The sequence below is a fragment of the Lactuca sativa genome, chromosome 9 (assembly GCF_002870075.4).
Source record: "Lactuca sativa cultivar Salinas chromosome 9, Lsat_Salinas_v11, whole genome shotgun sequence".
Taxonomy (NCBI): domain Eukaryota; kingdom Viridiplantae; phylum Streptophyta; class Magnoliopsida; order Asterales; family Asteraceae; genus Lactuca; species Lactuca sativa.
This window is the reverse complement of record NC_056631.2, coordinates 91,826,820-91,898,908: the sequence shown is the minus strand read 5'-3', so window position 1 is coordinate 91,898,908 and position 72,089 is coordinate 91,826,820. Positions and strand designations below refer to the sequence as shown.

The following is a 72,089-nucleotide window of genomic DNA, read 5'->3' as shown; positions in this document are numbered from 1 at the left end:
ATATTAATTATAAAAAACAAAGATTCACTTTGCAGAGTTGTAGGGGTTGAAAAGTTGTTTTTCTATAATTAAGGGAGAGAATATTATACTTCATTTCAAATCTAAAGGCTTAGATGATGGAATTTTAATCAAATATATATATGAATGTTGTGTTGGAATGGTTCAAAATGAGGAAATTCTATATATAGAAAGGATAACTGCTTTCTCAAAAATTTGGTTATGATTACGACATCCCTTTTCATAATCGAATTTGTGAGAACATGGCAATTAGAAATATTATAGCAAAAGACTGGTAAAGTATCACATCTTTATGTAAGACATTATGAATCGTGTCCCATACGCTTCGGGTATAGGATCGATTGCATATGCTATAATGTTTGATCATTCTAAAATTTTCCAAACGCTTAGCGCATTAAGAAGGAAAAGGGACTAGAACGATTTTTGACTAAAATAATTAAACAACTATCAAAGAACGATCAAAGGTTCGCCAAGGATTTGCTGCTTGTGGGTAGTTGGAAGTATAGTGTTTGATGGACCATATCGACATTATTATGAATAGAAAAGATTCTATTAATAATGAGTTGTTGTATGGAAAATATGGAAATGTTTCAATATTGGGAGTTGGAAATTAAGAATTTATGTCTAGATTAGAAACTTTTATGCAAAAGGATGTTCAAATGAATGTACTTTGAGTGAGAGACATCACATCTATAGAATTGTTTGTAACAATTTCTTGTAGAGACCTTGTAATTTCATTGGCCAAGTCTTGGTGACTTTTGTGCTATGACTTTGCGAAAGGATTGTTTCATAAAATGTTAGAATCTAACATATTCTAGTAGTGGCAAGAACCTTGTATTCTTACACTATCGTTGAGGATTAGGAATTGTGAAATGAGCATCATTGGAAAAGTTTTCAATAGATCTATTTCACAAAGCTTGAACCATAGGAAACATAGTGTGCATGCTCAAAGCATGGGACAACTATTCTTGTAATTCAAGTAATAAGTTGATTTTCTGAAACAGTAAGCAATGAATAATGAGTAATCAATATGGTGTTTTTACGCTCAAAAGTTTTGGGGCCATATAGGATTAATATTATTATTGCGTTTCACTCTGCATGTTTTGACTTCCAGAATAACTACGTTATTCAAACATCCACAGTCGGTCATACGTTGGGAGTAGGTATGAAGGAAGACTGTCATGAATTTGTCTGTAGATTGTCTAAAGTGTTTAGACATAGCATAAGTTTGCTGCAAAGTTCATGAGTGCTTTGATAAGATTAAAGTATTGGATTAAACCCACACTCAGTTGAATCACATCATGGATTTTATCACGAGTGATTGTGAGACGATAATATTGTATATTCTTGAAACCGAGACGTGTGAGTTGTTATTTGTTGGGCGGTTGCACATTGATGATAAGTAAACGCACCAGTAACTTGGTGTTATAAAACTTATAGTTATGTGTGATTCGATCAATAGGTGCAAGCAAGCATTTGAGTCAAATTTTATCCATTCCTTTTACCCAAAGTGGGATTAAAGTGATATATGTGGGCCCCTCGATAATTTAGTGATGACACCCTAAGCGCTTGGACAAGTCGGGACTAATTTGATGTGGTCAATTGTAGTCTGTTGTTAGTCGTCATAAATCGGAATTCGGGAAACAGTATAGAGAGAATGATTGAAATTCATGTCTTGTGTCTATACAATATCTTGAGAATGGAGGAATATATGATCCCTTATCTAAAGGACACGCTATCTGATAAGATCAGAGTTGACAATGGCTTTTGAAAGCTACGATTGCTGATCAGGTTTCAAAGTTATGCAAAATAGTTATTAGACTTATCCAAGTGGGAGACTGTTGGATTAGTGTCTAAGTCCATAACTATTTTGGTATGTACTTGACCCGATTATGAGCATGGTCATTTTGGGCTGCCTTCACCATAGCAATATGTAGGATGAATTAAGGAGAGAAAGGTTTAATTATGATTTATTAATATATTATGAGAATAATATATTAAAGGAGAAATCATATTGTTTAATTAATATTAGTCAAGAATTAATTTTGTGGCTAAAAGAGATTAATTATACTTAAGGGACTTATTGTGTAATTATAAGATAATTACATAGATGGGCTAATGGACTCTATAGAAGTTGGAGTGGACGAATTATACGGGGAAACCCATTAGAAATCGTCCAAGGCTTCTAAAGAGGGAGTCCATGGGCTGATTAGGGCTTAAGCAGTCAGATTAGGGTTTCCTAGCTATAAACCCTAATAGCCAGCATATGTAAGGAACCCTTATGGCCCCAAAAACGGGGGGAATACATCCTTTAGGGTTTCCAGCCGTTTTTGGTGCCTCCTCTCTCCTCCCCCTTCATCCAAGTTGCTTAGTGGTGTTTGTGACTCCATTAGAGGTGCAACACTTGAGGCACTAAGCTTTCTGAAGCCAAGGATTGATTGTTATTGCTATATAACAATCAAAGGTAAGATCTAAACCCTAATTTCAGTTATATTTTATTAGATCTTGGTTTTATGGCTTTGGATAATCAATTGCTTATTCATGAGAAAAACTAGATCCAAAGCTATTAGTGTTTGCATGTACGCCATAGGAGTGATGTATTGCTCAAAAACCCATCACCAACTTATCAAGTTCTATTACGAACACACCAATTTCTTCATAGTTCCTAATCTATTAAGCCCTTTCCTCAGATCTAAGGTTCCAAAATATTGATCTACGTTGTTTCCATTGTATAAATTCGTAAAGTCGACAACTTGATGGCTTTCCATGCCTCAAATGGATCTAAACTCGAGATATAGCAACCTACTTTTATAGACATGGTCTTTTCTTAAGCATGAAAGGGTTTATGACCCCTTTTTATGAATCTGGGGACCAATTAACACTGAGAATGGCAATTTCCAGCATCACGACTATGAGGGTTTATCATGTTCCAACAATGGGGTCTAAAAGATCCATAAAACAAAACCAAGAGAGATCTAAGATATTAAGCACCAAGTTTGAGACTTTATACCTCATAAAGTTGCCAAAGACGGGTGAGATCTTAGATCTAGTGCCTCTCCTCAAGCTCAATGACATTCAAGCTCTTCCAAGTTCTTCACCAAGCATAAGAACACACAAAAATCGACTCAAAACCTCTAGTTTCCCAATAAGGAGCTCACAATATGATTTAGGGTTTAGGGAGGCGGATGAGGGGCTGGTTAGGGGAGTTTATGTTCTTTACATAGGGTGCAAAACCCTAGAAATTAGGGTTTCATTTCCCTCAGCGTACTCGTCGAGTTGAGGCCTCCCAACTTGTCGAGTAGGTCATTTTAAATGTGTGGCCCTGATAATCTCTACTCGACGAGTCTGGGGCTTCCAACTCGTCGATTTTCTTTTATAAAAAGAATAATTTATAAGTTCAATACATACCAAGAACCAGGCATTACATCTATTATGCACACTTAAGACCCTCTATTTCTTTTAAACCTTTTACTTACTACTAATTATGCTAAACATCACCAAATTAAATTTAATTACACTATATTCCTCTTAAACATATCGATTAATTCTTTTAGATATTAACTAACAACATTTTTGTTTAATTTATTTATTTTGATACTTTTAGAATCGAAGTAACTTTAAAACCACTAATATTCATGTAATGGAAGACTAACATTGTTAACACAATGATTTTTGGGTCGTTACATATGTAACTCAACCAAACGGTTTTACAAAGAAAAAAAACTAAAATGGTGTACAAGTTGTCAGAAGCCTTGTATGGATTGTAACAAACTTCTAGAGCTTGGAACTCACTACTGGACAGTGTTAAAAATAATTTCTCTTTATAAGATGCCCATAAGAATATATGATTTACACAATCAAGAATGGAAATTTGATATTATTTGGAACATATATGGATGATTGGTTGTTACGGAAAATTGTGGTGATGACGTAAAGTAGTTCAAATAGAAATGTTCAATAAATTCAACATAAATTACATTTGGCTTATTATCTTATTAGCTTTGAGATTGAGTTAAGTCAACATAAGGAGGGAATTACTTCAAAGCAAACAACTTATGCAAAATCCTTACTTTAGAAGGTAGGTGTGGCAGGTGTAATCCATTCAAGTACCCAATGGAACCAATATTAGAGGTTACTAAACAAGACCGAGGAGAATCTTTTGATCCCACTTTATACATAAGTATTATTGGTGGACTGAGGTATTAGACACGCACAAACATGCCCATACATTACATACTCAATTAGAATGGTGAGTCACTTCATGGAGAGGAAAACATCATACACCTACAAGCTATAAAACATATTTTAAGGTACATAAAGGGTGTAGCCTTATATAGTATGGAGTACATCAGAAGTGGTGAAGAAAACAATCTAATAGGCTACATAGATAGTGATCTAGCTAGTGACGTGAATGATAGGCATAACATAGTAAGTATTGTATTTTATCTAAATAAGAACCTTGTTACATGGGCCTCACAAATACAAAAGAATACTGCATTTCATCTTGTGAAGTTAAATTTATGGCAGCTACAAGTCTATAAGTGCCATATCTCAAGGAGTTTGGATACGAAGACTACTTGGAGAGTTAATGGAAGAAGAATCAATCAGAGAGTGTTGTATGTAGACAAAAAAATCAGCTTTGGAGCTGATGAAGAACATGTTATTCTACAGGAGAAGCAAGCATATAGCCATAATATTCCATTTCATATATGAACTAACTGAAAAATGAGATGTCATCGTGCAACATCTGTGAACAAATGAGCAAAGGGCTTATATACTTACTAAATATATGGTTATAGTGAAGTTTGAAGAAATAAGGAACTTAGTTGGAGTGAAAGATATCTCAGTTTCTGAATTAGAAGGGAAACTATTAGCTTAATTCATAAAATATTATCGAGGGGCATTTATAGAAAATATTCCATTTATGCAAATTTTATGTTAAATTAGGACTTTTTTTCATTTACATAACTAAGGTTATGATTAAGTTAATTTCATCAAGTTTTGTTTTAGCAATTAGACATTGTTCAACATGTAATCAATGTTTCTTTATATTCTTATTTTCCCCTATTTTTTCCTTACCTTGTTGCTCAGCTTAATACTTGAACACTAAGATAATATATGGTTATTACCTTACACATATAAATGACCATATGTTTAAATACTTATAAACATGATCCTTGAAATTCAAGCATAACTTAATTTGTTGAATCTCATGTTCGGAAACCAGACTTAAATTCAAGGTCGGTCCTGAGGATTCAGATGCCCAAGACGAAGCGCAAAAAAAGGAACTTAGCTTGTAACGTGTGACGATTTAAATTATATAAACTAGAGTTTTTTAAAACGACGATAAGTTTCATAAATCTGCTTTCCTCTGTGAAAGTATTAATGTGAAAAAAGGAAATTTGAAACATAAATACTTGGTGAATTAGCAGTTAGTTACTTTGATGGACCTTTACTTTAATGAATCTAACTTTGAAAGTATAAGTACTTGGTGAAATAGAAACCCATTGAAAATACTACAATAAAGTTCATTCTCCTATTTCTTAGTTATAGAAATTACAGAAATATGGTTTTACAAATAGCATAGCAAAACAAAATCGTGACATCCTATATGTCGATCTAATCGAACTTATCAAAATACGAGATCAAAATTTCTATGTAAAATGATTTTCTTGATAAAAGAAAAGTTGATAATTTAACATTATGGTTTTTCATATATAATGTAACTGAATCTCATGATATTGTTTGCTTAAATCTTAATGTCTAATTTAAATTTCATATTATCTATAAAGCAATTAGAGCAACCCATATTTGGTGTAGTGCTATTTTTAATGACCCAAAAACAGTGATAATTTTTTTGTTTTAAAAACCATTAGTTTCATACATTAGATGTCTCAAGCTCAACCACAATTCAAAATGTCAAAAAACATCAGAGTATGAATAACCATATGTGCAGAATCATGAGGGGATGTAGTGCCATCACATCGGACCCTTCCCTTTCGTACTGGAAGTACCTGAAATCATAAATATAAATTGTAAGCACAAAGCTTAGTGAGTTCCCCAAAGTCCACATACCAAACATACAATTGGGCCCAGACATAGGGTATATTCCAACCCAATATACAATCATGGACACAACCCTAGGGTTTCTTTCAACCCATCATATACTCATGGGCCCAGCATTATGGTCTATTTCAACCAGATCATACAAATATGGGCCCAACACTAGGGTTTATTTCAACCCAATCATACAACAACGGGCCCGACCATGGGGTTTCTTTCAACCCGATCATACAAACATGCAAGAGTCACAAAAGACAACTAGAATCCTACATATAGAATTCAGTAGGTCAGCATTGGTGTCTTCGACCACAAGCGCAGTCAGAAGACTCACATCCAACTGAAGATAAATGAATCACACATGCTCGAGCTGCTGCTACCACGGCTACTCACACTAAACATAACTCAAAATCAACCTAATTAATAATCTAGGTGATAACCCATAATCAATGGTCCAAATCATCTTCTAACTTACTGAGGGTAAAAGACCATTTTTCCCTTTCCCATACATTACCCAATTATTTAAGGCCCAAAACCCATAATGACCCAAGCCCCAAAAATGGCCCAAATAGGTTTTTGGGAGTACACCATGCGTACTCCGCCTTACGCCCCGTGTACTGCGAGATCTCAGAGAGGTTATCGGGCAAAAGCCCACTACGCCATGCGTACTCAGGGGTTACGCCTTGCGTAATTCCATGTTGTCTAAAAACCAATTTTAGCTCGTAATGCTTATAGACTAAATTTCCAACTCACAGATCTTAATCTTGGGAAGGTCTTAAATGATAAAGTTTACAACTTCAAGCTTTTGCGCAACTTAATAGATCCCAACACCAAAACCTGAGTCCATAAAACCCTTAAATAATCTCCAACTCTTGCATGAGTGAGAAATAACAACAAGGACTTCCTGTTTATGAATCAAAATCCTTTAAAACATCATAAAGTAGCAAACTTGAGTTCTGATGTACCTTTTATTCACAAGAACCAACCCATGGGACCAACAGTTATGTACAACTAAATCCTAGTCTAATTCTAAACCAAATAACCACAAAGGCATGAGCTTTATACCTCCAAAAGCTGGCAAATGCAAAGAAGACTGTGGATCTACAAGCTCCAAGCTCACCGAACACCAATAATGAACTCCTTCTTCTTCTATAAAGCAGGAAAATCACTCTAGATGTCCAAAACATACTTGCAAGGGTTAGGGTTTCGAAATGAGGGAATGAGGGAGTGGATGTTGAAGGTAAGGAGGGTCTCAAAGGTTAAGGCTCTTTAAATAGGGCCCTAATCCTAAAAATTAGGGTTTGGGACATGCGTAAGTACGCCATGTGTACCACTAGATTACACCATGTGTACTCAAAGGAGCCTCGTCACCCATTTAATTTGTTACGCATGGCGTAACTATGGGGTACGCCCTGCGTAAGGACCGAAATGCAATTTTTTTAAACTTTAAGCTGAAATTGAAAATTATGTGGAACATGGGTGTTACACTATCAACCGACTAAATTTTCCCTTAAAAACGAAACTAACAGATAAAATTGAAAAGGAAACTTTGCGATGGAATCCAAAGTTGCTATTACTCAAATAAAAACTACTGGGCATTCAAAATGCTTGAATGTTCCAAGATAGAAAAACACGAAACTAATGTTAATGTCTATTCTCTTGCAATTGTTCTGGTGCTATTTTGTTCATTTATCATTGAATGTATGTCATTATCCAGTCAAAACCATAAATAATTAAAACCCCAAGCAAAGTTAAAAAAATGCAAATTCTTAAATATCAATTGTTATCATCAAACGTTCAATCTCCAGAAGCACTTGAAACAATGTATCAAATCTGGGTTACCTTCTGGCTTCGGTTTAAAATTTGAGAGATTAGGGTTACATTTGATTCAAATTTGCAGAAATCATGGTGCTTCGATTCAAAATTGGAGAAATCAATTTTACCTTCGTCTTCATCTCTTTAACTATTGCGGGCATCTGCATTTGAAGCATAAGGGCATGTACAGACTAGAGAATTTGTTTGGGGGCACAACTAAAACCTATTCATATGTATATTTAAAAAAAATGCTCCTTTTAAATTTTTGGGTCATGTTTCATTACACAGCTTGCCCCTACCTTATACCGGTAATGCTTAAATTCACAATAAACAGTAGGTCCTTGTTGACAACATATGTTTTATCGAATTTCTAGTGAAGTGTTATATTGTACTGGAGATCAAATAGACAAATTAGAAGAAAATGGAAAACACACCAATAATAATTTAATGAGAAATTAACTTTTCTCACACCTTTTATGACTATAAATATTCCTACCTATTAAAATTATGACAAATGTCATTATTCTACCGTTCAATTTAATTTTATTTGATATATTACTAATATACTTTTATTGAGATAGTTATAAAAATATGAAATGATAACACATGTCATAATTTTAGTATGTTTTTTTAGAATGACAAATCTACTCTACTCTTAAACTACTCCTGATTCCACATATGTCTCCAATAAGACTTGAACCCTCAACCTCTAAGAGGAAGGGCAACACTGAGGGAGGACAACATTCGGTACCACTGGACTAAAAGCCCTTTGGTCATAATTTTAGTATGCAGGAATATTTGTAGGCATAAAAAGTAGAAGACAATTTAATTCCTTTAATTTTAGTTCTCAAGTGTTTTGGGATATCTTGCAAATATCGAAATTTTTTGTTACTTATCCTTCCAGAAACATTTCCATTTTGAGAATATAAAAATAAATGTCTAGTAAAAACCATACAACCCTTGGTCTAAACTAACTTGGATATGTATATTTTACAACTTTTTTTTCTTTTGTACTTTTATAATTTGCGGAAAATAACTTGAAACATGCAAAAATTCTAGTTTTTTATTCATTTTGAGAGGGACTTATAAAGAAAAATATTTAAATTTCTTTATATATATATATATATATATATATATATATATATATATATATATATATATATATATATATATATATATATATATGCACTAAAATGCATTTTTTTGGAAAAAATATTTTTTTAAATTTTAATTTCAAAATATAAGGTATATTTTCACTCATTTGAAAAAAAATAATAATTTTTTTTATTTTTTAAAATTTTTTATTTTTTATTAAATCAGTGAAAATATTTCTTAGATTTCTAAATTAATATTTAAAAAAAGAATTTTTCAAAAAAAAAATGCATTTTTAATGCAAATTCCATTTTTTTATTTTTTGTACATGTCTACCTTTAAAAAAACATGTGCATATGCACAAGCACATTTAAAAAAAAAACACATTTTCAATGTCTCTATATGCATAAGAGTAAAGATATACATATGCACATGAATAAATATATGCATATGAATAAATATATGCATATGCATATAAGAATAAGTATATGCATAAGGCAATTAAATACATATGATTCTTATGTATATCCATATGCATAAGAAGAAGTATATGTCATATGCACATTCATAAGTATATGCATATGCATATGCATATGAATAAGTATATACATATGCATAATAATAAGAATACGCATACACATATGAATATTTATATGCATATGCATATAAATAAGTATATGCATATGCATAAGAATAAGTATATGTATATGCATATGAATAAGTATATGCATATGCAACAAAATAAGTATGTGCATATGAATATGAATATAAATAAGTATAAGCATATGAATAAGTATATGCATATGAATGTTAAAATTTTCTTGTCCTTATACATATATTGGCAAAATCTTGAAAGAGATCAAGACACAAGATGCTTTTGGAGAATTTTTGGCATTGTCATATGGCACCATTTTGAGTTAGCCTCAAAAATACATAACTCGTAGGCTTGAACTAGAAGAAATGATTTATATTCTATTTGCTTTCCAAATGAATTCATCATTTACGCCATATTATGCATAGGACATGGTATTTAATCATGTTAAAAGCATGTCATAGGAAACTAATTGAATACATGGCTAAGTCATTGGATGAATAAGAGAGCATTATAAGAGTACTTTAGAAGAACTAATAGAATGTATATGAGACAATCAATTTATAAAGGATCTTTATGGAAAGAGCTACACAAGATGTTAATTTCTAAACAGATGTAAATTATAATTGGATTTTGACTTCATTGTGTAATGAAAGGTAAGTCTTGTTGGAATAAGGTCTAAGCAAAACATAATGACACAATCTACTACAAAATGAGAATACACTACAAAAGAAGTTGAATTCAAATATGATTGGATGAATAGGATCATTGAAAAACTATGTTGATTTTTGTCATTCAAAGATCACATAGAAATTCTTGTGACTTCGAGAGTATTCTTAATCTAGCTAAGAGACTCTATGTCACGAAAGAACACCAATCATATTCTCCAAGTTATTTAACTATACTTAGAGATGATATTCACAAAATTCAAACAAATTAAATTTTTTTAGATCCATTGATAAAGTCATTTTTTTGAGCTAAGTATGAATGGTCACACTTCATCTGTAAGACTTGATTATTCTCGAAATGGGTTTTTGATTTGGATTTAGTATTTGGATATTAGAACACTATAACAACAACTATTAGATAATGTTATGATAAATTGGGATATATTCATCAGATTAATATTTGTTGTGTTCTATATTAACATGTTTAATCCATGAATAATGTTATTATTCTAAAAGTTCATAGTCGGTTATAATTGCAGGAGCAATTATGAAGTAAGAATAATATGAATTGGATTGGTTGACTCTCACTAGATGAAAGTAGGCAAGTGGTTGTAACCAAGTTTCATAGGTACTTGTCAGAGAACCAGTATTGAACTGACCCACATCAAGATCATCTCATGGATCGCTATCATGAATGATATTTGATTAAAAGGTATTATCTTTGTATCCTTAATACCTGAGATACATAGTGGGACTTAAGTGTAGGGAGTACTAGGCTTGATATGGTCAAATGTTGTTCCTTAAACGAGCAGTTATAAAATCCATTATTAGGTATGGTGTGAACTATACAAGAGGCTTATGTAGTCAAGATGGGATTTGTTTCTCGTATGTGTTGAGAGTTAAACGTCTAATGCGCCTTACCAAAAGTTGAACAACAATGAGATTGATCGCGATCTATATCTCATGTTCAACATGATGTCTGTAGCAAAAAGGATAATTGATAAACTTACCTTATACACCAATTGTAGATTTGAGCTTTTTGGGAATTGGGTGTTGATAGAATGGCACAGTGCTGTATGTTGTTGGGGGCAGTGAAATGTTGCTATATGTTCACCACTGTCTATATCAGTCTAATATGAGTTTTGTGCAAGTAGGAGATCATTGAAAGGTCTAGGATGCTCAAGAATCATATTAAAGTGATATTGCTAATTAACATATGATACCAATGGGTTACACTAACAACAACTTGATACAACTGATTATTTATTAGAAATTGATTTTAATAAATATTCAATAAAACTCTTATAATTAAATTGGAAATTCTTTATTTAACGGAAATAATAATTTTCATTAGCAAGTAATATTACATAATTCATATGGTATGAATTAATAAGTCATGCACAACTTTTTGGACTAGTTGAAACCCTTTTTTTCTTTTACTCAAAAGACAAAGTTTATATTTTTTAAACCTTGACTTTATAAAATTTAAAATAACTTTCCTCTTTTTTAAATAATTTTCAGAAATTGATGAAAAGGAAGAAAGGTATGGCTTTTTCATTAGTTTATTCAAAAGAAATCAAGCATGAGAAACATGTTTATGACATGGGGACGTATGTTCTTAAAGTGTTAAGACCTAATAGTTAATACTTTCACTTTATGCATATAAATAAGAGGCTTTCATTGTTGAATGGTTTGCTCATTTCCTTCCTCTTAAAAACCGTAACATGCTTAGAGCATGTTACTCTCTCCCTTTTATTCTTCTTTTCATCAAGAATACTTGCATCTTCATGTCTTCTTTAAGTTCGTATTGGTTATGAACTTAATGCTTAAGGGTTTAACAGTTTATGGACTAGCATCTATATCAAATTGAGTCATTGTTGGTGTCTCAAAGGTTCCACATTATTCATCAACTTCCAAGCCTCCTAAGAGGACCCAAAGAACTACAAAGGTTGTTATTTCTTCACCTCTTCTTTGGTTGGTATTTTAGTCTTTCTATAACTTGCAAGGAGATCCTTGATGGGTATAAAATGTTATGTTATGTTCAAAGTTTTAAGTCTTCCGTTGCTATATTTTTCAAGTTTATAAAACTATTTTTGAACTAAAATCCTACAATTGGTATCAGAGCCACCTTGCAAGTTTGGTTAGATTTTTTGATTTTTGGAAAGCTTAGTTTTCGGAGAATATGAATAACATGTTTTTTATATAAAAATAAATTCGTACATATTTTCTATGACAACTTTATAATTGTTATTTTTTGTATGTGACAAAAGTTTCGTGCATCTTTTGTCATTTAAAGTTCTCTTAGAAAAACAAAGGTTATTTTATGTGTATGTTGATGTATATGATGTGCATAAACTAGCCAAAGACCATTATGATTGTTGTATTGTTGTGTTTTTTCTTTATAAAAATGGTTGTAATTATTTATTTTTTCATATGGTATATAATAATTAAATAGATCAGTTTTCTTGGTTATTTTTGTAAAGTAATAGATTAGTTTTTAGAAACAATTTATTTGTAAAAAAACATAACTAGAAACGACGTTGGAGCCATTTTTTGAAGACAAAAGGGAAAATTTCGAGTTCAACATGTGCTGGGTAGAAGATGACACTTTATGAAAACTATCGTGAACAATTTACATGTGCTAAACAAGTGCTGAACAGAAAGATGACGCTTTCTAAAAAGTGTCATGAAATCTGCAGTTTTTTCTTTAAAGAAACCTTTCAAAACTTTTGAAAGCAATGACTGTTTACTCAAGTGGGAGCTTCTACAACAACATTAAAATAAGATTTTTGGTCCCCTTTAGGAATGGACTTGGCATTTTTTGTGTTGGCTTACAAAAAATGTCATTAGTTGGTTATGTTTATGCACATATCTTTTTATCCATGTTTGTGTTGTTTATTTTATGCAGTTATTTTGTGTGGTTGATAAATTAGTTTTTCACATGCTAAAATAATTTTTGAAAATATAAACATCACATGGATTTTGGGTTTTCAAAATCGGACATAATATGTAACAAGTTATTATTTTAAAATAAAACTCGGTTTTATAAAATCGTTAATAACGACAAATTTTGAAATACTTCATTATAAGTTTTAAAATGGTGATTTTTGTAACTTATAAAAACTCCAAATATATAAGTAATAAAATGAAGTTTTATTAAAGATATAAAATGTTCAAATGCACTCAAAATTAATACCGGTTATTAAAATTGAATTGCGTCAAAATATATAAAAACTAGCTTTTTATATAGAACATTTAAAAGTGATTTCTTTTGAAAAATTGATACCATGGTTTATTATATGCATGTAATAACCATGATACCATATGTTTTTTTAACTAGAATTATGAAACATATAAACACCCTTATTTTCCAAACCTCATATCTATTCAATTCGTTTGAAAAACACTCGCACATCTCTTGTATGCACTAGTGGGATAAAGGATACTTAACCGCTTAGTGTTGTCTTTTGATGGCCAGAGTTTCTTCGAGACGTCTATAACCAATTTATAGGCCAATTACACAAGTTTTTCAAATTGGACGATTTGATCGGAAATCTTTTGTGATAAAGGATACCTAAGCAAGAGAGTTCCGAGGCATAGATGGGATCAAACATGTCTAATTAAATTTGTTATTAGGGATCCCATAAATCTAGGAATTATATAGTGAGATATAATTGACAATCGATATCTACCGGGCTGAATTCAAATGGATGGGATAAAGGATACCTAACCTTTTATTAGTTTTGCAACTTGGATCCTAGACTTTGATAATTAATGTTTTTAGAAACTAAAAGGGTATTAATTATTAAAGATTAAATATTGAAAATATTAAATGAATTTTGTTAAAAATTTGTAGCTAAATAATCCATTCTCATTATCATATGCAAACCCACCAAGAAATAAGTTCTTTCATTCTTGTGAAAGCTAGGTTAGTAGAAAGCAAACTTCTAATGGAAAAACAAGTGAGAGGTGCATGGAACTTGAAGTAGTTCAAGAATCATAACCTTATGTAGTAATAGTTGGGACTAGTTTTAACAAAGATTGTTAAACTTGAATAATAGTTATTCACAAACACAAATTTTTCTCATTAATGGTAGAAATCATCTATGACTTGAGAAATGTGGAATCTCTCATTGATGATCTTTTATTGATGGTTTCTGGAAAATCCAACAAATACCAAGATGCTATGTCAGATCTCGAATTTGATAAATGACTTAGAGTCATGAACATGAAATGTAATCCATGTATGAGAATCAAGTATGGGCTTGATTAAAATTTGTCCCTATAGCAAGGCTAGGAGGAGAAAAATGATTCTTCTTGAAATAATAAATTACATGGATAACCATACACATTTAAACCAAGACTTGTAGTAAAAGGATTCTCTCGTACTCATGTCATTGACTATGGTCATCCTCATACTCATGACATTGACTGTGATCAAACCTTTTTCACAGGTAGCTATGATTAGATCAACAAGGATATTATTTACTATAAATTCATATTTTTAATATGAGATATAGCAAATAGATTTCAAGAAAGACCGCTTTTCTTAATAGACAGCTACTAGAAGATATCTATATAGATTAGACTAGAGGTTTTCTTAATCCATGTTATCCTAAGAAAATATGTAGAGCTTGAGATCCACTTGTGGATATAAAGCAAACATCTAAATGTTATAATCATCATTTTATGTAAAACCACATGGTGTATTTTTATATCAAAATGAATAGAACATGAGTGTTTACTAAGAACTAGTAAGAGCATAGTGAAATTCCTAATCTTCTATGAATGAGATATACTTAATAATTTGAAATCACATTATGACTAACCAATGTCGTTTTCACCTTGACTCAGAATGTGTTTCTAAAATGAAAGACTTAGGAAGGAGAAGATGCCTTCTTGGAATGTAAAATCTATAAGGGATAGATAAAATGAATGTTAAAAGTTTCATGTCCTTATACATACATTGGCAATATCTTGAAAGCACTACTAGAAAAATAGCCTTTTACGACGCTCATTGCGTGTCGTAAAAGGCTCAGACGACACGCAAATGCGCGTCAAGGAAGGCCCTGTCATAAAGAGAGACTACGCGCATTTACGACGCCCATTTACGACGCGCCATTACAACGCGCGTTTAGGACACCCAATGCGTATCAAGGAAGGCCCTGTCATAAAGGAAGACGACACGCATTCACATGTCGTAACCTTACGACGCGCGTGTTAATGACACGCAATGCGTATCAAAAAAGCCCCTGTCAAGAAAGGCCATGTCATAAATGAAGATGATACACATTTTTGCGTATCATAATTTGAAATGTTTAAAATAAATATTATTTATAGATTTACTTATATTTAAATTTTTATTTAATGTTTCATAATAGAAAATAAATATCATATACAAAAAATAGAATCCATTGCATAAATTTAATGTCATACAAATAATCGTTCCATGGAAAGATAAAACAAATCAATAGAAATTGTAACAAAAATTTACAAACGAATTAGATACAAAAAATACAATCCATTGCCCCTTTGCTTATTCCAGATCAACCTGCAAGTAGGTGGGCTGGGCTTAGGCTAAGCAAGGAGATCGGAACGAATTAGGAGGGGATAGGTGACACAACTTCCAGTGCTCTATATCTACATTGCATTGCATAATTACAAACATTATTAATTATTTATTTATGATTTATTTTAATAGCGGGTTGAGTTTGAGTGGCTAAATTGATAAAATGGGTGCTAGAAATACAATACTTACAACCGATAACAGGCCCTGTTTGTACTTGTCATGGAATGAAAGGCTTCGGGTCCTCTCCGGGGAATCTACTTCTTTCATGAATGATCATAATTTTATCCTGCAAACACAGTACCCTCTTTCCCATGGCATTCAAGGTTACTCCCTGTTAGAGCAAGAAGATGCGGACCCTGCAATCTAGAAACATATAATTCAAACATCAACAAATTGGGGTAGCTCTTGGATTGTTAGATAACATGCCACATAAAATCAAAACCAGAGTATAATAAGTACGAAACAAAGTTTCGTTAGGATAAGTGAAAAATAACGAATATTACTTTTCTATGACCTTAACCATTTACTTATGTGTCACATGTCCAAGATAAAAAGTGACCTCAGTGGAACCAATTGCTGCCATTTCAGCAACAGCTTGAGGAAATTGAAGTTTGAATTATATCCTATAATATTAGAAATTATGATGCAAAATCACTTCACCTCTATAGCAGATATCATTTTGGAACCCCAAGAATCCATGGTCTCTTTCCATTCGAGGAAACCTCCAGGTATAACCGACTCCGAGTTCAGTTCCTACATCAACAAAAGTCAAATCCATGCAAAGTTTGATGAATATTCTATAGTATACAATACAATCCCCTTTTTTGCCTAAAGTTATTTGGACACATCCATCTCATCTTGCAAAAGGATTTCATATACATCAGTCCTCACATTCATCTCTTTCTCACACATAACTTCCAACAAATCCGATAACCAAATATTTTGAATTTTGAAATTTGAAATTAGAAATTGTAAAAGATGAAGATGTTATATTACCATGGACATGAGTGAATGGCATGAAAGTAAATTCTTCTAGCTATTGACATGTCATGTGTGACATGGATTTCATACAACAAATATAATCGCCATAAAAGTACACAGCTTTTCAACATGTTGTCACCCAATGCCCTTTCAAAGATTCTATGTACTCTATGATGAGAGCTTCCTTTTCTAATCTCATATGATAATGCAAACAGACAAACACTCACTGATGGTTTCCTGTAAACACCACAACAACATGATTCAGTTTCAAAGATTCATACTAATGACACAATTGCCCCTATGAGGACAGATTAAAATTTTGATCTTACTTGTGTAAGTAATCATCAATGATCCATCGAAGCTTACTAGGGGAAGTATGAAGATGTCCAATTTGAATAATTGTATTATAGAGTTTGGGACTGAAGGGGTATATCTGTAATTCTTGCACCAAAATTTTCCAAATATTTGCAAGCTCTACTTCTGAATGATGCTTCCATAGCATTTGTATATAATAGTTGAATAGTAATTCAAGTTGATGAATTTGTCTTCTCCTTTCTGTATTTATAAAGATTATGTTATCCACAATAACTAAACAGATTCTACAATCTAACAAAATTAAATATGATAAAAAAAATGACTGATTTAAAATGATCATGAAATCACCTGGAAGCACCATGGAAAGAGATTGATTCAAAATTTCTATTCCAGATTCCAATCCAAAAGTCAACTCTTCAAATAAAGAAGCACAACAAATAGAAGCAACAGAATTTTCATTAATACTCACATGTATCCATGTTTCCTGAATTACCCTTATTTGTTCTTTATATCCCTGACGTGCCCTTAACAGCTGTAAACTTGATGGTTGACTTTTGAATTAACTAAATTTTACCCCACATCCCAAGCAACAAAGAATGTGTAATGTTCGTGATAATGATGATTCTGAGCTTCTAGAAGAATTGTTGTTTGAAAGTTCAAGTTCAAGTTCAGCATACCAAAAGAATAAAAGTGAGGCGTTTGATTTGGGATCCTGTGAGTCGTATAAAATAAAATTAAAAGATAATATATATATATATATATATATATATATATATATATATATATATATATATATATATATATATATATATATATATATATCAAGTTTTTGTAATTTGTAAAGTAAAGATAATCTTGATTTTTATTTCTTACCCATGGAAGCCCTTCAATGGATAATAATGCCATGTCAAATACTTTTCTTGCATATTCTATATTCCCAAATGCAGCTTTTCTTCTTGCATAAACACCACATAAATGTACATCCTGTATGTATTTAGTTATTTACTATTCAGTTATATAAAACATATTTTTATATCGAATAAATAATTAAATATAAACAAAATAAACATACCTGATGATTGCTTTTCAAGACGCTTTTTGCCAATGTCCTACATGGAGTAATAGCAACACTAGATGAGTTCATTTTTGTGTTTGAAATCTCTTCAGCAACAAGTGCAGCTTCCTTTAAAATATGGTCATGTGGAAATACATTTAAACATTGTAAACTAACATATCTAACAAATTTCATCATTTCACTTCTCATGTTTATGTTATCAGAGACGGATGATTGAGAAATTCGAATGGATGTTACTGATTACCTGTTGCATATGGTATTTATTCTTCTTTCTTCACCTCTACTTTTTTGTTTTGTTTTTCTTTCTACTATTTGTGGATGGATGGTTTTATACAACTTTTGGTCCCAAAAAGTTTTTTCTAACAACTTTGGTCCTTATTTCAAAATCTTATAACATTTTTGGTCCCGTGTTCCAAATAAAATGAATATTTTTTGGTCTCTGGATATAGCTGTTAGAAAAAAAATTGGACCGAGAGAGGAATACGAGTCTCTCCAACAGCTCTGTTAGTTATCCCGCTCTGTATTACCAAGGTTAAGAAGTAAAAGATAATTGAATATTTAGTTTTCTTAAATAGAATTTTTGAATTAGGAAAACTTAAGGTAAAATTCTGATCTTACACATAGGACTTTTAATGCTTCTTCACCATTTAGTATTGGGATCTATACAAGCTTAATTACCTTTCAAGCTGATAGGGAAATGAAACAAATTAGAAGATTCCATATGAAAGATATTGAAACTTACTTCTATTACTCCAGACAACAATATCCCATGTGATTTATGCTCCTTAATCTTTATGTTGTCCTTGGATAAATCAAAAGGTCCCTACAAGAAACACTCCCAGTTGCAATTATAAAACAGAGTTGAGGGATCTCTTTCAAAGCCATTTGAACAATAGAGATAGCTAATGGAAAAGCATATAACTAGCAAAGAGGCTTCAATGTAGTTCTTATTTAGCTTCTTTAACAGTGATACAATCACATAACAAATTACTGGAGCTGATTGAATCGGTAATAGCAATAACCAGATAACACATTAACACTCACTCCACAGTTATCACAAAGTTCAACTTCAAACTATTGATAAAAATAAGATTTAAGATTTAAGTTAAAATTTTATTTGTCAGGTCCAGGGCTTATCTCATCTAAGCAGCTCAGTAGGATCTGGTCTGGCTCTGCAGCCCTTAGCATTTCCAAGTCTTTCAGAAACCAAGACGCCTCATCGATCTCAACCGTCTTTTCAATCGGAGAAAAGTACAATAATATATATATTATAATAAAATATATGTTGCAAAATAGAAATACAGAATACCTTCAATAATGTTTGTCTGGCTGCTTCCCTTTCCAGGTCTCTTTTCCGTTTTGCTTCTGCAGCAGCTTCCGCCTCCACTCGCCTCCGAACATCTTCAGCTGCCTTGGCTTCTCCAGGTCTCTTTTTCTAAGATTATATATATATATATATATATATATATATATATATATATATATATATATATATATATAAAACCAGCCATAAAGATTCCACCCAAGAAAAAAAAACATATCTTGCAATTTCCAGATAATTCATATCATATACTACAAAGGATAAATTTAGATATACATTTGCCCTAGTAAACTAAGTAGAAGCTTTAACATCTTTTACCTCCTTTTCATAAGCACTGCTAGAATCAGAATCTGCAGTCAACAAACACTTAAGTCTCATCAAACAACCCAAACTACAATTCACATCCAAACAGTACTTTGATAAAAGGGTTTAAGTTTAACATAACAAAAAATACCCTTAGATTTGTGCTCAAAGAAGCATAGGTGCTCAAGAACCCAACATTTAACTGAAAAATGAAAATAAGTCTGCTTTAATATCAATGTCCATTAAACAATGTCCACAATAAATCACCATTAAACAGGAGAGCAAGAAGAATTCCCAAAAATCCATAAGCATAAATTATTATCTAATAAGTTGCAATCTTTAGACTTTAGGTGATATATCTAATCTAACACATGGAAATGGAATTTGTTGCAGTTTTGACGAGACCAGACAGAAAGTGTAGTTATTCAGCAAAAGGACTCTCCCTTTCAAACCAATACCATTGACTATTTACCATTGACCATTGCATATCAATCAATCACCATTCACCAACCGACAAGTAAGAGCTTGAGCAAAGCCATTCTAATGTAGAGTCCATTTTTAGCTTGTCTAAAATAAGCAGCCCTTGGGTCCCCATCTACATCCACTGTTATCTACAATTCACAAACAAAACTCTACTTAATTATATTATATTATATATAAAACTAAAAACAAAAACAAGACAAGAATTTGTACCTCATCAAGCCTAGGGAGAGGATGCATGACAATGGCATGTTTCTGCATGACACCCAATACATCTCTATCAATAATGTATTTCCCATGAGCTTCCTCATAAAGATCGCTTCTCTCTCCAAAATGTTCCTTCTGGATGCGAGTCTGATACACCACATCACATTTCGATGCCAATTCCTTCAAATCAGCACTTTCTTCCCATTCAACTCCCTTTAATGTTAAGTACTCTTCGATGTCCTCCTAAATTAATCCATCAAGACATTCACACCTTCTTTTCAGATACATATAATATAATATATAATAACTGCATACCTTCATCTTTACAACTTCCGGAGAGACAAAGTAGATCTTGACATCATTGTATTTGGCTAAAAGATATGCAAGAGAGCGAACTGTTCGCCCATTTGCAAGATCCCCAACAAGTGCGACTTTGATTCCATCCATATTTGCTATCTCTCTTTCAATGGTGTACACATCAAGAAGAGCCTGAGAAGGATGCTGACCTGGACCATCCCCATCATTGATAACAGGAATGTTAGCTGTCATCGCTGCTCTTCTGGCAGCACCACTTTCAAAATGCCTCATTACAATTATATCCGAATACCCTTCCACAGTTCTAATAGAATCTAAATCAAAATAAATAAATAAATAAACTCAGAATGAGAGAAAGAAGATGAAAGAAGGCACTACCTTCAAGTGTTTCTCCCTTTGCAGCAGAAGAGAATTCGCGTGCATTTTCTGTTGTTAAAACTTCGCCACCTAAGCACTTCATTGCTGACTCAAATGAAAGCCTGGTTCTTGTTGAAGGCTCGTAAAAGAGAGTAGCTATGCTAAAAGGGTTTAAGTTTAAGCTTGGAACGAGATTCAAATAAGCCAAATTCATGATTCGTGAAATTCTAGGGTACATGATGCTACATGTCGCCTGAATTTTAGTCTACCGGAGTTCCGACACATAAGTCCGACTTGTACGCTTTCGGAGTTGTACTTCTTGAGATATTGTCAGGCGAAGAAGGCAAGTGAGGAACGAAGGAAGGAGTGTCGATAACTAGGCAAGGCAACAGTGGAATCTATGGAGGGGGAAGAAAGGATCGTAATTAGGGAAAGAAGGAAACAAAAGTGGAGGATAAAAAAGAAGGCGGGTGTTCAAAATTTTAGGGTTTTCATTTTCCCCCTATCTACTAAACGCGCTTTTCATTAAAATTATAATGCGACACTCATATAGGATGCCCATTTAAGATACAGCGCCCTCCGTGTTTTTAATTTTTTTCTCATATGACGTTATTTTAAGGGCACGCAATAATGCGTGACCTAAATCCTTAAATTTTTTGAAGAGATGACACTTTTTTAACGTCACTCTCCTTTGCGTAACATAAATCAATGAGTATCATGGTTTGCGCATCATAAAAGGCTATTTTTCTTGTAGTGAAGGGATAAAGACACAAGATTCTTTTGGAGAATTCTTGACATTGTCAAATGGCACCTTTTGAGCTAGCCTAAAATATACATAGCTCATAGGCTTGAACTAGAAGAAATGATATATATTCTATTCGTTTGCCAAATGAATTCATCATTTACGCATATTATGCATAGGACAAGGTATTTAATCATGTAATAAGCATGTCATAGGATACTAATTGAATACATCGTTAAGTCATTGGATGACTAAGAGAGCATTCTAAGAGTACTATAGAAGAACTAAGAGAATGTATATGACACAATCAATTTAGAAAGGATCTTTATCGAAAGAGCTACACAAGATGTTAATTTCTAAACAAATATAAATAATTATGAATTGTAATTGGATTTTGACTTCATTATGGAATGAAAGGTAAGTCTTGTAGGAATAAGGTCCAAACAAAACATAATGACACAATCTACTACAAATTATGAATACACTACTATAGAAGTTGAATTCAAATATGATTGGATGAATGGGTTCATTGAAAAACTATGTTGATTTCTTCCATTCAAAGATCACATAGAAATCTTTATGACTTCGAGAGTATTCTTAATCTAGTTAAGAGACTCTATGTCACGAAAGAACACCAATCATATTCTCCAAGATATTTAACTATACGTATAGTAAATTTATGTATGGAGATGATAGTATTCACAAAATTCCAACAAAGTAAATTTTGTCAGATCCATTGATAAAGTCATTCTTTTGAACTAAGTATGAATGGTCACACTTCAGTTGTAAGACTTTATTATTATAGAAATGGATTTTTGATTTGGATTTAGTATTTGGATATTGGAATATTATAACAAAAACTATTAGATAATTTTATGATATACTGGGATATAGTCGTCACATTAATACTTGTTGTGTTCTATATCATCATGTTTCATCCATGAATAATGTAATTATTCTAAAAGTTCATAGTCGTTTATAATTATGGGAGAAATTATGAAGTAAGACTAATATGAATTGGATTAGTTGACTCTCACTAGATGAAAGTATGCAAGTGGTTGTAACCAAGTTTCATAGGTATTTGTTAGAGAACTAGTATTGAACTGAACCGCATCAAGATCATCTCATAGATCGATATCATGAATGATACTTGATTAAAAGGTATTATCTTTGTATCCTTAACACCTGAGATACATAGTGGGACTTAAGTTTAGGGAGTACTATGCTTGATATGGTTAAATGGTGTTTATTTAATGGGAAGTTATAAAATCCATTTTCAGGTATGTGTAAACTATGAAAGACGCTTATTTAGTCAAGATGGGATTTGTTCCTCTTATGTGTTGAGAGTTAGACATCTAAAGCGCCTTACCAAAAGTTGAACAATAAATGAGATTGATCGCGATCCGTATCTCATGTTCAACATGATGTCTATAGCAAATGGATACTTGATAGAGTTACCTTATACACAAATTACAGCGTTAAGCTTTTTGGGAATTGGGCATTGATAGAATGGCACAATGTCGTATGTTATTGGGGGCAGTGAAATGTTGCTAGATGTTCACCACTATCTATATCAGTCTAATATGAGTCTTGCGCAAGTGGAAGATTGAAAGGCCTAGTATGCTCAAGAATCATATTAAGGTATTGCTAATTAACATATGATACTAATGGATCACACTAACAACAACTTGATACAATTGATTATTTATTTGAAATTGATTTTAATATATATATATATATATATATATATATATATATATATATATATATATATATATATATTCAATAAAACTATTATAATTAAATTGGAAATTATTTATTTCATGGAAATAATAATTTTCATTAGCAAGTAATAAGTCATGCACAACTTTTTGGACTAGTTGAAACTCTTTTGTCTTTTACTCAAAAGACAAAGTTTATATTTTATAAACCTTTAGTTAATAAAATTAAAACTAACTTTCCTCTTTTTATATAATTTTCGGAAATTGATCAAAAGGAAGAAAGGTATGGCTTTTCCATTAGTTTATTCAAAAGAAATCAAGAATGAGAGACATGTTTATGACATGGGGACATATGTGCTTAAAGTGTTAAGACCTAATGGTTAATTCTTTCACTTTATGCATATAAATGAGAGGCTTGCATTGTTGAATGGTTTGCTCATTTCCTTCCTCTTAAAAACCGTAACATGCTTAGAGCATGTTACTCTCTCCCTTTAGTTCTTTTTTTCTTTAAGAATACTTGCATATTCATGCCTTCTTTAAGTTTATATTGGTTATGAACTTAAAGCTTAAGGGTTTAAGAGTTTATGGACTAGCATCTATATCGAGTTGAGTCATTGTTGGTGTCTCAAAGGTTACCCATTCTTCATCAACTTCCAAGCCTCCCAAGAGGACCCAAAGAATTATAAAGGTTGTTATTTTTTCACATCTTCTTTGGCTGGTATTTTAACATTTCTATAACTTGCAAGGAGATCCTTGGTGGGTATAAAATGTTATGTTATGTTCAAAACTTTAAGTCTTCCGTTGCCATATTTTTCAAGTTTATGAAACAGTTTTCGAACTAAAACCCTACAGTTCTAATACCGTAATTAAACGTTTAGAAATCTGAACACATACAATTTCCAGATCTGGTCGGCAATAGACCATAGATTCGATCAAACAATAGCGTCCTAAAGCATATAAGGCATCTTATAGCATAAATCATTTAGCACATAAAAACAATTTAGGCATCCAATCATAAAGTAAGCTAGTGCTTGTGGCAATTCAGATGTACTACCTAAAATATAATCAACACACTCCTCACGATCATCGCTTAGCATTCTAAGTTTAAGTCTAGAAATAAATCCTTACTCCTAGTTTGGTTAAACTAATGCTCTGATACCAACTATGACATTCCCAAATTCACAGTCATTTTAAAAATTTTATTTATGCTTATTTAAAAATCAGAGTATTTATTTTAAAGAATAATATTGCGGAATTTCTTCCCAGAAAACATGGTAAATATATTATCAAAGTATTTCTGAATAAATGTATTTTGTTTATATTAAAACTTTGCGATGTCATTGTCAATACAAAAACTTAAGCATCAACAGACATTCCATTCATTTACACTAATGATTTACATCTCCATTAATCTCTCGGTGTAATGTGTCTTCGTATCGATACTTGTGATACAAATAAACTGAGTGGGTCAGGCTGGGAAACCTGGTGAGTACATAGGGTTTTCAACCCACAATAATATAGTTAATTTGTTTCTTCACATATTTCATGTCAAATAATTAACCCAATTACCCATCCCCATTTTCTTCATTTAATCTTCCCTAAAGATTTATTCTCGGGGTCATCTCCTACGTCGTATTTACCCCTCATCTCCTTACATCGCATTTCCTTATGTGTTTGTTTCTAAGGACTTTTCCTAAGGATCATCGCCTACATCACATAGACAATATTGATTCGGGGATTACTCCCCCAATCAGTAAGGGTTAGAGTATCATCGCATGACTACGTAGTTACTACATCGCCTAAACTCGTAATTCATTATCTACAGGTTATAAGCCTGTTGGTGTTTCCATATGACTTGTTTAGATTAGTCAGTGCTCACCATCTATACTTTGGTAGATGACTACATTCCAACATTGCAGGTTAAGGTTATGACATCACCTAATCATCTCTTATCTTGCATCACCTATTCATCATCGCATATCTATCATCACCTATCTCTCATCACCCGTACCCATCTTTACCCAATATATTTATAGGTATAAAATACATATACAGTTTAAATCACGTAAAACATGCATAAATCGTTCATCTAGCATAAATATCAGGAACACACATAATAAGCTTATATAACATGTATTAATATTTCATATCTATGTGTAAGATGAAAGTAACTATGCACTCACTTGTTAAAGTGACGACTCCAAACTCAGGCACCGCTTCGCTTCTAATAATTTTATTTTCCTTTGACGAAACCTAGTATCATTATCACTAAATTTTTTTCTAATATTTATTGCCACTAATTATTAACTCACGGTCTACGAGCTATATTGTTTTATAAATGTTAAACAATACTTTTCAACTATTATGTACAGACAGGGGTCAGGCATGAAACACCAGAGGGCAGGACCATTTTAAGCTATTCTGAAATACAACAACCCTATGTGGCCTTTCAAACCAGATTCCCCTACAGTGAGCAGTTAAATGGTATTATAATAACACTTGTATAATTTATAATACTTAGCTCATATATTGTTTTTAGGTTCATAATAACGATAGTGAACTTAAATGTAAGTTATACTTAAATAAGGGTAAGCATAACTCACTTACAATGAAGTTTAGCGAAGAACCGGGCTTTGCGCAAGCATAACCTCTGAGCCGAAAGCTCTTCTTCTTGGAGCCTTCTGGCGCCCCGGAACTCGCCTCTAACACTTGGGAAGTGCTAGGGAATGGGAAGAGTTAAGAAGGATGTTTGAGAGAAAGAATGGGAAAGGTGTGAAGAGAAATGAACAAAAACACTTCTACTTATAGGTTAGGAGGCTGCATATACACGGGGCGTACTTCGGAGTATGCGGGGCGTCCGAAGTGCTACGTTGTGCATACGATGGGGCAGGTGTTAGAATCGCATGCGAGGCCGTGGGGAGAAAGTGAAGGTTAGGATTTGGCCACATGTCCCCTCGCATCCTAAACCTATAAACTTCTAAATTTCGTAACTTTCACATATGAGTTCCGTTTTTACGTTCTTTATATCCACATGTAGGTAGCGACATGATATACAACTTTCGCTTAGACTCCGTAGGTTAACTTTGAATTATTTTTAAAGTTATTTTTTAACAGCTGAGACAGATAAAGTTTGTTAAAAATTCATAACTTTGTCATCCGACGTCCGTTTTCATCTGTCTTTATATCGTTGAACTCCTATTAGCGAGATCTTCGATTCTCGTTTAGATTGTTTCGGCTAAAATCGATCGATCTAAAATTCGAATTCCAGACTGTGCACTACTATACTCAATTTTAGAAAAACCATAACTTCCTCATACGAAGTCAGATTTGGATGTTATTTTTATGTACGTTCTCGGTTTAACATATATACTAGGACTTACGTTTAGATCCTTAAGGCTAAAATTTATTTTATCGCAAACTCATTTTTACGACACACAACGTCGTATCGGTTTTGTCGCAAAACTTCGACGAGTCATAACTTCTTCGTTAAACCTCAGATTTCAACGTCTATATGGTAAAATGAAGTTTCATTTTAGCCAACCCTAATATACGTCTTAGACACCCCATTGGCCACTTTATAAAAAGTCAACATATAATTAATTACTTATAATCAACTTTTTCAAAAAACAATGCAATTTTAACCAATAAAAATATTTTAAAATTTAATTAGGGTGTTTATATGGTAAAATGAGATGTCTTTTTAGCCAACCCGGTGATGCTAATAAGACACCTCTTAGACACCCCATTGACCTTTTTATAAAAGGTCAACCTACAATTAACTATTTATAATCAGTTTTTTCGGAAAACAATATAATTTTAACCAATAAAAATATTTTAAAATTTAATTAGGGTGTATATATGGTAAAATAAGGTGTCTTTTTAGTCAACCCTAAGATACCTTTAAACATCCCCATTGACCATTTTATAAAAAGTTAACCTATAATTAACTAGTTATAATCAGTTTTTTCGAAAAACAATACAATTTTAACCAATAAAAATATTACCTGTTTGTTAAAAGAAAGAAAGTCAAAAGTCATAAGTTTGACCGTCTTAATGTTGACCGATTTTATGGAGTTGAACTCATTTGTTCTTAATTTGATTTCTTGAAATATGCTTGATTTTTCAGAAAAGTTATGAGAACACAATTTACAATATTACCAATTACACAGTCTACGATGTTTCACATCTTTTTATAGTCTTTTTAAGATTTAACTGTTTAAATAAAATGTTTTCTTCAGCAGAAAATGATTAACTTAAAAAAAATAAGATGCTTATGAGATGTTTATTTAGCGGTATCCTTTTTAATGGAAGTCCTTTATACTTCGTTTTCTGACTTTTCAATGACCAATTTCAGTTCAAAATCAGTCAATATCAACAATCTACAGATCATTCTTTCAAAACATCATGAAGAACATCCTCACTTATATTTATTCACACACGTTATAAATAGATATATGCAACACATATCATAAACAACACTTCAAAATTTTAAGTAGAAACTAACGCGATATGCATAGTGGACACCATCATAATGTTACTCAACAACTACTAAAATGGTTAAAAGCTTCTATAATCGTGCTATAACAACTTGTACATCACTGCATGAATCACATATTTAACCATTCCAATAAATGGAAAAAGAGACACGTATATAAAGTGTTGACCTTTTAGTTAGTGATAGTCTCTCCATCTTTACAATTTCTAATTTGTACTTTCATGCTATTATACTTCCAACCCATGATTTCACAGCATTGTCTCCTTGGTCCCTGCACATCATACCAATTACCATTATTAGTCCCTCTAAAACGAATGTCATTAAACCAAACATCCAAAATATCCTATTCGGTTTTTGTTGTAAGAAAAATCTACTGAGGCTATATCACGAAAAAACCAACAACATTTCACACTGATATCGCTAAACTTTCAATTTTGTTTTATTATGGAGAAATTTTGTATTCTTTTGTTAAATTCTTATAAAAAAATGTATTTCATATTAAGCAGTAACAAAATTTCAACTTTGTTTAAACGTTGCGGAAATATTAAAAACACTAATGGAACAATTGCAAAACTTGATTACTTTTTAGCGACATTGTCCTTTTGATGAGAAAAAACCTAAAACTTGGTTAACATTTTGACAAAATTAATTCAAAACCCTGCCACATCATATGTAAACTTGAATAGTTAAAACCTCTTAAAAACATGCGAGTTAATAGGTGAAAGAAGTGTGAAACTTTATTACAATTTAGTGACTTTTTCCCATCAAAATTTGAAGTCTAAATGCGCGAAATAACAAGACACTTTCATTTATTCATGTTTTATAACATCCTACTTTCCTTTTTATTATATAATTGCATTTTTTTATTAAAGTGTTGTACTTTGAAAAATGACTTGGTTTAAACATTCTACTTTGAATGGATGACATAGGTGGAGCACTATACTTAAAACCTACCATTATAGCAGTGGAAATGTATTTATATCCGGATGATATTGCTATAATTGGATATAAATTTCAAAGTACGACGTAAGAATAGAAAGAAATGAAAGCATGATGTTATAATAAACAAATAAATAAAAGTACAGTGCTATTTCTCGCAATAATTTTTTAAATATATAACCGTTTACCTTGATCCAATAACTAGGATCCATCTTCGATGCCAAAACTACAACCGTCTCAATCGCGTGAGGATAATTTCCCTTTTTACATTTTTTTAATGATCCATCTCTCTCATACGTAGTCACCGTGTCATTTCCATAATCTTGCACATTGGCAATATAGTAAATAGCAGGAAGTTCACATGGGTTGGATGAAACGGGTCGGGTATTGAATGTGAAAGGCCCATCTTTAAAGCTCCGCCATGTGAGGAATGTTTGTAATGGCATTTGGAGCTCGTGGGAAGTCAGTATGGAGGGGTATATTTGTACTGTGTAGCCCCATGAGATGGATATAGACCATCGGTGCCACCAATTGTTGTAGTAGCAATAAGATTGTTGCATGAGTCGCGGTGGGTCGAACTGATATGTCTGAATGAGGGTCTTTAAGGAGTCGAATTTTGTTCGGTTGGGTAAGAGTGGTTTGATGTAGTCAAGGTGGTGGAGAGATAACAATGGTGTCATGGGATGTGCTGCGAGTAGACCGTATGCGTCTCCTCTAATATCCATCTGCAACAATCAATAAGGGTATAATCGTCATGTCGCAATACGTGTAACGTCTAATATCTAATGAGGCTACAACTGTCATTTCACAAATTAGGGACATCTTTATCGTCCATCTTTGACGATATATAAGGGTGTAATCACATTTTGATACCACCACCAATGTGGATTAGTGGTGAGTGGTGATCACTTGGGAATTAAGCACTTCAAAAGGAGTTCCCCGATTTCGAATTGGAATCCAAGAGTTTCAACTTTGGGATGACCTGTCGTTCTAAAAACCAGTCATCATTTTGACAACTAGTGAAGAAAAAAATAGACCATTTTCATCAACAAGAGCATATCATCATTTCAGAACTAGTGAACAAAAATAGACATTAGAATTGGTAACATAACATCTTTTTTCATGACCCTATATATATTATGGTATATATGGTATCATCATCCTAAAGTGTTGTTCTTTTATTTTTTAACTGAAGATGACGTATATATGTATCCTATTTATTTAATTCAAAAATAAAGATATAATAAAGAAAAAAAGTCAAGGAAAAAGATATTTTCTGTTAAATACTATTCTTTCATGAATTTACGCTCTATTGGTATAGTTCTTTCATTTTTTTAAGGAACTTGTTATATTTGGCAAATGCATTGGAAAAGAGGAGTCGGTGGAATGTTGTGAGCATAGAAACTAGAAGACACGTGTAAGCATGAAATGAATGTGCCTGCAAAGCAGTTGAGAACCACGTTCTATTTCAACCTCACATATTTAATGTCTTTCTTTTTAAAACAAATCATTATATTAAAAAGAATGAAAAGAACAAATATATATCCCATCATAAAATAAAAATATTATTTTATGTAATTATGTTATTTATAAAATGGAAACTGAATTTGTCGGATATGAAGTATCATTCTTGTGTATATTTAATTACATTTTTTACACGATTAACTATTAAACTCAAGCGAGCTATTCAAAACCTACTGTTTTGACCTGGTATTTCAAGATAATGTTTGTTATGTACACAATTTACCTTTAATCTTTTTTTTCTCTACAATTTATCTTTTCTGCAAACATCATCCACTCCCACTATCACCGTCCACCTCTCACGTCTCACTGCCATGCCACCATCCACACCCTGCAACAACACTACCTTCTCTTACCACCATTCGCCGCCACAACCACCCATCTCCACCATTCGCCACCACCATCACCAATTAACAAATCTAATATAAATTTCAACGAGTAATAAAGTCTAATCAAACCTCTGATCGATTCTAACTCACATTCAAACCAAAGAAATCGATTCAAACCTCCAATCAATTCAAACTCAAACTTAGATTCTAGCATAGAAACATATAATCAACAACAAGATGGATGTTGATGGGAGCAAATAGTGTTTTCTTTCTTCTTTTGAAATTGTTAGATGGAGAAACTATCGAAAAATTGATGATGATCCGAAAAGATTAAAGTGACTAAATCTATACAAAACTTAGTTTAATGGTTAAATCATGTATAAAAATGCATGTTTGATGGTGTTTTCAACACAAATGTGAGTTTAATAGTGTTACATGAACATGAAAACCAGGCTAGACCTGTTATTCATAATGATAACCCCCTCCTCCCCGATCTCATATTAATTGTTAATATTTTCTTTTTGTTTTGTCCTAAAATAATAACCTATTTCTAAAAATAAATATCAATTTGACTAAAATATTCATCTTTATTAGATAATCTACCATGAAATTAAATGCAACAAAAAAGTAAAACTGTTATTTAAGTTAATAAAATTAATGATAATTAATAATTTTTTAATCTGTGTTTTTTGTCTCTTTCAATAATTTTGAGACCAAGAGAGTATTTCTTAAACACCAAATGTAAATTTAATGGAAATTGTAATCAAAAGTATACAAAAAAAGATATTTCACTGCCGTACAAAGTCATTTTCCTTTTATAAAATTGATTCATTACAAAAGTTATTATTATAAAAATATGTTTTTATATCAGAAGTACTTATTTTAATATTAATTTAAAATCATAAATTTTACATTAATAAATTTTTATTAATCATATTTTTGATTGTTAAGTTTCATAATTAAAATGTTGATATTGTTAAATCGCATACTTAAATTATTGATACCTAAACGATAGGAAAACGTATTTTTAAATTAATATTAGAAACCCAACACATGTAAAGCTACTATCATAGCCCTAGTACGAGTAACAATAAAATATACAAATAAAGCTACATTGTTATTCCTCTAAAAAACACATACGACTTGTTTTCGTACAATTTTCATTCTTAAGGGTCCATTTCCATGAACTTTATGGCTACTTTTTCATACAATAATACTTTGAAATTAGAGAAAGTTTTTTAATAATTATTTCATTAGTTTAAATAACAAACTATTATAATAGTATTAAGACTTTACTTGATTATTATAAACTAAAGATCTATAGAATCACATGATGTACTAAATACTTTAAAATGTATTTTTGACGAGGTAATATTACCTTGTCAAGATGCTTTTAAATTTCTATTTTCAGAAAACATAAGAACAAACGATTATTTTAACACAAAATTACATAAATAGTCATCATGATTGATAGAAAATATCACTACAAGTCATTTTAAGAAATTTTTAACATGACTAGTCATTTTTAGTTTGAAATGCAAACAATGTGTACGATTCTGCCAACCACAATGACTTATGGCGTGTCTTTTAAACCTAAAAATAACCAACCATGTTCATTAAAATGACACATCGGGTATGTTTTAAACTTGAAAAAAAAAAAAAAAAAAAAAAACCAACAATGATAAAAACGTCTCAAAAGAATTTGAAGTGGTATATCCTGCCGACCACAGGGACCGTTTATGTAATTTTGTCTTATTTTAAAATCAGTGTTACAAAAATTAAAATTTCCTTCGAGGGTAAGGTAAAGGTTCCTTTGACAAAAACAATGATCTTAGCAACATTCATGACACGTATACCTCTTCAATGGACACCAAATCACTTTAACCTTTTTTTTAATATCATTTATGTTCTCATGTCTACTTTGTCTTCGCCAGCACATAATAAAAAATTAATATTTTTCATATTTGGATGTTCTTTTAAGATTTTTATGTAAATTTAGTGTAATGCTAAAAAAAAGTCCGGCTAGTGTTCAAAAAAGAACCATTATCTTTTTTATATATATTAAACTTTGTTATATTTAATGATTTGGTTAAATTAAAGTTTCGATAACCTAACAAACTACTTGTATAGCCTACATGGAATTAAAAAAAAATATACATATCATTATTAATTTAAATTATATATGTTACATCCAATAAAGTTATGTCATTTGTCACATCTTAAGTTATCCAGCTACTAGACTTTTTTCGTTTAACCAGCTACCTAATATTCATTAACTAAACTCAAAAAAATATAACAATTTCAATATATAAAAAAAATTCAAATTTTATTGCAATTTTTAAGTAAGTTATGTAATTCGTTTGGTTTTTTTTTTAACATTGCCTAAATTTTAAAATGGGAGTCATTTTAATTTTCGTACAAACATACAGTAAAAGTAACAACAAACAAGTAATGACAATTACCAAAATAACCTCCATGAGTAGTAAAATTACCTGGTGAAACCCTCGTTCTTTGGTGAGTGAAACACCAATTTCGCTAACACAGGCCCACACCCTTTGATCAGAACCATAGAAGTATCGGTAACGATCAAGACACCCGTCGAAAATCCGAGCCAGCTCCACCGCCAACGGATAACTCACGGCGAACCCACCACCGCCAAACGCCATATCGTACGAATGCATCACGTCCTGCTCTACACTCTCTGAACTCCCGCCAACATAATACATCTGCCGGTGATCGTACTTCGATAACACCGATACTAAATTCTCGCCGAAAAACACCGTATCATCGTCGCCCATTACGAACCACCTCACCTCCGGTAACCGGAGCTTGAACGACTCCAACACGATCCGGGCTATCCGAACGGCTGGGCTTGACCCGGCATTGTTCAAATGGGTCAGGGGTTCTGAGACTTTGTAAGGAGGAGAGCTGGGGTTGGAGAAGAGTTTCGGGTCGGGTTGTTCGTCTAACCAGACGTACCCTCGGGTTACGTTCGGTTGCCACCAGAGCTCCGAGTAGTGCCGGCGGTCGCTCCATGTTCGAACTGATCCACCGATACCGAAAAGTATGTGTGAGATTTTTGTAGGGTGTTCGGAATCTTGGGGAGAAGAATCTGGTGATTCGGCGGTTGTTTCGGGGGTGTTATGGTATTTAGGACGGAGTAGGCAGCCGGGAGCGGCGGACCACCGTGATGGTTGGAAGCGGAAGGCGGAGAGGGAGACGAAGGTGATCGAAGTAACCACGAAAACAAAGAGGGTTAGTTTTAACGATTTGGTTATGGCTTCACTGTTTTTGTAATGGAATACATTTGTGATTTCTCGAAAATGGGTCATAATCTCGTTGGAAAAACTCCGATGTTCCTCGTACAATCGAAACAAACAACGATGTGGTTTAAGATTTCTTAAGATTTTCGGATTTCGTTGTTATCAGTTTGGCGTTATGGAGGATTTATGAGTGTAGGAAGCAGGTCTAGAAATCGTGTGGAAGAACAGGAAACCTTAAAAATAAGATCAACAAAAAGTGGGAAGTAGATTGTGACGGTGGACACGTGTCTTTGTGTGAATGATTTGGGGTAGGTTTCGTACTTAATCACTTTTTTGAACTCACAGACACTGTCGCTTAAATATAAAAACCAAATGCAAATAAAATTGGAGTTATTCATGAATTATTGAAATGACTATATTAAGTTACCAGGCTCTTTTCACTGTATAGTTAATGCTTTTGGAGCACGATTTTTCACATTTTTTCAAAGATTTTTCATTAAGCTGATAAGGGCGCACAAAAAATGTATGTGATATACTGATATATATGTTTTTTTGTTAAGATTTCAGAATATAAGTCTCGCATTAGGGGCCAAAAGCTCCAATATAACCCACTGTATCAACTTTTCAACATGGAAGATGGATGCATGATTAGAAATTTTAACGGCTAATTCAAGTGATTTCAAATCCGTAAACCCAAGATAAAAAACCTTGCACCTATTCTCTGCTGTTTCAAAGCGTCTTTCGGTGAAAGTTTCTCCAAATCTAAGGTTATTGGCATTGGAGTAGGCTAGATTTTTTAGATGTGTATTGTTTTCAATATCTTATTGTTCATGTTGGAGCCGGCATGAACTTTTTAAGAAATGGAAACTGGTTGTTGACAGATTTCATGCCGAACTTTCTCTTCGGAAAGCTAATGCTCTCTCTTTTCGGGGTTGTCTCACCCTTGTCAATAATGGCGGAGTCATAGTCAAAGTAAAGTGTATCCCAATTGCACTCAACATATACTATTAGTTGCACATATTTTTTTAATTGTTGCATTCAACGCTGTTAAGATCGAGATTTTACCTTGATCATTTTTCGCTTTGTAAAATCGTAATCATAAGATCAAATCGAGACCGTAAGATCATATCTAATAAACAATAATTGTAATTATATAGTTTAAAGAGTTGCATATTTAAAAAATCCAAAACAATACATTACGTTAAAAAAAATTATCAGTTGTTATAATAATATTTAGTTTTAGCCATTCATTTGTAAGCAGTTAGCCGTTAGGTTGTAACTAGTTATAATAAATAAATAAAAATAGATTTTTAATAGTCTAATTTTTTGAAAGATGACGCTTTAAAACCTATAGAATTAACCATGACCCTTTTACCATTGTTGTCCGTATACACTCTTTTACACCTTAAACAAAATAGTTCTTGTAATACTTACAGCCTTTAATGTAAATAGTTATTTAGGTCTATCTTAATCTATCTTCCTAAACACCCAGTCGCTCACTCCATCACTACTACAAAATGAGTAAAAGAACCCGGTTAAAAGCTTAAAAGAACCCGGTTTTCAACCGGGTCTTTTGTGGGGCGAGTCCTATGTGAAAAATATAATAAAACCTGGTTTATCAACCGGGACACATTAATGTAATATATCCCGGTTCCTATTAACAAAACTGGGCCCTTTCATGTTAAATAGGAGCACTTTTTGTGATCATATAGCCCGGTTCTTTAGCATACAACCGGGTTCTTTTATGCAAGTAAAACCATATTTTGATTAACTAAACAACCTAGTTCTTATGAATACAACCGGATCCTTTCACTACTTTTAACTTTTTTTTGGTACTTTCTATCAAAATTTTAATCTGAGTAGTCAGTAATTTATTGTTATAATTGCTATGCTGCTAATTTTGTATTTTATTGAACTAATTGAACAAATCCTCATTTTAAATCCAAATAAATTCCAATCCAACTTTAACGAGAGATTCCCATATGCACCCATATTGAAGGATTTAGCACTAACTTCTCTGCCACTTCCCATAAGCATCAGTGTGCATGCAATTATTAATGTTGCTCACTTGAACACACCGGTATGTATAGAGCCAAGCAAACCACATGTACACCAAAAGAATCGTTTGATTCTTGTTGGTAAATGTCCATCAAGATTCTTGACACCTAGCTGAAAGAAATCAGATTACAATTAAGCAAACTATAAATTCAAACATAATGCATACCAATAAACAAAATCGGGTTTTTACAGATGAACAAGAATATCATAAATACATACATTGCCACCCTTAGTCTTCAAACCTGGTCTTCTTGGGTGCGGCTACATCACTCCCACCTGTTTTTCAGATTTGGAAACTCATAAATTCAAACATATTGTGTACCAATAATCACAAAATTACAATGAATAATCAAAATCTTATAATTTTCTAGTACCTTTTCAATATTCCATCTACCAAGTTCTTGTGCCCTTCACATGTTCTTTCCTGAATTATCACAATGAACTTAACAAGTCAACATGAACCACCATTACTAGGAAAAAAAGTTATGTTTATATAGTGTACCTTGTTATGCATCAATTGCAGCTGCCTCCACACACAAACCATATATGTGTACTCTCCAAAATCAGCCATATTGTTTACCTTCTTATCCTATTGATTACACTAATGTACAGCAAATAGTCACAGTGTGAAAAAGAAGTTCATAAACTTACACTTGTAATTTCACTAAGTCATGTATAGGTAAAGTGCATTAGTCATGAATCGGTAAAGTGCATTAGTGATGTATGTATAAAGTGGTTGAATGAGTAATGATATCTATTTGAAAAAGGTTTTGGTTAATCCTATTGCTTCAATATTTTCTTCAGATTATGTGTGGAATATTTGAAAATGAGGCCAAGATGTCCATCAGAGAAGATTAAATCAGGACTACATAAAAACGCAATTGCAAATTTGAAACTACTAACAACCATATAATGCAAATTAAAAAAATACTAATAACCATACAACAAAGATGAACCACTAAGATGAGCAATAAGTTGCAAATATGTCCTTTTATACAGACCTACACCACATAATACACAGAAGTTAATCAATTTAGATAAAAAGTTAAATGGTAAGACTTACGACAGAAAAAGGGCTACAGAGGACAAACGACGGTTGTTTTGTTTTGCACAGGCGGTGGTGGTAAGGAGGAGAGGCGATAATGAGTGATAACTAGGGTTTTGCACTTTGCAATTGTTTTTGGTCCATACCAGAGAATTTGAGGTGTGAAAAGGCGGTATTTAAAGGGCGCTAGTTTTTCAATAAATTTTGCTTGAAAATTAGGCGGGCTGGAATTTCAACTCCTTTTAACCACTCAGCTTTCAAATGGAATCGGATGGCTCTATTATTTGAATTTATTGGTAATGTATAAGGATTCATTTTATGTAAATTGATTGATGTTATGCAATTAATAAAAAATATAATTTCACATTATAAATTTTAAATTTCTATTTGAATATAGTTATTTTTTTAAGTAGGATTCCATTTGACCATAATCTTCATCATATAAAATTATTACAAAATTAAATATTTTTAATGTTGATATTATTTGAATATAATGATTATTTTTTATATTACTATTTCATTTTGAAAATAAATATGTGACATTTGGTTCACATAAATTTTTTGAATAAACTAAAATTTGTCCAAAAACTATAATAAATCATAAATTTGAGTCCAATTTTATATTATATTTGGTTCACAGACAAACGTGTCATATAATTTTGATTTCAATAATATAAAATGATATAATTGGCTTAATTTTACTTTTGTTTTGTATCTTAAATGTATAAAATATATTATATAAATTATAAAACTAGTAAATGGTCGTTGTGGGTAGTGACGAATGGATCTAGTGGTCTTGGTTGGTCGTGGCGAAGGTTGTAGGTGGTGGTTGTGGCGGCACTGGCGGGTGGTGATGGAGATGATGGTTGTGGGTGGTGGTGGCAACGGCAACGGCGGTGGGTGGTGATGATGGTATTGGTGGTGGTGGTAGGGTGTATGACGATAGTAGTGGTGGTAGTGGCAGAGGATCTTATGGGTGGTGGTGACAGTAGTGGTGGCAACGGTAGCAATGGTGTTGGAGGTAATGAAGGTGGTGGGTGGTGGCGATGGTGGTAATTGTAATGTCAAGCCTTATGATCTGATGAGTCAAAATACTCACACGTTGATTACCAGCATCAATGCAAGTTCTCCAAGTTCCATCATCAACGTGTAACTATTTGTACATTTTGTATGGTAGGTTGTAATTACATAAAGTATAATTGTTAACCAGTTGATCCGATATCTTTGTGATTAGAATCAGTTTATATATAAATTTAGATACAATCCTTTTTATGTTGGGATATACATTTAATAGTTTAATATATAATATTGTATTAGGGTAAAACCCTAATGAGGTCTTTATGACGGCTTTGTGACATTTGCTTTGTGCACCCGTTCTCTTAGTGAGTACTTTTCTTAGTGAAAACCATCTTTGTGATAATCATTGTTCTTCATTGTAACTTGCTTATATCCATCAAATATTGGTGCATCCCGTATGGATAGTAGTCCTCGTAGGACTTTTGGAGTCTAACAGTCATTGTTGCGAGCATGATGCAATGAACCTTTGTAGCATCTCGCTCATGAGTTTCGAAAGCAACAATTTTCTCGGAAGTAGCAGTGGTGTGGTCAATCTCCTTCAGCTCCTTATCGAGAACATACTATTTGTCTTTGTAACGGGTGACCATGCGAATGTTGTGGATCTAATCATTAAAATTGGACCCATCAAATATCTGTCACAACTAGGAAATTCTATATCCTTTTAACTATAGCAATGATAGCCATTGTAACCAAAATTTTGAAAACATGCTTGATGTTTATTCAATGACAACAAACTTTCATCAAAAACTCTATATAAACACTTCAAATGGTCAACGAAAGATTGGAAACACTAAGAATCCCAACATAAGCCCGTTTTGGACTAGGATTTCCTTATTGGGCCTAATGGACCAATAACTTTCCAATTTGACTATTTTAGGCTTAGAACCTTTAATTGGGCTCTACTTGAACCCACTTTCATGAAACTTAATATTTTGGGCCATAATGGATCCAATACCAAAATACCAATACTACACTGACAATACCATATAAGTAACAACTAATCAAACAATCATGCATACTGGGCCATCAGCCTGACTGGACCGCCCTACTAGGCCTGCAATCTGTCTAAATCTATCCCGAGCCTTCGACATGACTGGTTCGCCTCGAGGGCCCGCTGATATTGCCATATTTACACTTATTTTTAGGCAGTATTTAAGTACATTTTTATTAATAAATTGATAATATGTTTAGAATAATGATACTTATGAGTTTAAATTGTTATTTTCAGTCAATACAAAGGATTTTCGAAGAAAGGGACCAAAGGTGACAAAATGGGGAACATGGGAGGCTTGGAAGACAAGAAAATAATAAATTCACGATAAGAACTAAATTCACGACGTGGCGATGACGCCCACGACGTGGCATGGGTGTTCCAGAAGATAAGCATCGCGACGCGGAGGATTTCCTTGAAGGATACGGATTGCTTGAAGCCCACGACGTGGCGCGAGTTTTTAAGGATTATATAAGTTCTCCTGATTATTACGAAAAGGAGACTTTTGGCAGAAGAAAAAGAGTTCCAGGAGACGAATAAGAACGAAAGAAAGGTTCTGGAAGAGGGTTTTCAACACCAAAAGAAGTAAAGGTTTATTTTTAGAACATGTCTTTCATTAGTTTTAGCTGTGTTAGTTTAATTACTATGATGAGCAGCTGAATCTAGCTACTCTTGTTTAGCTAGATGAAGCTTTGAACTTATGAATAGTTATATGATTATGGATTAAGCTTAGTTGGTGAAAATTTGCTTGTGTTTGATTTGTATGACCTAGCATGTTAATATTTGTTTATCTAATTGCTTAATTACATGTTCTGTGTAGCTTAGTGACCATTAAACTGCATGAACCTGTTTACCTAATAATTTAGTGAACATTGAATTGTTAGAGCTAGGATTGACCAATCTTAGTTAATAATTAGAATAAATAAAAGTTTAGCTGTGCTAGAGAACGAGAATTGTGATCATAATTGCGTTTACACAACAAATCTTATATAGCATATTTACAACTATAATTAGTTCTGTGTTTAATTATGTGTGAACATACATGGTTTGACATGAATTAGTTAAATATTGGTAAGATAGAACTAAATTACTAATATAATTAAAAACCAACTTAGTAATCCGTAATTGTTAGCTAGCCATAAGGGAAAAGTGGATTCAATCTAAACAAGAGTGTGTGTTTTTACTTATTTAATTGGATTTAAGTTCATCTGATCTTGTAAAATCAGATAAAACCCTTTATTAAATTTGTTAATAAATTAGGTTAATTTAATAGTAAGTAAATTAATTAGAACACCGTTCCCTGTGATCGACACCCGACTTACCCAAGCTATACTGTAATCTGACTAGGTACACTGCCTATAAGTGCATAGATAGTTAAGTTTGTTAGGTTATAAATATTAAAATTAGTGAGTACTTTTGTGCACATCAAGTTTTTGGCGCCGTTGCCGGGGAGTGGCTTAGTTTTTAGTTTATTTATTTGCATTAAATTAATCGATCCTTCTTGTGGAGTCACAGCCACAAAAGTTAATTTTTCAGCAAAATAAAATTTTTTTACAGAGTCCACGACGTGGCTACATACTTGCCACGACGTGGACAGGCAAAATTTTTAAATTTTTTTTTAGTTGGTAGTTAGTTTTTCTTATTTTAGTTCAGTTTTACGTTTTAGTTTAGCAAGTTGCAGGAGTTCATGACCAGAAGCTCAAACACACACTTGGTGCCACCACTGGAAGACCCCGAGTCTGCACTTCACAAGAAAAAGACGCCCTTGCAAGAATTGAAGTCAGCCTTTTCTAGGAAGTCGGGAAAGAAGACAGGAGAGTCCAGTTCATCAGCGAAGCACAAGAGCAATCTTGAACATTTGGATCACACACCCGTGCAAACCGAGTCCGAAAGCGATACCGAGCCAGAATTTGAAGAACACACAAGTGAACCCGAGAACGAGCCAAGGAACGAGATGGCAGCGATTGAAGAAATGTCCATGGGAGCATACAAAAAGCGGATCCGAGATGATATGGGTCCTGGGTTAGTCCAACCCGCAATTCCTGCCACTGCCACATTCGAGCTGAAGGGACACATATTGACAGCACTAAAGGACATCCCATTTTTCGGGAAGGATCATGAGGATGCTTTTAAGCATCTAGACGAAGTCAACGACATTGCAGATTACTTCAATGTCCCAAATGTCACTAGAAATACAGTCTTGCTTAGGATGCTTCCCATCACTTTCAAAGGAGCTGCTAAGGAGTGGTTAAAAGCACTCCCACCAGGTACAATCACCACTTGGGCTCAAATGCATGAGCAATTCCTGGACCAGTTCTGCCCGCCATCCAAGATAGCCAAACTCAAGAAGGCGATAGCCAACTTTGAGCAACAACCGGGGGAGTCACTATACGAAGCATGGGAGCGGTACAAGGGCTTACTCAGAAATTGCCCTCAACATGACCTAAATGTGCAGCAAGAGATGTCAATCTTTTATGATGGGGTCAATGTAATGACAAGACAACTCCTTGATTCTCAAGGACCGTTGACAAAGAAAAATCCAAGGGAAGTCAAGGAGCTCATCGAAGAATTCGCGAAACACTCCCGCGAATACCATAACCCAAGGCAAGACGGAAGTAAAGGCGGTGGAGGGGCCCAAACTGAAGACATTGCAGCTGTCATGACCATGCTAAATAACATGGATCGTCGGATAACACAAATGGACCAGTCGATACATGCTATAAGAGTGGGGTGCGAGCGATGCAGTGGTCCACACTTGACCAAGGACTGCAATATGGATGAGTTTGGGAACAGAAAAGCTCAAGTGTGCTACTCTAGTGGGGATAAGTTTGATGACGACTGGAGGAAACCAAAGAGGGAGTGGCTGCCATATAAAGAGTATAAAAAGCAAAAAGAAGAGAAGTATAGGCAGACAGGTCGAGGCTTTTACCAAAAGGAGCAGCCACCAATCGAGAAGAAACCCGACCTAGAGACCATTTTAATGAAGTTTATGGAGACTTCGGAAAACAGACATGATGCCACGGATTCCGCTATCATGGAACAACAAACATTGATAAAAAAACAGCAAGCCTCCATCCATAACCTTGAAGTACAATTTGGTCAACTAGCCACTTTAGTCCATGAAAAATTGTCCCTGAAGAATCCCGAAGTAAAAGCCCAATCTCACGTAATGGCCATCGATACTGAAGAAGATAAAATATCCGAGTTCCTGGAGGCGTTGGAAGAACAACCGCAGCAGCCCAAGAAATCAAGAATCGAAAATGGAGAGAATGTTGAACCAGGCTCGCCACGACGTGGCACACCTCTGGCCACGGCGTGGCGCAAGTCTGAGCAAAAATCTTTTGAGCCTATTCCAGATTATCATCCACCAATGCCATTTCCCACCCGTACAGCACTTAGTCAACTGGAGAAGGAACATTTAGAGTTTGTGAAGCATGTGAAAGGGATTCCAATTAATACTCCCTTTGTTGAGTCCTTATCCAAAGCTTCCGAGAACCAGAAATTACTACAAGACTTGATAGATACGCGAAGGCAATTAAAGAAGCAGTCTACAGTGATTCTATGTGAGCAAATTTCAAAAGTTGTGTTGGGAGAAACACCAGAAAAGATGGGGGATCCTGGACGCCTCACTCTTCCATGCGAGTTTGGGAATAAAATGAAGGTTAATGCTTTAGCCGATTCCGGGGCTAGTATTAATCTAATGCCTTTTTCATTTTATCAAAAATTGGAGATTCAGAAGATGAAGGCTACAAAAATGAAGATTCACATGGCAAACCGTTCGGTGACACAACCCCGAGGCATAGTGGAGGATATTTTGGTGAAAATTGGAAAATTTGTTTTTCCAATAGATTTTGTAGTCTTGGACATGAAAGAAGACACGAATGTTCCGATAATCCTTGGTCGGCCATTGCTTAACACTGCTGGTGCCCTGGTTGATATCCGCGAGTCCAAGCTCACTTTGAGGGTTGGGGATGAACAAGAAGTCTTCGGGATAAGAAATGACTTTCAAGAAGATAAAGAAGAGGTGTTCACGATTAATGAGGAGAATGAACTAGAAGAGTTGGAAAAGCTTATGGAAGAAGAGATAAAGGTAGTTCATCAAGACAAGAGGACAAAACCAAGGGCACCTGTTCCGTATTTGATTGAAGTCATAGCTTACAAGAACCCACCTTCTTGGGTGAGCAAAGAGGACGAGGAAATGACAAGTTATGAAGAGGAAGTCACTTCAAAAGTAACAAGGCCGGTGGTGAAAGAAGAGGGGAACGCTATGGAGAGCAAGGAACACACAAAGGGCACAAAACGAAAGCATGAAGAAGATGGAAAAGCTAAAATAGAAAATTCAAAGAAGGCGTATAAAAGGAGAGTTCAAGCTTATAAACGGCGGTTCAAGGAACAAAAGATCCTGGTGGTAGACTCTTTCGAAGAGTCAACGTAGAAGGCACGGAGTCCAGCTCAAGACTCCAAGAAAAAGAAGCGCTTCTCGGGAGGCAACCCGAGTTTGGTTTGAAATTTTTTCTTCTTTTTTTTTATTTTCTTTTTAATTAGGAAAGACATCAATTCATCATCTAAAAACCGGTAATAAGTAGAGAAATAGCTGTAGGGGACTTTAAATAATGAATGATTTGCAAAGAAATTAGTTAATAAGATGAATATTATTAAAATTTGGCATCTGACAGATCCTACGACGTGGGCATAGCCAGCCATGTCGTGGGTTAAACTATAATTCGCGATCTTAGGAAATTTAAGGTCCACGACGTGGGCAGAGCCCGCCACGTCGTGTCCTTTAAAAATCAGGGGGGGACCAATCGCTTAAAACCCTTTGACCGAGAAACCCCTTATCCCCCACTTGGAAGACTGCCGCACTCACGGGAACATCACAACCCTACTGCCAATTTCTTATTATACTTCCAACTTCCTTGCAAGATCTTGCTAATTACTCCATTTGGTATGTGTTTTACTCATTATTTTGCAATTACTTCTTCCAATTTCAAGTTTTCGTGATTAGGGTTTGAATGATTCACGAAATTGGTTGAATCTAGTGTCCGATTTTATATTGCATGTTATTTAAAAGTCCATAGGAACAAACCCCAAGAACTATTTTTGTGGAAATCGCATGTAAACATGACCGATTCAGAGTCTGGGTTCGACGTGACCCACGACGTGGCGCATCCTGGCCACGTCGTGACTTCTGGCAGACAATTTTTATATGTTTTAATGTGTTATTTGTTTGCTGCTTTGCTTTGCTTTTGTTTGCAGAATGGGACCACGACGAGCTGTCCAGCAGGAAGAGGACCCGATAGATGTAGCAAGCATACATCCTCTATACCAGTTTCCTCAAAACATTCCCCGACCGTTGCTAACAACCTACGAGAATCGGCTTGGATGGTTATACAATAGGGAATTTGCAATAGCCCCAATTATTGATTGGGGATGGCTTGGTAGAGTGGGAATGGTAGTGGAGCTGGACCGTTATTGGTCGAAGACTTATGTTGGAGATCAATTTTCGTTCACTTGTCACGGGTGGAGGAATTTATTCGCCATTCAAGAACCCGTGTTCCGGGAATTATCGGTAGAATTTTTCTCTACCGTTTGTTTTGAAGAGCGCACCCTTGATGTCACCTACAATAGGGCACTTGTGTTTCGTCTTGGAGGTGTATATCGTGAGTGTAGTCTTCGGGAGTTTGCTTGGCGTATGGGGCTTTATACGGAAGTGGAGACGCAATCTCCATTTTTTATTCCTTTCTTGCTTGGATGTGTGCGGGATTTTACTCCGGGTACTTTGGATGTGCAGTTTTGGCGGGGCATTTCTAACCATGAGTACAACACTCGTGACTTGAGTGAGTCACAAATACGGAATCCTGTTTTCCGATTTTTGCACCGCCTTATCACGTTTTCAATCAATCACAAGCATCATGGTGATAAGGTCCCCATCCAGAATCTATTTTATTTATGGACACTTATTACCCCGGGGGTTTGTTGTGATTTGCCTTATATGTTGGCAAGGTCTATGGGGAAGAAAGCGGCCAATTCTAGGCCTGGGAGCCCGATTACTGGGGGGCATTTGGTTACTCGCCTGGCTAGGTCATATCAAATTTTGACCCATGACTTTGTGAGGAATCTCACTCGATTCCCGGACACGGACTTGACCATTCAAGTCTTGGGTGTGATGCGCGCTGTGGTGAATATTGAGGGTCGCTTTGTTATACCACCGATCGATGACGAACAGGAGGAAGTGCAGCCGGGACAGCAGCCACCAGCCAGGCCGAGGCGTCGGAATGTGCGGGCTAGAGGAGAGGTCGAACGAGAGCATGCTGCTTCGCAGTATGTGCAAGGAGTGCCCACCGACCCTTTTCAGAGTCGGGTGGGAACATATTTGGATAATCTACGAGGTCATGCTATTTACCATACCCAACTTACTGAGGGTATCTATTCACATTTGGGTGTGACCCGACCACCTTCTATGCCACCACAGTATCCCTATTTTCCGACATGGGAGGAGCTATGGCGTCCGCAAGATGATGGAGCAGGGCCGAGTGGAGCACAAGATCAAGATGATGATTGATTTTATTTCTTTTGTTCTGTTTTTGAGTAGTTTTTTTTTTATGTTAACTTTAGTGTGTGATGTAAAACTTTATTAAGACTATTATGTTACTTTATTTTTCTTTTGGGTTGATCTAATTTTTCAGATTAGCGTTGGAATTCTAAGGAGCATAGAAGGTTAACTTTCGAGTTGTGTTTGTCTAGTCAAAGAAGCTTAGAGTCATGAGTCGGAACCACAATTCAAGATAAGTGTGGGGTCTATTAGGAGAGAGGTTATAGTTGGGAAATATATTTGCATAGAAGCGTCGGAAACCAGTTAGCCATTGGTCAAAGCTGCTAGAGTAAATAAAGCAAACAAGTCATTTTCTGCTAAGGTTCAGTTTCCACGATGTGGACTCCTTGTGCCACGTCGTGGCGCTCTTGCAATTCATAGTAGTTTAGCTTTTTGGTGTTCGCAATTTCAACCCATATCACGACGTGATCCAGTTTATCATTGCCACATTTTTCCTTACAAATACACACTTTGACGAATTGACGTTTCGAGTTCGGTTCGTGGTTTATTTACGTATTCAACCAGTTCTACACCGAGTTTCTATTTTTGGAAGTCCAATTGTACATTGTCCACGCTTTTGGAGATGCTCACGCCACTATCCCAGGGGAGTCTGTTCCTTTTTCTCCCTTTTCTTTAATTTTGATTTGTTTTTATACATACAATGAGGGCATTGTATGAAATAAGTGTGGGGTAGGGGTAGAAAAAGTAAATTGCTAGAAAATTTTGAAATTACAATTAAAATTAATTGAATCTAGTAATAATAATTTGAGCTATAATTGCTAGTATTATGCGGGATGATCCGATGAAAGTTCAAATGTTTAGTTGAGCCAATACACGTTATAGTGCATTTGTGGCCTCCCTTATTTTAGTGAAATCATGAAACAAAAACATAACCCCGCTTGGTTTGAGGGATGCAATATGTTTAGCAGCCTAAACCTGAAATGTATCTAGGAAAATTATTATCATTAACCAATAAAGGTTGAGGTTGAGCGCCTCTGCTTAAGCATGTAGGTTTTGAGTGAAAAAATAGAGGTACATGTAAAAAAAAAAAAGAGAAAGAATTACGGAAAGAAAAGTGTGAAGAATTTTGGAGCAAATAAATTGAAGATCAAAAGATCAAAATTCTTAAGAAATCCAAAAAGTTGAAGATACCAGAAATCAAATCAACAAAGGTGGTGAATTCAAAGAAACTAAAGATCAAATGTCAAAGAATTGAAGAATTCCAAAAAAGAGCTCCATAGTGGTATCGAAAAATTGTAATTCTAGTTTATGTACGCTTAGGTTGCTCAACTAAAAATACCTTGAGGTTAGGAGATTTTCTGCGGATGGATTCGGAGGGTTGCATAAAATGAGCATTGTTCGGAAAAAGTGGGCGAGTGTTTATGAAGATTGTGAGTATTTAAAGTATGGGGGGGTACTTTAGGAGAATTTTAGACACAAATGCATGCGTTGAGGTTTTGGCATAATGGCTGAACTAGAGTCGGATTGTTCTGTGTAGTTTCAGTAATTAAGAATTAAGTTGAAATTTGCTTGAGGGCAAGCAAAGCCTAAGTGTGGGGTATTTTGATATTGCCATATTTACACTTATTTTTAGGCAGTATTTAAGTACATTTTTATTAATAAATTGATAATATGTTTAGAATAATGATACTTATGAGTTTAAATTGTTATTTTCAGTCAATACAAAGGATTTTCGAAGAAAGGGACCAAAGGTGACAAAATGGGGAACATGGGAGGCTTGGAAGACAAGAAAATAATAAATTCACGATAAGAACTAAATTCACGACGTGGCGATGACGCCCACGATGTGGCATGGGTGTTCCAGAAGATAAGCATCGCGACGCGGAGGATTTCCTTGAAGGATACGGATTGCTTGAAGCCCACGACGTGGCGCGAGTTTTTAAGGATTATATAAGTTCTCCTGATTATTACGAAAAGGAGACTTTTGGCAGAAGAAAAAGAGTTCCAGGAGACGAATAAGAACGAAAGAAAGGTTCTGGAAGAGGGTTTTCAACACCAAAAGAAGTAAAGGTTTATTTTTAGAACATGTCTTTCATTAGTTTTAGCTGTGTTAGTTTAATTACTATGATGAGCAGCTGAATCTAGCTACTCTTGTTTAGCTAGATGAAGCTTTGAACTTATGAATAGTTATATGATTATGGATTAAGCTTAGTTGGTGAAAATTTGCTTGTGTTTGATTTGTATGACCTAGCATGTTAATATTTGTTTATCTAATTGCTTAATTACATGTTCTGTGTAGCTTAGTGACCATTAAACTGCATGAACCTGTTTACCTAATAATTTAGTGAACATTGAATTGTTAGAGCTAGGATTGACCAATCTTAGTTAATAATTAGAATAAATAAAAGTTTAGCTGTGCTAGAGAACGAGAATTGTGATCATAATTGCGTTTACACAACAAATCTTATATAGCATATTTACAACTATAATTAGTTCTGTGTTTAATTATGTGTGAACATACATGGTTTGACATGAATTAGTTAAATATTGGTAAGATAGAACTAAATTACTACTATAATTAAAAACCAACTTAGTAATCCGTAATTGTTAGCTAGCCATAAGGGAAAAGTGGATTCAATCTAAACAAGAGTGTGTGTTTTTACTTATTTAATTGGATTTAAGTTCATCTGATCTTGTAAAATCAGATAAAACCCTTTATTAAATTTGTTAATAAATTAGGTTAATTTAATAGTAAGTAAATTAATTAGAACACCGTTCCCTGTGATCGACACCCGACTTACCCAAGCTATACTGTAATCTGACTAGGTACACTGCCTATAAGTGCATAGATAGTTAAGTTTGTTAGGTTATAAATATTAAAATTAGTGAGTACTTTTGTGCACATCACCCGCAGTCTCCCCGGACCGCTCGTAGGGTATGTTGGCCTTCAGCACAAAGCAGGACCGCCTCAACCCAAGCAACAAGCAATTAACCATGTGCGCATAACTATCACATATTGGCATATACAAACATCACATATCTGTCACACTGATCATCAACTATAAAATCCTCTCGTAACTAGAGTACCGACCTAGCAGGTCACTACATACCAATCCTTACGGATCATAAAAGCATAACATACTATCTATCCTGATTCCGATCTAACAGATCAAAATCATATGTAACATACCATAACAACCGATCTAACCGATCTCTAGCATAGCAACCATCCTAACCAAGATGAATTCTAACATAGCAATAGCACAACAACCATCCTAACCCAGGATGAAATCTAACATGGCAAAAACATAGCAACCATCCTAAACTAGGATGTAAATCATAAAGGGTCGGCCTTGGTGCCATAGACCCTATCGATGTAGTGAGGATAACTCACCTCGCAGATGTCGATTCGAAAGGTAAACTCCAACTATCGGATCACTTGACACATGCTCCACCACCTATAACCATAGCACAATATATTCATAAGTCCTTACCCTTATGAGGCACTCCATATCCTCCTAGTAAATTCCTGATCAAGGTCAAAGTCCTCGGTCAAGGTCAACAGTCCATTTTAACCTCAACTCGCCGAGTACACTCGGCCACTTGCCGAGTCCATGGAGCACATTCCAACTCACTGAGTCATCGGAGTGACTCGTCGAGTTCCTTTGAATCCCGATCAATCCTTAAGGCCACCCGTCGAGTTTCCTCCTTGCAACTCGACGGGTATACACGCAACCATATCATTGGTTAAACTCATCCAACTCGTCGAGTTGTTCTTCAACTCGTCGAGTTTCATGGCCATCTTCAACTAACTCGCCGAGTTGTTCAAACAACTTATCGAGTTCACGACTTCCTTCATCTGGATCGCCGAGTTGTTTATCCAACTCGTCGAGTTCGATGTACATCTTCAAATGACCCACCGAGTCGGCTTCGCGACTCGCCGAGTCCTTTCAGTCATTTAGACATACAGACCTCTTTAATCCATAGCAAGGCCCCAAATTGCAGATCCGACCCCCTTAGGCCTGCTTATCACGTAAAGTTGCAAACTTTACGTCCATGCATTGCTTCACAAGCTCCTAATTCCAAAACCATACTTTTAATGAATGTTCATGGACCAAGGGAACCTTAATCTTGACTAAAGTTGGAACCTTATGCTTGTATGCTCCAAGGAGGGTCCAGATCTGAAGTTACAACTTCAGATCTAGCCCATAGATTGTCATATCAACTTGATACCTTCATAGAACCCCTAAATTCATTCAAAGATAAGGTCTAGACTGAAATAGCTGAGGTTAATGGTTTAATACCTTCCCAACAGATGTCCACAACAGAAGAATTTGGATCTCCTCCCAGCTCCTTGCCTCAATCATTTGTTTTCCCCAAACTCCTACACCAAAATCTTCTCCCAAAGCTTCAACACACAAAGGTACACACATGAGTTAGAGATGCAAAGGGGGCTGCCAAGGAACTGAAAGAGGATTGAGCTTCTTTAAATAGGGGTGCAAACCCCTGAAATTAGGGGTCTCCTTTCTAGCTCCTACTCTCCGAGTCCCACAAAGGACTCGCCGAGTAGCTCACTTAATTCGCGATCCCACCTGCTGCTACTCGACGAGTAGGGCTACCGACTCATCAAGTAGGGCCAAAACCAAGAAATTTTTATTTAAAATAATACCTGAGAATCGGGGCGTTACATAGCATGCATGCAGGACAACAAATGCATAGAAACTCATATGAAGTGTACCTAATACTGAGGTGCTGTTTGATTCGTAGAATGTTTATGAATGAATTGGAATTAGAATTGGAAAAGGAACTAGTCAAGAATTTGAATCATATTCCACATCATGTTTGGATGACAGTAAATAGAACTAGAATTGATTCCAGGTTCTATTTGGTTAGCATGAAATGGAATTGGAATCCATGTAAATGACAAAATTACATTTTTGTCTGTTTTGCTTAATTTTACTTTATTTTGTAACTTATATGTAAAGACACATTATATAAATTATACAAAAGCAAAATCTCGACAGTGGTAGCAGTAGCGATGGTTGTGGTGGTGGTGGTACTGATGTTGGAGGGAGGGTATTGCAGGGTATCGAACCCGTCCAACCTCAAAACCGCCGACCCCATCTTCTCCAACTTTCCTTATTTGAGTTGTCTCCCCAACGGGTTCCTCAAATTGTTAAACCCCTCTCTTTCTCTATCGCTTTCATCCCGTACATCATTTTTGTCCTCTAACCCGCTATGACCCCTTTCTCCATAAATCCAACCAAACACATGAATTTGAGGGAATTAGAACCATTTTTTATCGAATTTCACTCCTTTCCTACCAACCAAACACACCTAAATTAACCTTACAAAAAAAATTATTGAGTTCTTGAAGGCGATAAAAATACATGTTTTGTAGTAGCATTCAAAATGAGCTATGTATTTTTTCATTGAATCGATTTCAACAAACAATCTTGTAATATACAAACGAAAAATGTAGTCAAACTATATCATAATATAACTAGTAATGGTAAGTAAATTTTGTTTTATTATGTATAACTAAGGCAAATATTAAGAAGAAGCAACAACCTTAAACAAATAAAATATTAGATAACATGTTATTTAATAAATATATACATACTAGTATACCATTTACTTTTGACTTTTTCAGGGAAGGCGGGATACATGCTTTAAGTTCCCGCCAAAAGTTATGGTAATCGATATATACACAAGCATTGAATCACATCTCTTCACTTCGATTCATGCTAATCCCAAAAAATTAGAAATTAGTTTCACAACTCTTACATGGTCACAGACTCAAGCAATAGGACGACTCCTCTCAAATACGTCCATTCCAGCTTGAAATCATCAACTTATTATCAAGTTCATTCCCTTTGTATTTTGATTTTGTTAATATAATTAATTTTGTTCATGTTCTTATTCCATCTCGAAATTGATGAAGTTTCACAAATTAGGGCCTTCAAATTTTCCAAGAATGTTGTAGTTTAAATGAGTAAATAAATAAATAAAGAAACATTCAGTTTAAAACAATTCCATGTTTGGAGGGTTTTACGATCCCAAATAAAACCCTCATCACTTGCATTTTTTACTTTGGAAATATGTAAATATTCAACAACTGGTCAAATACATATTATGTGTATTAATTCGGCTGTTTTTTTTGTACTCATAACTAACCATCAAAATGTCATAACTCAATGCCTCAACCCTCAAATATCAATACACTCTTCTCATAACTCATTTCTCAAAATCGTTGGTTAAAAATCAAGTTCTACAACCATTTCAAATTCACATCCTTATGTCATAAAACACGGTTACAGTTAGAAAACCGACTTATATAACTTTCCAAAAAAAAAGACCCGGTTATATCAAAAAAGCTGGGCTATTTAATTTGAACATATGTCCCGGTTTCTTAATTTAAACTGAGCCTTATTATCCTTCCCTTCATAAAACCCGTTTTTTTCAAAAATCGGGTCCTATATATCGGGTCCTATGAGCATTTTTGTAGTAGTGCATGGTCAAGCATACATCAGACTACACAAAACAAATGACGAAGAGATCCCATTCGATATAGTATCACTAATCACATATTCACATACAACAAACGAAGGAAATACGACCGTGGTTGCACCTTTATATGTACTTCTTCAATTTTTTATAATTTTTACATTTAAAACGAAGTTTTTCGAAAAAAATAACACTACTAAAAAAAAATTTAGGCGCATCACGGGCTACACCCGGCTCTACATTGGATTTGCCCCTGCTTTTCAAGGCTATTTTGGGCAGCCCTCCTACTTATTATCTCTCCCTTTTTAAATCTCCTATTGGTGTGATCGATTCTCTAGTTAAAATTAGAAAAAAGTTCCTTTGGGGAGGTGTCGAGGAGAAGAATAAGAATTCATTAGTGTAACATCCGTCTCTCGATATATTATTTAAATTATGTAAATTAATATTGGTTTTGGACAATGGACCCTTTGGAGTGGACCTTAGCAAATTGGGCCAAGAAGTTGGTCTGCCCATAAGCCGTACGCTGGGCGTAACCTGGCGTACGTGGGGCGTAGTGGCCACAATGGATTTGAGGGACTCGGGGGTGTACGTGCAGCGTACTAAGAGGTGCGCCTAGCGTACGCGGGCATATGTCAAATCCTAATTTTTAGGGTTTAAGACATATAAATACCCCATTATAGCCTCCCCTTTGGCCTCCTCACCAGTCCTTAACCCTCAGAAAACCCTAGTTCATCTCATACTCCATTGTTTTGTGTGATTGACCTTTTTAAGTCCATTTTGGTGAAGAAAGGCTTGGAAGAAGTGAAGAGAAGTTGGAGGAAGAAGCACTTTAGTATCTTGAGCTTAAGGATCTGGAACTAGTTCATCTTTTGGCACCCAAAGGAGGTATAAAGATCCTACCTTTCCTCTTAGAAGTTTAGATATAGGGTTTTCAAGATTTGAACCTTTTTAGGTCCAAAGAATGGATCTTGTTCATGCAACTTTGTTTTTGAGCTTAGGGTTGCTGTCACACCCCAAAACCGAGAACGACCGAAACGTTCTAGGGCGGAGGACATCATGTAATGTATGATAACAATGCAAGGTAGTAAACAAGCAACAACATCATCCATTGCATTAATAGTATAGTTTTAATTACATGGGACTTCTTTCATAGTATAAATCAATGTAATGAATATTCAAAATAAAAGACGAGTCTTGACGGATCCGTCTTCACAAAACCTGGTCGCCATACATGTCTATTTGTAACCTGAGAAAACAAGTTATTTTGAAAGCGAGTATCAGCAATAAAGATGGTGAATTCATAAGTATTTATGTGACTTTAATTTGTAAAACTATAAAGAATGACCTGTAAATGTTTAGAGAAAAATTTGTATCAATGAACATGTTTGTAAGTAATTGTAAACGTTTGAAAACCCTAGAAAATCCCATATTTCCTACTAGTATAAAAAGTAGCCTTCTACCAAGGCCCGACTATTTTGAAAGTATGCATTACTGGAAATGTGACGGTTTTTCCCTTGTATAACTATTACTATTATAAAACTATCGTCTACCTCATCGTTTATGTGTATGTATCACATCGTAAAGGTAAGAAGGAAAAATAATATAATAACTAAAATTGTGTCCTTTTGCACTAGGATATTCACGGCGTAGTAATTCGCCGAACAGTACAACCGTAGACACCCGTCGATGTGCATTTTCCCTACTGTAGCTAACAGCCTTGGGTGTGGAATGGTAAGTCCCAAAACGCATGTAATAGATTCTATTTAATAGTATCTATGTAAACGTATCTATGTAATCGTATTTATGTAATCATATCTATGTAATCGCATCTCTTGTAATTGTATGTCTTGTAATTGTATGCCATGTAGTTGTATGTCTTGTAATTGTATGTAATCGTATCTCTTCATATAGTATGTAATGTATTAGTATAGACTCATGAATGAACCGACTCTTGTATGATTCCTTGTACTTGGAATAGTAAGTAGTATCTCCTAACTATACCTATTATAGTTACTAGTAATGTACGTGTATAGCCGAAGTATGCCTTTGCTACCCAAAGGTACTGAACCAACTGATGGAACTTTTATGTGTATATATGTATACATGATATTTAAATATTTATACGACATTCAGACGAATAACCGATGCCTTAAGGCCACATCCCAACGAGGAAAAGGAAATAAAGCGAGCTAGTCGTCCTAAGTCCTTTAAACATTACTTATATAACTATACATACATAGGCATGCATTTGACAATATAAAAGTATAGAAGAAGTTTTGGTAAAACCTTTGAAAAGTTTAATAACTAAGAAATGATGATTTGAAATCAGTTTGTTTGATAAGAACAGTTTTAAGTATAAGAAAACCTTTGTTTGAAACATGATTGTAACAGGGTTTGAAAGGAAACATAAAGTATGTAAGACAGTTTGATAAAGAGTTTTAACATGTAAAAACGTTTGAGAAAGTCCTTTGAAGTAATATGTTTGGTGAAATAGCTAAACGTGTAGTAAATCCATTTCTATGCTAGTTATAAATCACATAAGGTTGATTAAATAACAATATAGAATACATAGCAAGGGATAGATATTTTCACACGATAATAATAGGGTTTTACTTGTATTCCCCCCTTAAAAGTATTTAAAAAGCATTTAAAATGTATTTAAAGTGTGTTTGTAGGGGTATGAACTCACTTGATAGATTTAAGAAGGTGAGATGAAAACCGAGCAAAAGTTCGACTAGAAAAGCTGATTTATTTCTCGGGAACTTCGGGGTGTCGGGCCTTGCGTCGTGTACTTAGGGGTGTACCGGGACTTTCGGGTGGTTTAGAGGGGCTTTAGAAGGGTTCCAAGGTGAAAGAAATGAGTAAGGAAGCAAATAAACCCGGGCACCCTCGCATGATATTTATAGGGTGCTGAAAGAGGGATTACGCTGGGCGTAATTTCGGAGTACGGTGGGCGTACTCGTTACGATGGGTGTACTTCGGTTACGTTGGGCGTTCGCATGCGTCATGGCTTACCGCATCCTCGGACGGAGCATTGGAGCGACGTGGACGAACCGAGGCCTAGCACCCGAGTACGTTGGGCGTACGAGGGTACGTTGGGCGTAAATCGTCTTGGTGTGTGTGCCTCGAACTTGTAAAATCCGTAACTTTCGCATACGAGCTCCGTTTTTGACGTTCTTTATATGCACGCGTAGGTGAGAATGTACTCTACAACTCTCGTTTAGACTTTGTTGGCAAATTTTGAGTTTATTTTTAATTATATACTTTTAATAGGCCGGGACACGAAAAGTTTGTTTTAAATCCCTAACTTCTTCATCCGATGTCCGTTTCTGTCAGACTTTTTACCGTTGTACTACCGTTGACGAGATCTTCGATTCTTGTTTAGGTTGTGTCGGCCACAAATCACTCGATCACTGTTTCGAGTTTTTAGCTGTCTACCGCCACTTCGGAATTTAGAAAAATCATAACTTCCTAATACGAAGTCAGATTTTGGGCGTTCTTTTTATGCATCACTACTAGAAAAAAGGCCTTTTACGACGCTCATTGCGCGTCGTAAAAGGCTCAGATGATGCGCAAATGCGTGTCAAGGAAGGCCCTGTCATAAAGAGAGACGGCGCGCATTTACGACGCTCATTTACGACGCGCAATTACGACGCGCGTTTACGACACGCAATGCGTATCAAGGAAGGCCCTGTCATAAAGGAAGATGACACGCATTCGCGTGTCGTAACCTTACGACGCGCGTGTTAATGACACGCAATGCGTATCAAGAAAGCCTCTGTCAAGAAAGACCATGTCATAAATGAAGATGACACACATTCTTGCGTATCGTAAATTTAAATGTTTAAAAAAAATAAATTTATATATTTATTAATTTTTAAATTAAATTTGCATTTAATTTCTCATAATAGAAATAAAATACCATATACAAAAAATACAATCCATTGCATAATATAAAATAAAATTTCATACTCAAAAAATAAAATAAATTACACAAATTGTAATGTCATACAAAGAATCATTCAAATGTTAAACAAAAATAATACATTGCTAACATGGGTTATACATTCCTATAAAACTAACAGGTGGTCCAATAACTACAGCCAAAAACATGCCTTTAATCATGTCTGGAAAGAAAAGAAAGATTGTTTGTTGCAATCATAAATCCCATGTGTTACAAACTTATATCCAAATTTAAATTAAATAAAAAGAGAAGACTGTAAAAACAAATTATATCCAAGGTAATACACCATACAAAAAAATAGCAAAGTCCATCAGTATTGTTACAAACCCATGAAGGAAGTGGAAGTTACTGGAAAAAAAAACATATGATTTGAGGCCTGTTCTCCATTCTTCCTAATAAGATAAATTGAGAAGCATTTTTCAAAAAAACACCATTTTCTTAATTATTAGAACACATTAGGAAAGCTTTATACTCTTTGATTTAAGAAGCTAAGTAAACTATAAGAAATCCACAACAAAAAGAAACTATAAGAAATCCACAACAAAAAGATTTGAAACTTATCTGTCCAGTAAGAAGAGGGGTATCAGCAACAAGCTTGAAAGCAACAGGCCTTGGAGTATGCACAGGCCAAGCCTGCAAATAAAAGGTGCATCAAGTATAAAAGAGAACAGGGAAACTGATATTAAAAACAAGAACTTTGATCATTAGAATAAAAGAGAGAGAGAAAAATAGAGAGGGAAGAAATGGAAGGAATGACTCATTCCATTCCATTCCATTCTATATTCCAACCTTTACCTTGTTTTCTTATCATTATCAGTTGTATCTGCACCTCTTTCATTTCCTGCAAGATTTATAAACGAAGAATGGCATGTGATCGTGAAGATTCCTCATTTGCATCTGTTGTCCCTGTGACTGTAAATTAGTAAAAGCATAATATAAAAAACTGAAGTAGAGAAGTGACTTGTGTACTTGATAATATATTTCTCATTTAGGCAAAACAGCTTGAAACAACCTGTTCTTCAATAGGAGTAACTTGACCAATGCAACGTTTTTTCCCAGATCCTGAAACCCAAGAACTGCTACCAAGCACACGTGCCTCCATGTCCAGTACTGCATCCATTTTCTCCTTCCAACCAAATTCATCCTTTACTCTACCATAAATTTCTAAAGTGTCTATTCTTGGTAAAGTTGATCTGTTGAAAGTTGTTCCTATGAAGATTGTAATTTCTTCATCAGCTAGAAGGGATTCTGCAACTGTAAATGGGATGTCATACCATGACCTCATGCCTTCGTCTAGTTTTATAACTCTTTGGAAAATTGTTATCTCAGAGGGTATATGGTTTGCTAATGTGTTCCCCACAGGGACACGAAATCCAACCATTACTATGTTTGGATTCGAATTGGAAACTGTTACCTGGAATGGGAAAACACAAGGTATCAATCATGAATCAATACAAATAATTCAGGGACTGTTTCTTTTTTCTTTTATTTTCCCATCAAGTCTTGTATGGTAAAGTGGCTGAATGGTTAGCAACTATAAAACAGCCCCTAAGACCAAATGACCATTTTACCCTTACATCCCAACAAACAGATTTCATAATCATCATCAATTTTAACATGAGAGAAGTTGGTGGAAAAAATATTAAGGGCAAGTAGGGGAAGGGTTGGTGTTTTGATACACTAAGCTGTCCAGATTAAGTGGTTAACCAAGAAAGCCCATCAAGTCAAACAAAAAAGTATGCCGACATGCGAAAGCCACGTTTCATCAGTACATTATTTAGGGAACCTTTTAATTATGCATTATCTCTAGAAAACCTTGATCATATTTATTGCATTTCAACTTTTATCGATCAAAGTCGATTATATCGAACGATAATTAACTTACACCTTATAAAAAAAAGTTAATTGATGAATCAATTAAAATGCACTCTTTCTTGTTCGACCCATACATTTTTACAAAAGAGTTTTTTTTTTATTTTATTTTTAAATTATTATCACAAACGGATATTTTGTAGGAAATGACACGTAGATAGCCGACATTGCCAAATGTAAAAAGAAAGAAAGCAACGGGGATGAATCCAGTGGGATGGCAGTACGATTATACACCTGTAGAACACGTATCAGACCCTAATCCAACAGGTGTGCCGTTAGTGTAGTGTACATATATGTGTTTGACAAAAGTAGTTTTATTGGTTGTATATCATTGATGGAATTATACCTAGAACGAAATTGCATTGTAAGTCTATAGGATTGAAATTTATGGTAATATGAGTGATTGCAATACTATTATTCGAGGAGTACAAGCTTGTTCCATAGGTACCTGACATAACACAAGGTGACGTGGCATGATAGGATATTCCATTTCCTCCACAAAATCCGTCTCATCAGAGGCCCCACCACCACCACCATCGTTTGCTTCCTCTACCTCGAATGCCTGTTCAAACCAAAACAATAATTTTACAAAGGGCATTTTCGGAATTTTAGTAAAAACTTACTTTCTTTCTAAATTGTAACTAACCTGGCAGACAAGTAGCTGTTTTTGGTATTGTAACTTTGACACACGTTCTTTTAATTCAGTAACATAAGTTTTTATGCTTTGAATATTATCTTCACCTGTTGTTTTAGACATCATTTGAATCTTTTTCAGATTTGGTTTGCTTTGTGCAGCAACAACAGGAGGAGTAGTAGTACTAATATTTTTGTCCCCTTCACTCTGTTGATTATATGGAGCCATGTTCTCACGCCCCCAACACAACTTCTTTAAGGGATCAAATTACTTTGAAATTGACCTTGATATTCATCGATTTAGTTACATAGCAAGAAAAGGATTGGATGCATTTCGTGAACGTCTAAAACACGGGATTATGAATCTCGGCTTAACAATTCAGGTAATCTAAATCTAATCATGAATTCTGGATGTACTTTCAAACTATTACAACTTTTTCCCTCCCTAATATTTTTTCTTGTTAAAAAAAACATACAGGCTCAAAAACCAGAAGAATTACCCGAGAAAATTCTTTGCTGTTTGAGATTAAACAAGATTGACTTTGTCAATCAAGGTCAAATACCCACATTAGTCGCAGATGATCACAATTCCAATTCCTCTTGAAATCATTCTTCCTTCTTTTCTTTGGTAAAATGTTCCTGCCCACTGTAAGTACACAGCTGCAATCCCAGTAAAAAAAAAGGTGAATTTTTGCTTAAACCGAGTTAGAAAAGTAACAAAAGGTAAAAACTTTTCATTGTTTCTTCAATGTCAATTTTGAATGGTTAACGATACGGGTTCATTGTAATGTAAGTTGTTGTACATATTGATGTATCGATTGTTATTGGTTTTGTAAATACAGGATCATTTTCATTTTATAAACTATTGTTTTTAGTTTCATTTTGTATTCTGGTATTTACCTCCATCAAAATGTGAACGTTTGACTTTGTTGAACCTGGTCAATCATTATCAGATTCGTTCGTGGGAACCAAAGCCTGTTACAAAATAAAAATAGGAATAAATCATTATTAAATCATAAAAGTTAAAAGTTAAAAAGTTCTAATAACAATCAAGACCAAAATATCCCCACACTGAGAGCCAAATCTGTCATCAAGTTCTTTTGAAAGATCTCCATCAGACATGAAAAACTTTAGCAATTGTGCCCTTGAAGGATCCTTTATGATGCTGTCTATGATATCAATAGCTTTGGAGACTCCACATTCGTGTGTGTCTATGCACACACAAACACCATCTAGGAAGTAGGACGACGTTAGCTCAATGGTAAATTAATTAATATCTGTATATATATATATATATATATATATATATTTATATAAATATATATATATATATATATATATATATGTGTGTGTGTGTGTGTGTCTAACAGTTTAAAGTCTAAAGAAAATGACAAATTATCTTATGTTTCAGATGGTGATGCTTACTGTGTATGTGTTCTTATACGGGAGATTATATCTCTGTTTAAGTGGATTAGAAAAAGCGATTATGAAATCAGCAAAGATGCAAGGAGATAAAGCTTTGAAAGCAGCCATGGCTTCTCAATCTGTAGTTCAACTTGGTCTTTTAATGGCGTTACCGATGATTATGGAGATCGGACTCGAAAGAGGCTTCAGAACTGCACTCGGTGACCTAATAATCATGAACCTCCAGCTCTCCGCTGTCTTCTTCACCTTCTCTCTTGGCACCAAACTTTACTATTTCGGTCGCACAATTCTCCACGGCAGCGCCAAATACAGAGCCACCTAACCATCTCAATGTGGTTCCTAGTCGTGTCGTGGCTGTTCGCCCCTTTTCTTTTCAACCCATCCGGATTTGAATGGCAGAAAATCGTTGAAGACTGGGACGACTGGTCAGCGTGGATCAGAAACCATGGTGGAATCGGTGTTCCGGCGAACAAAATCTGGGAATCGTGGTGGGAGGAAGAACAGGACCACCTCCGATTAGGGCTTTTTCTAACAATTTCAACATCGAAGAAACAATGAAGAACAGGACCACCTCCGATTAAAACATTTTCTACTGCTACTTCTTCACCATCTTCTATTTTTTCTGTATTTAGACTTGAGAGTATAATTAGGGCTTTTTCTAACAATTTCAACATCGAGTGGGAGATATGGTGGTTCCAGTAGGTAGAAGTGAGGGAAGAAGTAAGCAGCAGTCAATGTCGGGAGGGGGAAGGAAGGAGCGTCCAGGGCAAGAGGGAAAGGAGAAAAAAAAGGAAGGCGGGATTTTTAATTTTTTCAGAATTTCATTTCCCCCTACTGTTAAAGGATGGAACGCGCATTCCATTAAAAATTATAAAGCGGCATCCTTAGACGACGCACATTTTATTATAGGTGCCCTCCGTGTTTTTTTAGACACTAATTTAAGGGCGCGCAATAATGTGTGTCTTCTATCGTTAAATTTTTTGAAGAGATGACATTTTTCTAATGTCACTCTCCTTTGCGTAACATAGCTCAATGAGCGTCGTATTTTGCGCGTCGTAAAAGGCCTTTTTTCTAGTAGTGCATGTTCACGGTTTAACGTAATCTACAACTTTTGTTTAGACACCTAAGGCTAATAATTATTGTATTGAAACTTTGCATTTTACGTTTACTAGCATTGCTGTTTTTTTTTTGCCGTGAATCTTAGATTGGTCATAACTTCTTCGTTATAACTCGGTTTTTAGTGTTATCTATATTTCTGAAACCCTTGAAACGATATCTATCATTTAGACAACACAATTGAAACTTTTCGAACATTTTATTTTCGAAGATATTTTATTAACTTGAAATAGGTTACAAGGTTCGACTGGAATTCGTTACATTGGCTTGAAATTTCAGGTTGTCACAGTTGCCACCCTTGAAGCTCAAAGTATTCCTTTAGCAGTAAAGTTGCAAGCTTTGAGGCCTTTATGCATCCATGTAAGAGATCTAGCCATTTCCATGAAAGTTTATTGTTATTTTAAGTGTTGGGCTCATTTGGTGGGTTTCAAGCCACCAAGTGATTGTCTTTATGGGTTATGACGAAGTATTGGACTCAGATCTGTAGTTTAGATGTTGTGTCTTAAGGGATTAAACAACTTTGGAAGAAAAGGCTTAACGAGAGAGTACGTTGGGCGTATACGTCAGTATGCGCAGTGTACAAGCCATTTAAGTAGTAAGCACAGCGTACAGAAAGGTACGCTCAGTGGGCTTTATGTTATTGGGCCTCGGTTTGGGCCAAGATTTGGACATAGCAGAAGTTGGGTCGTGATGGGCCTTCAGAAGTCAGTCAAGGGCCTAAAGACTAGTTGGGCTTGAGAGGAAAGCTCATTTGAGGAGTTGGGCCCAATTTGGAAAATTAGGCCATTTGAGGACTTATTGGGCTTTAATGAGTTTGAAAGGACTAGAAAGGATTGGGCCTAGGACATGGCCCAAATTATATAAAAACGGGTAAAACAGTTATTTTACCCTTAGAAGGATTCTCAGTTTTTGACCAAGTGTGTATTTGGTCATAATAGCCGGAGAGTCGTGGGAGCAACTAGCAGAGATTCCTCATACCCGAGTTCAACATTTCGTTTTCAGAGGTGAGTATTCTCCTATAGGAACGGGTCTAAGGCACCAAGGTCGGCCCGTTTATGTGTGATTGTATATGCCAGGGTTAGCCCAATGTAGGTTTTATGTTCTGGACTTCAGTCTGCTGTCTGGCGGGGCCCGATGCAGTTAGTATGCTTGATGTCTTTGTAATTCTTGCATGTGTATGATTATGTGTTCCGGAATTTGGTCCGATGCAGGGGCAATCCCGAGGAATGTCAGCTTTCTTGTTATGCTTATGTCTATGTTTATGATTATATTATGCCAGGATATGTATACTGGACTTCGGTTTGATACCGGGTGGGGCCCGATGAAGAGGCGAGGCCCAAGTTATGTCGGACCTCGGTCTGATGTCGGGCGGGGCCGATGTCAGATTCGTCCGATACCTAGCAGGGCCCGATGTAGTGGGCTAGGCCCAGTATATGATTATGTGTACAAAATGTGATTATGTTTATAATATGTGGTAGCTTGGGGAGACTCACTAAGCTTTGTGCTTACAGTTTTCAGTTTTGGTTTCAGGTACTTCCTTTAGCAAAGGGAAGGGCTCGGGATGATAGCATGGCACACACCACAGTCTTTTTGGCCTGGGAGATTACTTTGATGTTTTTATCATATGTTTTTGTTACAATATTTGATATGGTGTTTTGAGATACATGATACATGGTTTTATTTATAAATATGGATGGTTTATGGTTTTATAATAATTTCCAAAACAAAATTTTTGGACTGCATTTTTGGGAAGTTTCTAGTTGGTATCATACCGAACCCCTAGAGTTTGAGGTATCTCATGGATCAGCTGAATCTAAATATGAGGCAACGTCGGTGGTTAGATGTGGTGAAGGACTACGATTTTGAGATCCTTTACCACCCGGGCAAGGCCAATGTAGTGGCTGATGCCCTGAGCCACAAGGCGGCAGCGACATCGATCTGAGACATCTGCCTAAGAATGACAGTGATTACTCCATTGTTGGAGCAGATCTGTGAGGCGCAGGTTGAGGGTCTGAAGGAGGAGCGCCAGAAGTGTGAGCGGATCATAGGCCTGGTGGCCTCTTTTGACTATGACAAACGTGGATTGTTGACCCTGCATGGGAGGGCCTGGGTACCATACTAGTGTAGGGTACGACAAATATTGATGGACGAGGCCCACAAGTTTAGGTTCTCCATCCATCCAGGGGCGGCGAAGATGTACAGAGATCTTCGATCCGATTACTGGTGGCCCTGCATGAAGCGGGATATTGCTTGGTACGTAGAGAGATGCCTGACCTATAGGAAGGTCAAGGCAGAGCACCAGAGGCCACATGGAAAGATGCAGCCTTTAGACATCCCTATGTGGAAGTGGGAGGACATTACTTTAGATTTTATCACTAAGCTTCCCAGGACTGCACGTGGGGTCGATTCGATATGGGTTATCGTGGATCGTTTGACCAAGAGCGACCACTTCATATCGATCCAGGAGAGCATCTCGGATGAGAAGTTGGCCGAGATCTATGTATGAGAGGTGGTGGCACGATATGGAGTCTTGTCTCAATAGTGTCAGACTGAGATGTCCATTATACTTCCAGATTTTGGAAGCGGTTTCACGACGAGATGGGTACTCGTCTCCTTTTTAGCACCACTTTCCACCCTCAGACGGACGGACAAAGAGAGAGGACGATTCAGACTCTCGAGGACATGCTTCGGGCATGCGTGTTAGATTTCGGTGTCAGTAGGGATACGTATCTTCTGTTGGCAGAATTTTCGTATAACAACAACTACCACTCTAGAATAGATCGGCCTCCCTTTGAGATGCTTTACGGGAGGAAGTGTAGGACCCCAATCTATTGAGGTGAGGTCAGTTAGAGGGTCATGGGGAGTACGGAGGTAGTACTCAAGACCACGGAGCGGATCGAGCAGGTCTGGAGCAGGCTTCAGACTGCTCATAGTCGGTAGATGAGTTACGTCGACAGACGACGTTCAGATGTGGAGTTTCAGGTGAGTGACATGGTCCTCCTGAAAGTATCACTCTGGAAGGGTGTTATCTGGTTTCGGACGCGGGGCAAGCTGGGCCTCATGTACATCGGCCTCTTCAGGGTCATAGCATGGGTGGGCCCCACTGGCTTTTCAGATTTGGTTTCAGGTACTTCTTCTAGCATGGCACACACCACAGTCTTTTTGGCATGGGAGATTACTTTGATATTTTTATCATATGTTTCTGGTACAGTATTTGATATGGTGTTTTGAGATACATGGTACATGGTTTTCTTTATAATTATAGATGGTTTATGGTTTTATAATAATTTTCAAAACAAAATGTTTGGACTATATTTTTGGGATTTTTCAATTAGGTTTCCTAGGATAATGTGATTGCTCCAAAGGATAAAGGTGGGCTTTGGGTGGGATCGATATATGCTCTCAATATTGGGCTCATTGTGAAATGGTGGTGGGGGTTAAAGTTGCACCGAGATTCTCTATGGGCCAAGGTGATTGCTAGAATACATAGACTTATGGCACACCTGTTGATCATCTTTCTAGAAAATCCGTTACTGGCGTGTGGAGCAACATTACAAATGGAGCCAAAGACCTTCAAAAATTCAACCTTGACTTCCATTCAATCTTCTCTTACTCGCCCAATTCTTTAGTGTTGGATTAGGTGTTTAAGCTAATAACTAAATTAGTATAATCTTGAATTATTAGCAAAGTCCTTTTGGGTTTCCCTCAAACCTAGTAATTGACTAGAGTGTTATTTGGAGAGAGAGAGAGAGAGAAAGACTGAACTATTAATTTATTATATAGTTAATAAATCAATTACAATTCAAAATAAATGATTTATTAATATATTATGAGAATAATATATTAATTAGAAATAGTATTGCTTAATTAAGAATTAATCAGAAATTAATTGGAATTAATTGTGGGGTTAATTGGATTAATTAAAAATGGAAGGACTAAAGGTGAACATTGACCAATTCTAGATACTCCCTAGGAGGAGGGATGAAATTCTAGTTGGTTATAGGGTTTTCTAGAAGTTTTCTTGGGCTCCAAGGAAACTCGGATACCTTAGGGGGAAAGTAAAAATGGATAAGGTTTATCTAAGGAAACTGTCTTATCCTTGGCCTCCTTATCACCTATAGAAACCCTCCTAAGGGTTCACAATTTCGTTCAGCCCTTCTACAAGAGGTAGAAGTGTAAAGCCTTCTTCCTCTCCTCATCTCATATTTAGCCTCCAACTTGCTAGGGTTTGGGTGTGAGCTATTAGATGCACGAGACTTTTGGTGGTCACTTTCTGAAGACCAACGAGGAAGGATTATTAGTTTATTTGCAATAATAAACTAAGGTAAATATTTTCTAATAACCATTTAGTAATTTCAAAAATAGCAATGTAATTCCAGGGTTCTTGATATTCAATAGTTGTTTGCAAATCATAGTGAGAACATAGATCCTTTAGGGTGCATGTGAACTTAGGGTTTATGTTTTTCCGCCAAAAATAGATTTTTTGTAACATAAAAAACCATCAGTGGTATCAGAGACATTGTTCTCATTGATATTTCACAAAGTTGAATAGATCAAAATTAGGGTTTATTGAAACTAAACCCTAATTAAGGCATTTTCGAAAATTGTTAGGGTTCTTGAAACCCTAGCCTCCACCCTTAGCTTTTTTTATTTTTACAACGGTTTTAGAAATCCTAGCGTCCTCCTTATTTTCGATTACTTAGACGGCAAGTTAGGTTTCCTTATTTGATAATTATTGTTTTAATTAGTTAAAATATAATAATTAAAACTGGATAAACCCAATACCCTTAATTTTCGAAAATTTAGTAGGGGTTGGATTAGGATTAAATTTAAATTATTTCATTAATAGTTAATAGTAAATAATTATTTAATCCACACTAGATTTAACTTAATTTAGTTAATTGTGTAGAGTTTAATTGTGTTGCGTCATGGGCTTGTATTTTGTATCCGGATTGGGCCTGTGCATCCGTGATTATCTAGTAGGGTTATACAATAATATGCATGCATATATGCATTAGACGGAGTAGAGGTTATTATGTTTATTGTTTTGTAACCCTAAACACCTCTACAGTCGAAGTTCTTAATCGAGCTCTTCTGAGGTGTTGAAGCATTAATCATACGACACATTCAAAGTCATTCTCGTGTTCATAATTACATTCTTAATTTTTTGTCTACATAGAATCGAACGATCCTGATTGAACTTTGTTTCAACAATTGGTATCAGAGCAGGAGGCTGTGTGATCAAAACACATTCCTTGTGTATTCAGAAATCTTTAGGGTTTCCGCTTTTATTGTATAAATAGAAGCCGTCTTCTTCATGTCGACGGTAACTCTGTTTCTGATAAAACCCTAATCTCAAGTTTACAGGTTTGTTTCTAGCAGCTCACCATGTCTCACGAAGATTCGCAAACAAATCCTATCAACATCTCAAACAGCATTGGATCCACTACCAGAATTCCATTCTTTACACTCAAGACTATGAAGTGTGGGCGCATCACTTTGAAGATTACGTGGTTAGATCTGAAGACAATGACTATCTCATCTGGGAAGCTATCACGCTTGGGCCGTTTGTTCACCCAGGAACGAACACAACAGTTAAGTCCCAAAAGGAATATAACGATCTGGTGGCGGATGTAGAGAAGACGCCACAGGACGAGAAAGACAAGTTGTTGTGTAATGTGAAGGCCATGAGAATGATCAGATTCGCTTTGCAATCTGACACTTTTCGGTTGGTTGGTTCATGCACGACAGCCAAAGAAATCTGGGATAGGTTGGAAGAACTTTATTCATCCGTAGAGGATCTAGAACACTCCATTCAAACCTTGTTACCGTCAGAATTTGGAGGTTTCGAACAGAAAACTGAAGAAAAACTCATACAAACTTTTGATTGGTTCAGTCATCTCCTAAGTAAGATGATCAAGCATGGAATAGAAAGAAAGTTGATCGAGCAGAAGGTGACCTTCATGAACGGTCTCAGACCAGAATGGATGGTCGTGGTCTCAACTGTGAAAGCACGTGAACAGTTTAAATCTTACTCACTAGCGAAACTTGTGGGAATACTTAAGTGCCATGAAAGTGTAGTGACCAAAGAAGCAAAGGTAGTTTCAGGTATGGGATTGCTGGTCCTTGTCTCAAAAGGAAAAAGCATTGCAGAAGAAGAGGAAGAGTCTGATATGTTTGAATGTGACCTTACAAGCGAGGAGTATGCTTTGATGGTTACCAATCCAAAGAAGTTTGCATGATGAAAATTTCCTGTCAACAAGAACCGAAACTAGCAAGGAAGTTACAGCTCTGAGAAGGTGAAGGATGAAGTGAAAAATTCTTCTCAAAAGGATGAAGACAAGAATGAGAGCAAGCTTGTGGGAGACTCTGGGTTCGACTGTAGTTACTGTCATGACAAGAATCACTTTGCCAAAGATTGCATGCTAAAGAAAATGGCTGAGAAAAGAGATGGTGAAGATGATGAGGCGTACTATATGCGCAAGTTGGAAGAGATCAAGAAAAAGAAAGCGACTAACAGTTCTATGAATGCCTTGATTGTGCAGGAGAATGCAGATGAAGATGAGTTCAGTGGCGTTGAAGTTTGGTCAACTGACTCTGAAGATGAAGAGGTGAGAAAGCCCACTCACAGAAGGGCTTATGTGGCAAAGGAAGTAGGTTCGGCTGGAAGGTGTTTAATGGTCACAGCTCGTTCATCAACCGAAAGTGCAAGTGAGGAACCAAACCTGACTGAGGACAAGTGTTTTGCAGCCAAGCCTGTGAGTGAGAAGATCAACGACTGCGATCGGCTGATCAAAAAGGTACAATCCATCCTTGAATCACTTAAAGTTCCAGTAACAGATTATGAAGAAGAATTAAAAGAATTAAAATTCAAATTTTCTAACTTAAGTGGTAGTCTCATGCAAACCTGCTTAGTGAATTCTAACGTAACTGACCAACTCAGCAGGGTGTCTTCAAAAAGTGAGGAGAGAAGGATGTGGATTGAGCTGAAGGAGGCGGAATTAAATAAAGCTAGGGATGAAAGTATTTATTTTCAAAGAGACAATTTAAAGTTTTTAAAACAAAGGAATGTTTTTTGTTTAATTGCTAAGCGCTTATATCCTAATATTGCTCAATTGCATTTAAGTTGTGAGATACGGAAGAAGATTCATAAGATGATCTTACCCTTCCTTGAATTTAAGGAGGATGAGGTCATTGCTGAGTGTGAATCAATAGTGTCGTCAGAAGAGACATCCATGTCTTACAAAAATGGACTGGACAAGACAAAAACCTTCATCGATTATAAGGAACATAAATGTTTGCTCAAAAATCTTTTGGATGAAAATGATAGGTTAAAAATTAAGTCTAAAACTATTCAATCTTTTGACACGTCAAACGCCAAATTAATTTCAGAAAATAAAATGAACTTAGATAATACATCTGAATTTGATGAGGAAAGTGAGATGAGTGAAATCTCAGTGGAAGATTTAGTCGATTGCTCCGAGTTTATGAAGAGTGAAACCGAAAATGAGAAACCTCTCATATCTAAAAATTCAGTTGAATTCGCTCGCTTGTCAAAAAAAGCCACAGAAACTCAAAGAAAAAGCTATGGTCTATCAAAAGGTTCAAACAGTGACGAATCAGGTCTATGTAGTTACTGGTGTCACTGCAAAACAAACGGCAGAGTTAAAAATCCTGGTCGACAAAGACAACGCTGAAGGATGTGACGATTACTTCTGGTCAGCTCCTATTGACAACACAGACGAAACTGTAGGCTTATCTGAGCAAACTTCATGGAGGGTTAAAGGAAGATACGTTGCTGAACCCATCAACAAACCCTCAAGTTTCGACAAACCAAGCACAAGTGGAACCAAAGAAATCCCTGAAGAACCAATGAAAGAACCGAGAGTTCCAACTAAGACAACCGAAACTCAAAAGGAGAAGCCAAAGGCTAGCTTCAATATCCACAAATCACAGAAGGAGTTAGCTGAACAGAAATGCTTAAGAAATCAAAGATACATGAGGAATCTGAATGAGCGAAAACGTCATTGGCAATCTCAAAATCCCAACTATGTTCCTCCAAAGAAAGAATCAAGTGATAAAGAAAAGGAAAAACTGAAAGAAAAAGAAAATTTCAGCCCAAATTCCTATTATTCCAAATCTGAGAACCGAACATCTACTTTCGGTTCCAAAACTTGCGTACCAAACCGAAAGTTAAGTTTCGGTCCCCAAACCGGTTGTCAGAACCGAAAGTCAAGTTTCGGTCCCCACATCGGCTCTTAGAACCGAAAGTCAAGCTTCAGTCCCCAAACCGGCTCTCAGAACCGAAAGTTAAGCTTCAGTCCCAAGTCTAGTTTCGTTCATTCCAGCAAATCAAAATTAGTAAATGATATCAAAGGAAAGGGAAAGCTCAATTCTGAGTTTCATAATAAGAAAAAGTCAGCTAACCCTAGGGCTCAAAAGAAAACCATTAAACAACACACCAACTAATACACCAAAGATTAAACAAGATAAAACTAAAATAAAGGTGTATACCATCAAAAGAAAAGATCAATCCACTCTAGTAAAACGAACATACTTGGTTGATATTTCTACTACAATTCCTTTTTCTGTGAAAAACTCACCAGGGCCCAAGAAACTTTTGGTTTCTAAATTTGCTTGAATTTGCAGGTGATACGTGACGAGCAGTTCGATGATGAATGGTATATAGACAGTGGATGCTCGCGTGACATGACAGGAAGGAAGGAAGAGCTGAGGGACTTTCAGTCCCTAAAGGATGGTGGATCTGTGAAGTATGGCAATAACTCATATGGAACAATCAAAGGATATGGGATGATAACCAATAGAGACTTCTCAATTCGAAAAGTTGCATATGTGGAAGGATTGCAACATAATCTCATCAGTGTGTCACAATTAGTTGTGGGCACAGGTTTGAAGGTTTCATTTGATGATGATGGCTCTAAGATAATTGAGAAACAATCTAAAAAAGTTTTGTTGAAGTCTGAACGCAAGGGAGAGATGTATCCTTTAAATCTCAACCCAATTCGAGGTAAACTAGCAATATGTATGCTATCAAAGGCAAATACTGATGAAAGTTGGTTATGGCATCGACGCCTATCGCACCTGAAGTTCAAAGACGTTAATAAGTTGGTGCTTGGTGATCATGTTTGAGGCCTTCCTCTTCTCAAGTTTGATAAGGAACATTTATGTGCAGCGTGTGAGATGGGAAAATAGAGCAGAAAGAGCCATCCTACACGAATTAATACAAAGATTGTTGAAGCTCTCAAACTTCTGCACATTGACTTATGTGGACCTTCGGCTATCGAAAGCATCGGTGGTAGTAACTTTATTCTTGTCATTGTAGATGATTTTTCACACTTCACCTGGGTTTTCTTTCTTAAACAGAAATCAGATGCTACTCCCAAGTTGAAGGTGTTTATCAAACAAGTTGAAGTGCAGCTGAGAAAGACGGTGAGGAATATTAGAAGCGACAATGGGCTGGAATTCAAAAATAAAGAATTTGAGGACTTTCTAGCTGACAAGGGGACAACTCATAACTTTTCAGCCCCTTATACACCACAACAGAATGGGATTGTTGAAAGACGAAACTGTTCTTTATGTGAGGCAGCCAGAACCATGCTATGCTTCGCTTCCCTTCTGTTATACTTCTGGGCTGATGTTGTTGCAACCGCGTGCTACACTCAGAATCGATCCTTGCTCAACAAAAGATTCTCAATCACTCCATATGAGATCTTAAACAATCGAAAGCCCAATGTCAAATTTTTCCACATATTCAGTTCAAGGTGCTTTATTTTCAATTCTAAAGAGAACCGAAACAAGTTTAACATCAAAGCCGATGAGGGAATCTTTCTGGGTTACTCGCTAACATCAAAAGTATACAGAGTGTTGAACAAACGTTCCAAACGAATTGAAGAAACATATTATGTAACCTTTGACGATAATTACATGAAGAAAGTTCAAAGGAGCGAAAATGACTTGGGGGAAATTTTTCCTGAATCAGGACAAATCTCGGTTCCCATACCCAACTTGTTTGAAGAGTACATTCGGTTATTTGATGAACCAGAGAAATGAGTACACTCAGAAGCGAAAGCGATAGACAACAAAATCGATAATCTCAAAAAGATTATAGATGAAGCTGCCAAAGAAATAGAAATTAAACCTCCTAAACCGATAGGTGGTCAACCCTCCACTGACTCTCTAAACAACGAATCATTGTTCAAGGGGGAGAGTTCATCAGCACCAAAGACAACTAAAATATCTTTCAAGGGGGAGAATCTAATTTCGTCCCCAACTCATAAAGGTCCAGGCGAGGGGGAACATACAGCTCCAAACCCACCCAATAGTAGTCCAATCAAGGGGGAGGATACGACTCCCACTGAGGATGAAAAATCTGATTCTGACAAAGGTTACACTTCGCCAGTCAAGGGGGAGAAAGAGAATGCAACTGACGAAGGTGATCAATCAGAACTTGAAGAGGAAGTAAACGCAGAGTTGGATCCAACCTATGACCCAAATTATCCTCCTTTAGTGAAATGGACCAAGGATCATCCCAAAGCTCAAATTATTGGAGAAACATGTAAGAAAGTTCTTACTCGTTCTCAGTTGAAAGCGAAACAAACTGCATTATTCTCTAAAGTTGAATTCTGTATGTTTAATTCGTTTATCTCCAA

General features: G+C 35.2%; 3 protein-coding genes and 1 non-coding gene across 4 annotated transcripts; all 4 read right to left on the bottom strand.

Annotated features, from left to right (window-relative positions):
- Nucleotides 1-20,194: 20,194 nt before the first annotated feature.
- LOC111885207 (aspartate carbamoyltransferase 1, chloroplastic-like) lies at nucleotides 20,195-21,382 on the bottom strand. The gene is made up of 4 exons (XM_023881486.3): nucleotides 21,190-21,382; nucleotides 20,812-21,125; nucleotides 20,503-20,739; nucleotides 20,195-20,420 (listed from the first exon to the last, which is right to left on the bottom strand). The coding sequence occupies exons 1-4, from the start codon at nucleotides 21,380-21,382 to the stop codon at nucleotides 20,313-20,315; spliced, it is 852 nt and encodes a 283-aa protein (XP_023737254.2). The 3' UTR covers nucleotides 20,195-20,312.
- A 6,781-nt stretch (nucleotides 21,383-28,163) lies between these two features.
- LOC111885225 (uncharacterized) lies at nucleotides 28,164-34,577 on the bottom strand. Its single transcript, XM_023881500.3, has 3 exons — nucleotides 33,408-34,577; nucleotides 29,254-29,790; nucleotides 28,164-28,397 (listed from the first exon to the last, which is right to left on the bottom strand). Exons 1-3 carry the CDS (start codon nucleotides 34,245-34,247, stop codon nucleotides 28,299-28,301), a joined length of 1,476 nt encoding a protein of 491 aa, XP_023737268.2. The 5' UTR covers nucleotides 34,248-34,577; the 3' UTR covers nucleotides 28,164-28,298.
- Nucleotides 34,578-41,687: 7,110 nt separating this feature from the next.
- On the bottom strand, nucleotides 41,688-41,794 carry LOC111885234 (small nucleolar RNA R71). The gene has a single exon (XR_002848054.2). It is a non-coding gene; the product is annotated as a small nucleolar RNA R71 (small nucleolar RNA).
- A 16,557-nt stretch (nucleotides 41,795-58,351) lies between these two features.
- On the bottom strand, nucleotides 58,352-59,107 carry LOC111909185 (kinesin-like protein KIN-7A). Its single transcript, XM_023904968.3, has 2 exons — nucleotides 58,892-59,107; nucleotides 58,352-58,807 (listed from the first exon to the last, which is right to left on the bottom strand). The coding sequence occupies exons 1-2, from the start codon at nucleotides 59,105-59,107 to the stop codon at nucleotides 58,631-58,633; spliced, it is 393 nt and encodes a 130-aa protein (XP_023760736.1). The 3' UTR covers nucleotides 58,352-58,630.
- Nucleotides 59,108-72,089: the final 12,982 nt, after the last annotated feature.

Excerpts from the sequence above, each read along its gene's own strand:
- LOC111885225 (XM_023881500.3), bottom strand. The coding sequence starts at position 34,247 with ATGACCCATTTTCGAGAAATCACAAATGTATTCCATTACAAAAACAGT. Across the intron at positions 29,791-33,407 it reads AAGAACGAGGGTTTCACCAG|ATGGATATTAGAGGAGACGC; the intron begins GTAATTTTACTA and ends TGATTGTTGCAG. Across the intron at positions 28,398-29,253 it reads ATCCTAGTTATTGGATCAAG|GGACCAAGGAGACAATGCTG; the intron begins GTAAACGGTTAT and ends TATGATGTGCAG.
- LOC111909185 (XM_023904968.3), bottom strand. The coding sequence starts at position 59,107 with ATGGCTCCATATAATCAACAGAGTGAAGGGGACAAAAATATTAGTACT. Across the intron at positions 58,808-58,891 it reads AACAGCTACTTGTCTGCCAG|GCATTCGAGGTAGAGGAAGC; the intron begins GTTAGTTACAAT and ends TGGTTTGAACAG.
- LOC111885207 (XM_023881486.3), bottom strand. The coding sequence starts at position 21,382 with ATGAATTTGGCTTATTTGAATCTCGTTCCAAGCTTAAACTTAAACCCT. Across the intron at positions 20,740-20,811 it reads CGGAAGTTGTAAAGATGAAG|GAGGACATCGAAGAGTACTT; the intron begins GTATGCAGTTAT and ends GGATTAATTTAG. Across the intron at positions 20,421-20,502 it reads CTCTCCCTAGGCTTGATGAG|ATAACAGTGGATGTAGATGG; the intron begins GTACAAATTCTT and ends TGTGAATTGTAG.